The sequence below is a fragment of the Aristolochia californica genome, unplaced genomic scaffold, assembly GCF_029961685.1.
Source record: "Aristolochia californica isolate CCGP_79_NKW_82.1479 unplaced genomic scaffold, dmAriCali1.0.hap1 SCAF_12, whole genome shotgun sequence".
NCBI classification, from domain to species: Eukaryota; Viridiplantae; Streptophyta; class Magnoliopsida; order Piperales; family Aristolochiaceae; genus Aristolochia; species Aristolochia californica.
Window position 1 is genome coordinate 22,534,035 of NW_027181793.1, and position 60,424 is coordinate 22,594,458.

At 39.1% G+C, this 60,424-nt stretch overlaps 4 protein-coding genes across 5 annotated transcripts; 3 read left to right on the top strand and 1 right to left on the bottom strand.

Moving 5' to 3' along the window:
• Positions 1 to 4,820: 4,820 nt before the first annotated feature.
• On the top strand, positions 4,821 to 16,391 carry LOC137946036 (AP-1 complex subunit mu-2-like). 2 transcript variants are annotated; one of them, XM_068792197.1, is made up of 11 exons: positions 4,821 to 5,401; positions 5,763 to 5,909; positions 6,053 to 6,115; positions 6,403 to 6,579; positions 6,664 to 6,767; positions 13,861 to 13,968; positions 14,125 to 14,221; positions 14,301 to 14,398; positions 14,516 to 14,657; positions 14,781 to 14,903; positions 14,970 to 15,292. In XM_068792197.1, exons 1-11 carry the CDS (start codon positions 5,273 to 5,275, stop codon positions 15,105 to 15,107), a joined length of 1,326 nt encoding a protein of 441 aa, XP_068648298.1. In that variant the 5' UTR covers positions 4,821 to 5,272; the 3' UTR covers positions 15,108 to 15,292. The 2 variants fall into 2 exon arrangements, with proteins under 2 accessions (XP_068648298.1, XP_068648299.1); XM_068792198.1 differs by lacking the exon at positions 14,970 to 15,292 and adding an exon at positions 15,806 to 16,391 and having other exon boundaries at positions 4,826 to 5,401.
• An 880-nt stretch (positions 16,392 to 17,271) lies between these two features.
• LOC137946489 (glycine-rich RNA-binding protein RZ1A-like) lies at positions 17,272 to 25,092 on the top strand. Its single transcript, XM_068792802.1, has 9 exons — positions 17,272 to 17,486; positions 19,848 to 19,946; positions 21,395 to 21,786; positions 22,023 to 22,089; positions 22,192 to 22,245; positions 23,332 to 23,400; positions 23,534 to 23,599; positions 23,685 to 23,753; positions 24,695 to 25,092. The coding sequence occupies exons 1-9, from the start codon at positions 17,376 to 17,378 to the stop codon at positions 24,779 to 24,781; spliced, it is 1,014 nt and encodes a 337-aa protein (XP_068648903.1). The 5' UTR covers positions 17,272 to 17,375; the 3' UTR covers positions 24,782 to 25,092.
• A 381-nt stretch (positions 25,093 to 25,473) lies between these two features.
• LOC137946417 (myb family transcription factor EFM-like) lies at positions 25,474 to 28,045 on the bottom strand. Its single transcript, XM_068792697.1, has 4 exons — positions 27,805 to 28,045; positions 26,751 to 27,374; positions 26,527 to 26,603; positions 25,474 to 26,347 (listed from the first exon to the last, which is right to left on the bottom strand). The coding sequence occupies exons 1-4, from the start codon at positions 27,989 to 27,991 to the stop codon at positions 25,880 to 25,882; spliced, it is 1,356 nt and encodes a 451-aa protein (XP_068648798.1). The 5' UTR covers positions 27,992 to 28,045; the 3' UTR covers positions 25,474 to 25,879.
• Positions 28,046 to 47,941: 19,896 nt separating this feature from the next.
• Positions 47,942 to 55,378, top strand: LOC137945898 (pleiotropic drug resistance protein 1-like). The gene is made up of 23 exons (XM_068791973.1): positions 47,942 to 48,768; positions 48,916 to 49,036; positions 49,132 to 49,220; positions 49,302 to 49,386; positions 49,491 to 49,650; positions 49,742 to 49,818; positions 49,974 to 50,027; positions 50,167 to 50,257; positions 50,357 to 50,658; positions 50,741 to 51,022; positions 51,133 to 51,449; positions 51,538 to 51,698; positions 51,814 to 51,917; positions 52,008 to 52,164; positions 52,250 to 52,524; positions 52,617 to 52,949; positions 53,039 to 53,329; positions 53,418 to 53,501; positions 53,613 to 53,746; positions 53,842 to 54,069; positions 54,187 to 54,358; positions 54,457 to 54,711; positions 54,799 to 55,378. Exons 1-23 carry the CDS (start codon positions 48,446 to 48,448, stop codon positions 55,054 to 55,056), a joined length of 4,353 nt encoding a protein of 1,450 aa, XP_068648074.1. The 5' UTR covers positions 47,942 to 48,445; the 3' UTR covers positions 55,057 to 55,378.
• The last annotated feature ends 5,046 nt before the right edge of the window (positions 55,379 to 60,424 follow it).

The window sequence follows — 60,424 nt, forward strand, 5'->3', positions numbered from 1 at the left end:
TTCAAATTCGAGTTGCATCGCACGACGCCATTCTAGGTATTTTGAGGCTTCAGTGACAGAGGAGGGTTCATCGGGAGTGACACGGGATGTGAGGAGGGCTTGAGGGGGTGGCCAGGCAACGGTACCGTCGGTCCGGATTTTGGGAAAATGGAGGTTGGATTTGGATCGGGTTTGCATGGGATGAGGACGGGAAATGGGGGAAGAGGAGATGACGGAAGACTTGGGAAGTACAGGCTCATGAGGGGGAGATGAGGGCAATGGTAATAGTAGGGAAGAGGGTCTAGTGGGTGGGGTCTGAGGCGGAGGGGAAGGTGCAGTGGAACCAGGGGAGGAAGGAGGAGTAATGGGAGTGGGGATGGTAGTGGTAGAGGGTTGTGGAGGGAGAGACGAGGAGGGCAGAGGAGTAGTTAATGGAGAAGAGGGGAGGGATGGGGAGGATTGAAAGGGAAAAACAGTTTCATCAAACAGAACATCACGAGAGACATACATACGAGAGGTAGAGATATGATAGCATAAGTAGCCATGACGATTAGGGTTGTAACCAAGAAAGACACAAGGAAGAGACCGATAATCCATTTTATGCCGATTATAAGGACGAAGATTAGACCAACAGAGACAGCCAAAAGTTTTCAAGAAAGTGTAATCGGGCTGACGGTTCCACAATTTTTCAAACGGAGATTTGTGGTCTAACACCAAAGTGGGTAAGCGATTAATTAGGTAGGCAGCAGTAAGGAAGGCATCAGACCAATATTTCTGAAGGGCGAAGGAATGGGCAAGAAGAGCAAGACCGGTTTCGACAATGTGTCGATGCTTCCTCTCAACAGAACCATTTTGAGAGTGGGCATAAGGACAAGCCAAGCGATGAGAAATTCCAAGAGACTGTAGCACAGTATGAAGGGAACAAAATTCGCCACCCCAATCAGATTGGAGGGCACGTATTTTGGTATGAAATGAATTTCGACTTGAGACTTGAAGGATAAAAATACATTAACAACATCGGATTTACACTGTAATGGAAAAATCCACGTAAACCGACTGTAATCATCAACAAAAGAGAGGTAGTATCGAAAACCACCCCTGGACACAGTGGGGGCAGGACCCCATACATCAGCAAACAAAAGTCGGAGAGGGGCAGTGGTCCAAGACGGAGAAGATGAATATGGTAGTTGATGAAGTTTAGCTTGACAGCAGGAAGAGCATAACCCAAGTTGTGGAGAGCGCTTGACTGGTAGAGAGAGCTTGGAGATGATGCGGTGGACTAATTGCATGGAGGGATGACCCAAACGAGCGTGCCACTGGAATGGAGAGACTCTGGATCCAGTATGAGCTTGATAGGAAGAGGTGGTGGGAGGGAAGACATACAGGCCTTGACTAGTAGGACCGCGCATAAGTGTTTTTTTGGTACGACAATCCTTCACAAAGAAACAAGATGAATGAAATTCAAAAGATACAGAATTATCTTCACAAAATTTTCTAACAGAAATTAAATTTTTAGAAATAGACGGACAGTTGAGGAAGGAGAAGATTGCCAGAAGTTGAAGGAAGAACAGAACTGCCAACATGATGAATAGGGAGAGAATTACCGTCACCAACACAAACTTGATCATTGCTTTTATACTCAGTAGGATTGATGGATAAGTTGGAAAAATTATGAGTAAAGTGATGAGTCGCGGTCGAGTCAGGATACCAGTTAGGGTCACCAGGAGGACTAGGAGCAGGGGAGGGAGGAGCCTGAGAAAAAGGGGCAGAAGTAAGATGGGCGGCTAAGGAAGGAGGTGGGGCCGCCTGGTAGGAATGATCAAACCGGTCGTAGCATTGAAGGGCCATATGGTCGGGACGGTGACAAATTTGACAAGGAGGGCGATTTGGGGAAAAAGGGGAAGAAGGGGCTCGACCGCCGAAGCGACCACGCCCATGACTGCGGGTGCTCCCTCTGCCGCGATACCCTTGCCTGTCGAAACCCCTGCCTCTGGTGCTGGGGTTCGACGGGAGAGAGGCAGTGGCGTTTGCCAAAAAATCGGGGGAGGCCGGGAGGAGGGTTTGGTGATGGAGGAGTCGGGATTCGTGGCTGAGGAGGTGGCTGTAGACCTGGGAGGGTGAAAGAGGAGCTATACAGGTGGTGAGGGAGGTCACGACCGAATCGAAATCGGTTCCGAGACCAGCGAGCAGGTAGGCGATGAAATCCGAGGAGGAGAGGACCTTGCCTGCTGCCGCGAGCGTATCGCGAAGGATTTTAGTTTTTTGATAATAGTCGGTGATGGAATCCGACCCTTTTTTCAGGGTCGTGAGTTGGTATTGCAGCTGCATCACGCGAGCTTGGGATTTGGAGGCGAAAAGGCTTTCGAGGATGAGCCAGATTTCTCTGGAGGTCGAGGCTTCGACGACATGGGCGATGAGAGGCTCGGTGAGGGAAGAAATGAGGACCGACATGAGGGCTTGATCGTGTTGTTTCCAGATGGAATAGGGGGAAAGGTGATCGGTGGGGGTGTCGGCGAGAGGTTTGGGGGCAACGATGGAACCATCGATGTAACCGAAAGCATTCTGACTGTGGAGGTAAGGCAGGAGTTGAGCCTTCCACAACAGATAGTTTTCGTGATTGAGTTTGACAGTGAGGAAATGGGAGGGAGAATGTGGGGAGGTTTGAGGATTCAGCCATTGGTGAAGACGGACGTGAGTCCTTACACGGCTCTGGATACCATGATAGAAGGAAAGAAGAATGATAGAATACCAAAATCAATTGTGGATAGTTTTTCTCTCCTTTTTGAATATGACATGATGAGGTATTTATATATTGCAGAGTGTATTCTAGAACTTTCTGGAATACATGGCAGAGAATACAGTATTCTAGACTTTTCTAGGAATACATTACCCATTGACACCTTCTGGATTCTTCTGGAGGTGCTGTTGAGGTGTGGAAGTCTCTTTACTGCTGATACACACCGTGAGGGAATTCCAACGGTTGTATGGGTTGTTGAAGATGAAGAGCAGTGGTAGCCGAAAAAACGCGTCCTTCGAGCTCGACGGGAGGCATCGTTAAAACGTAATAGTCTCCGTTGCGTACCGGTGCCAAGACATACCGGTACAACTCTTTTTTAGTAATTCGTGGAGACCAGATCGTGTAAGGGTAGAAGTAGAATTCTAAATTTCTATCCATTATTTTTTTAAAAAATTAATTCCCATTTACTATTTTTTTTGGAGGTGGATAATGCCTTGTTTTTTAATATTTCATGTAATGTAAGCGTAGGAAACCCTGAAAATTTACAATATTAGCATTTGATCAATTGATTAATTTCAATTTTGTGGAAAATATTATTAATTAATACTACGCCATATTACGTTTTTAATAGAATAATTCTTTATTTACTCATGATATTTTTTATTTATTTATTGTATTGTATTAATTATTTAATAGTGGTAATATTACGTACAAATATATAGTGTATTAAAGTTATGATTAAATCAATTTTCCTCTTAAATTATTCATTTTTAGGCTATAGTATATCATATGTTATTAAAAAATTAATAGCTAAACATATTACTTTCGTTTTTGTTATTTATAACGTTATTTATTTATTACTTGTAATTAATCATGTACGTATTTCATTGGCTCACATAATTACCATATTAATACACAATAACATGTCTAATTTAATTAATAAATATATTAATATATTTTAATTATACTTTAAATAAGTTATTCATGTAGTAATAATGATTGTTTGACCTAATTTGGGGTTCGAGGATTATGTTATAATTATAAGTGTACTGTACAAGTTTAGGAATTTTCTTATTTTTTATGTTTTTCTAATGAGTGGGCACTATTCACTAGAAACTATTTTTCTGTATATGAAGGCGTCATAACTTAGGAAAGAATGACCATATCCTTTTAGCACAACGCCTTCCGCTTTGAAAAGGGGGGAAAGAAAGGGACACCTCATATCATCTCTTTTTGTCATAAATGTAGGTTGCAAGAAAAAACCCTTTATTGAGTCTTTTTTTTTCAACGGTAAGTAAACACAACTTATTCAGAAAAATGTATCTTTTATTAATCACTCAACGTATACTCATAAGAATCTATAGCACTAGTTATATTTAAGGGTTGGTAATTTTATTCATTTACCCAATTACCCATCTATTTCAGCCGGTACTTACGAATGGATATGAAATAAAAATCCTTACTCAAGTAAAGATTTAGGTAATTTTAGCCATTTTCCAAATTATTCATTTACCCCTTATTAAATAAAACTATATGGATAATGTTATTTTGTACCTATAACCCATTTTTTTAAAAGAATTCGATAATTTAACTTTTAGTAATATGAGAGCTTATAAATCCCTGACTCAATCTCATTATCTTCCTTATCAACTTTCATTCTATAATTTAACACATTATAAGTAAAATATTATTTTATTAAATCTTTATTTTTATGTGAAGTTTAAAGGTCTAGATGGGAAGAATTTTACTACGGATCAAAATTTCAAGAACCACATCAATAGTCAATTTGTGGTCAGATCCAAAGTCTTGGTTAGAGCGTAGTTCAATTCATCAATAGGCAATGTTGTTATTTTTAATTTAAATTTAATGAAAGTAATATTATCTTTTTGTGTTAAAAATATATGATTATATTATAAGTATGTAATTTGAATATGAAATCTTAGAGATATTTAAACAATTTTGACATAATTTAGGGTGTACATGTAAATTTTAATTAACCTTTTATAGTATTTATTAATTTTTTAACTTCCGATTACCCTTTTACAAACGGGTCAGAACATGCCCTGCGAACGTTTATCGGACAATCGACTTACAAACAAAATAATTTGACATTGTCCGATTACAGCTCTACCAGCATTTTCCATCCGAGATCTGAATGCAGCTTTCGCAGAAAGCTTCGCCTCCCCGTATCGGCGTATCCTGATTCCTAAAGCACGACCGGATCGGCGGAGAGACTTACAACTGCCAACGATCACCAGTGCGTAGCTTCGTACTTTGGATGCCTCACAATATTTGAGCTTCTGCATTCAGCTCTTCTTCTGCTCGGCCCTCCGACACAGCAAAGAGAACGGAAGTCCTCGTTTTCCAGCTGAAATCATATCTAGTTATATACAGTCATAGCTCTGTTTCTCTGCCCTATTTTCACTTTCTGAAATCAATAAATGATGCATAAAACACGGTCAGGAGCATTGGAAACCCTCTTTGCAATTGATGCTACTTCACTCACCAGATCTAACTCCGCGATCTGATATACGAGCTTACGTTAAACCCTAATTCATGGCTGGCGCTGCCTCGGCGCTTTTCCTTTTAGACATAAAAGGTCGAGTTCTTGTCTGGCGCGACTATCGGGGCGATGTCTCCGCTATTCAGGCTGAGCGATTCTTCACCAAGCTCATCGAGAAAGAGGTACGCATCATTTGTTATGATCTTTCTCTCTCTTTCTCTCTTTTTAGTTCAGTTTTATATCTTGATTTGATCAGCGTTTAACGATCATGTGGTTCCTACGAACGGGGCCGAAACTCGTCTATTTTGGGCCAAGTAGACTGATTTTGATCTGGTGGCATGTGGATACAGTGTTTTTATTTTGATATACTTTTAGAGGGCTTTAAATCTGTTCCTGTTATTGTTTGACGTCGCGCAATTTGGATCTGGTATGTAATGCCTTTTGAATTTCTGCGCGGATATAATCCTTATGACTAGGCGAATGAAAGAAAGAAGGATAACTTAGAATCTGACATAGACCAGGTATTTGTTTGATTTGTGTCAGGGTGATCCAGAGTCTCAAAATCCGGTGGTATATGATGATGGTGTCACGTACATATTTATTCAACACAGTAATGTTTACTTGATGATAGCATCAAGACAGAACTGCAACGCTTCCAGTCTTCTTCTTTTTCTGCATCGTGTAGTTGATGTAAGATCTCATCATCTAAATATTACACCCTTGCTGTATATTTACTATTTGAGCTTAATTGTAGTATTGTATATATCATCCTAAAGTTTCTTCTTTTTCTTGTTCTTGGATTGATGAGTCTAAAGGACTATTGCTGTTGGCAGGTCTTTAAGCACTACTTTGAAGAATTAGAGGAGGAATCTCTTAGAGATAATTTTGTTGTGGTGGTAAGTGGAAAGAACTTTTCCTTTTCCTTTCCCTTTTTTTTTTGTGTGTGTATTAGTCTTATTTTCATGTTCCATATATGTTCTCTTTTTCATATTAGCAAATAAAACCATTAGGAGTGCCGACAGAATGTTGATAAGCTAATGGTCAGTTTCTTTATTTGGGTAATTGGCATGTGTCATTTGGAAATGTTCAGCTGCTTTCACTGAAGATTCACTTAAGAAGGAAAGTATGCTACATAATCATCATGCATGTATTATTTTTTCAGTTTACAACTGTTGTTTTGCAGTATGAATTACTGGATGAAATGATGGACTTTGGCTACCCACAATACACTGAAGCAAAAATTCTCAGTGAGTTTATTAAGACGGATGCATATAGGATGGAAGTCACTCAACGGCCTCCTATGGCTGTAACAAATGCAGTGTCATGGCGTAGTGAAGGTATACGATACAAGAAAAATGAAGTAAGTTTTTGGCTTTAGCTTCCTTTTTACTGCTTTTTGGTTGTGACATTTGTCTGAACAAATGCTTCTTCTCTGTGTCTCAAGGTCTTCTTGGATGTTGTGGAAAGTGTCAATATACTTGTCAATAGCAATGGGCAGATTATCCGGTCAGATGTCGTTGGAGCACTAAAAATGAGAACTTATTTGAGGTGCATTGTTTTCCTATTGCAATAAAGAATGTTGGAAAAAATTGTCTTCTTGTCACTGTGCTTGTTTTGTTTTTCATTTTTTTGGGTGATGTTTACTCTTATGAGCTTGCACATAACATGTTAGGAGAGTCATTTATCCCATCATTATTTACTTTGTATTTTTTCTTTTTCCTTGATCTAAGTCTATTTTGGCAATGATTTACACTTATAGGAATGCAGATAATGCTTATAGAGAAATCATTCTGTCATAATATAGATAAACTTTTCCTTTCATCAAATATGTAAGATATTTTCCAAGTTTATTGGCCGATGAGCAGCTTTAGTTTTGTAACTAAGGGAGACATTTCCTGCTATTACAGTTGCTTGCTTTTATATTCCTATGCTCCTACTACAACTGAGAGCTTTTGGAGCAACAATCTTCAGTATTGACCTTCTGTCAGTATTTAATTGTTGGAGGAGGGGTTTTGCAATTTGGTATGCCATTGTGTGCGACAAATTAATTGTTCAGAATGATTTCTTGTTGTTGTGCAGTTAGAATCACTTGAGTGTAGTGTTGCCAATCCCAGGTGACAACTAAATGTTCCTTATGTAATCATGTAGGAAGTGATTCCTACCTCAAGAGTTAGGACTTGTATTTGCAATGCATTTTAAGTGTGAATGTTGCTCAGCCATGTCAACTGATGATTGTAAAATCTCTCAATGCCATATCAAGTGAGAAAGTAATTTTTGAACTGATTTTCTCATGGTTGTGCCGTTTGAATTATTTGAGGTCAGTGTTCCCAAGCCCAAAGTCATACTTAACAACTTGTATTGGTTTGAAAAAAATGCAGTTTCAACTTCCAAAGTCCAGAATTGTATTCCAATGTGAGTGGGAATTTCACACAACAGTATATGCAATGGGGCTTGTGCCATTCAGGAATGCCAATTCCAAGTGCAAAGTCATGTTTTGGGATATTTTCATGTGGATGTGCAATTGGAATCATGGGTGATAATTATCTTCAAACCTGAACTCAATCTTCACAACTACTGACCATTTAGTTAATAATGGCTATGGTGCTTCACTATGGAGAAAGACACACGATATTGAAAGGTAATTACTAGCAAATATTATATTAATCCAAATCATGGGCTCCCTCCAGGTCCAGCACTAAGAAGGCTCTAGAGTTTTCCAACCTGGAATTTCTCAACTACTGATCATTTAGTTAATAATAACTATGGAGCTTCGCTGTTGAGAAAGATATGCTATTGAGAAAGGTGGTTGCTAACAAATATTATATAAATCCAAACCATTGGCTTCTTCCTGATCCAGCAACTAAAAGGGGCTCTATAATCTGGAAGGCCAATCATGAAACAGAAGCTGATGTTCTTGGAGAAACACATCAGGTTTCATGTTAAAGAGGGTGGTATGATCAAATTCTACACAGGCCTATGGTTAGGGGACTGGGCCTTTAATCTGGCATATTCAAATCTATTTAAAAAAAAACTCTATTTCGACTGGCGAGAAGTCTTGACATCTCGATTCAAGACTTAAGAATTGCTGCTGATGCTCGTTCTGGTTGGGCCCTAAACTTTAGAAGGAGACTGTTAGATGATGAATCTGTAGGAGTTTCAAGGCCGATATTTCAGCTGGAATCATCATATTCCTGCAATCAAGGTCTGGCTTGATAATTTGGAGCCCATCCACATCTGGCCTTTTCAGTGGCCACATACTACAACCTCAAATCATCTCACTCCCCTTCTTCCCTAGCTGGTGAAGATTGGAACGTGTTGGGCCCTCAGAAGATTCTTCACTTTGCTTGGACAGCAGTGACTGTAAAATTCTTTGTGTGTGAGAATTGGCAAGATGAGACAACTGGTGGTGAACAGTTTGTGTGAGCTATGTGGGGAGACATTGAAATCATCAATCATGTGTCTCTTCTTTGCCCATTCTGGAGATTAGTTTAGGAGGCTATTTCAGTAAATTTGGCATTCAAACTTGTTTTCTACAATTGTTCTCAATATTCATAAGGCACCATCACTCTTGGCCTCTCCCCAAATATGGCAAAATCCTTTTGAAAACAGCAATTTCTGCGGTATCCTGGAGCAGAATAAAAATAAAATGATAATAAAATAATAGACCTGGCTTGGATAAAATTTCTCTCTTTTTCTTCTTTGTGATTTATAACATTACAGATAGTCTGATGTAGTACAATGATTATGGATTTCTATGTTAGGATCTATAGTATATTCTACACGGTTTGTATTGATGTCTTAGCTACAGAGAAACAAAAGAACATTTCAGGACACTGCCAGCTTTCTAGGTCTCAAAATCGAAGGAACAATTCATTGAGATCTCCATCGGGCATCATCTCTTCATCAAATGGCCCCATTCACAACTCAATTATTAGAAGGCACTGAAAAGCAATTATGAAACTCCAGGATTACCCTCTTGTTATGCCTAATAGCAGGTCCCCTCTCACATGGGTGCTGAAATGACAGTTCCTCTCTTGGAAATCCTGGCCTTTGGGCATATGTGACTTGATAAAAGCCGAAGCAAGAGCTTTACTTAATGAAGTTTGTTTGATGGTGCAATAATCCCCTGCCCCCCTTATCATGGAAGGAGATTCAGCTAATGTTATTGACGGGATGGCCAAAGACTCTGAACCTCCTTGGAGGCTTGCATATGTGTTCAATGACATTTCAGGTCTCTCCTCCTCTTGGAGGGTGGTCTGGAAGCATGTGGCTTGCTCAGCCAACAGCCTTACAGAATCCTTAGCTAGAGATGTAGTTGCCTTTTAGTATCTTGATGTCAGTTCTTCCCTTCCTTTGAAATCTTGGGGCTATTCCCTTGCATTTGTTATGTACTATTGTTTTTCATTGCAATAAAGCAATCACCATTTTCAAAAAATAATAGTAAGAATGTGATTCCTACCTGTAGATTTTGTAATCACATCCCAGTTCATTCTAGAATGGGAATTTGCACAACCACCACCATACTATTGGAACAATAGACTGAAAGGCTTTATGGGAGCAATTTGTTTGAAGAGGTATAAAGAAACTCTTTTGGATGATTGCTTTTGAAAATCTAAAAAGATATTATGCTTGATTATGCAGAGGTATTTCTCCAAGTTACTGTTGTTAAAGCCTATTGATCTGGCGCTGTATACAGAGAACAAGATCCTGTGTAGGCTCAAAATTTTGGGTGCTGATACATCATCTTTCTTTGGCTTCTATATGGGACTTGAATATATTTTGATTATCCATCTTTGTAACCTACCATTTATTCTTTTCTTTGTTGTGATTCTAAAAAGTGTACTGCAGGGTTTGGTTCTGATTGCAAATGAACCCAAGGCATCCTAGATCCAACCATCATTTTCTATTTTGTCCAAATGATGTGACCTAGTATCATTTTCAAATTGATTGTAGAGTTACTAGTTAGTTGTTCTCAAACCTTTTGAGAGTATGCAACTAGGTGGTTTATGTATAACCACCCTGTCCTTTTTGAAATGTGTGTTTTCCGGTTTGCAGGGTGTGGATGGGTTTGTGAGAAAACTACTTGCCAGGTGGTTTGCTTTGTGAAGTGCTCACCCATATAGATAATGTAGTTTATGCTCTAGTAATCTAAAGAAAACCTTTGCTCTTTGCATGTCATATTTATATATCTATTATTTTTCTCAGTATATGTTCAATGTTTAAATATATTATAACATAGGTAGTCTATAATCTAAAATAAGGATGTGTCAGAATAGGCCGACATAGATTCAAGTTTAGAAAGATCTTGTGCTTATTACTTACGAAGAGGTTTTCTTACTTCAACTAGTCATTTTGCGATAGATTTGGACCCATTTTTTTTAAAAAATAAAAGATATGGGTCTAGGTTGTTGGAAGAGATAAGTACAAGATTAATCTTGGATCTTCTTTTCGTTTTTGCAATGTGGTGATGGATTTTGCAGAACCTTCTAAAATCCTCCATGCTGTGATGCTTAAGTCCCAATAAGGATCTTTGCAAATTGAAGAGCACTGCCAGTTCTTCACATGTTAGGCTGTATGAAAGGTTTGCAAATTTTGTTGCTTCTGGGAGTAGGTCAAATGAAACTTTGCTTATAAGACAAGCAACATCTTTGCTTCTTTGAAATGAACAAGCAACATCTTTGTTTTCTTTTTAAATGAACAAGCAACATCTTTGTTTTCTTTTAAATGAACAATCAATATCTTTCGCATACAGGTGTAGGAGTTTTGGGAGATTTGTTTCCAAGTTTTAAGGATAAGAACTTTTTAGGTATCAAACTGTGTTACTAGTTTCCTGGTGAAAAAAAGGACGGTAGTTATTAGATCACCTCATTCCTGTGCCTTGTGGTAAGTTGAAAATTTCAGCTGAAGAGGCTCCCTTCATGTGGTTGCTGGAAAGAGGCATGAGGCCTTTGATATCCTTCCTCTTGAGATATGGATTTTTACGATATTTTATAATTTCACCTTTAACTTTTTTCTGTTTAGCTGTATTTTTTAAAAACATTTTACTTTTAAAAAACTTGTTTCCATCTAATAAATTGAGTAGCATATGGAGGCAGGCTTTGACCCATATTAAAGTACTATGGAGCTCTTTTCTTCTAGCTGGGCTCAATGGTTCAAAAGGAAAGGTTGTGCACAGGATAATCCTGATGGGCTTAAGTGGAAATTTGCAACCAGGTGTTATGCAATTGGTGCATGCTGAAGAGTTGGAAGACAAAGTATGAGATCGCTGTTGGATCTTGCCTTGCTTTACAGTGTAGGGTGTTGAACAGTTGACAACTTCCATCTTTAGAGATGATGATGGGAGAGATGAAAGTGTTATTCTGGATGCATGACAAGCTATGAAACAAAATATAGAAATGGATATGTTAGTGAACATCTAGGGAAAGGTGATATGTTTGCGTAGCTTTTATCCCTTGAAGGATCTGGTGGGAGAGAAACCAGAGATGCCTCAGACAAAGTTCCTCTCCTTGGACTGCCATTGCTGAGAAAATCATGTCATGTATTGTCTCTTAGCTAGATGGCTTTGACCCATATTAAAGTACTATGTAGCTCTTTTCTTCTAGCTTGGCTTAATGATTCAAAAGGAAGGGTTGTACACAGGATAATCCTGATGGGCTTTAGTGGGAAACTGCAACAAGGTGTTATGCATTGGTGAATGCTGAAAAGTTGGAAGATAAAGTATGAGATAGCTGTTGGACCTAGCCATGCTTCACAGAGTAGGGTGTTGAACAGTTGACAACTTCCATCTTTAGAGATGATGATGGGAGAGATGAAAATGCTATGCTGGATGCATGACAAGCTAGGCTACAAAATATAGAAATGGATATGTTAGTGAACATCTAGGAAAATGTGATATTTGCGTAGCTTTTATCCCCTGAAGACAAAGCCCTCTCCTTAGACTGCCGTTGCTGAGAAAACCATGTCACGTATTGTCACTTGGCTAGATCTCTTGAAGCCGGGGAGAGGCTGCTTGCAAAGCTTTCTCAGATCAAGCACTCGATGCAGGTTGAATGGAAGCCTCCTGAAAATGATCTCCTCAACTTAAATTTTGATGGTTCCTTCTTTGGCAATCCTGGTCCTTCAAGTTTCGGGAGTGTCTTTAAAAATTTCAATGGTGAAACTGTTGTTCTTTTTGCTGGTCCCCGTGGCAGCACCATCTCCACCACCACTAAGCTTCAAGCTTTAAGGAATGAGCTAAAAATCTTCCAGGGGCATTTTCATGGGAAGCTTCACATGAAGGGTGGCTCTTGTACGATCATCAACTGGTGCTTTGGCTAGAAGAAACCCCCGTGGCGCCATTGGTGCTATTTTCTGAAATTCAAGACTTGTCCAAAAATATAGTTTGTAAATGGACTCATGTTTCTATGTCAACAAATAGTTTTGCTGATTCTTTAGCTAAAGAGGGGCCTACTCTCCAATCCCTCATTGTAAGGGCCCCCCCTCTTTGATTTGTTTTTCTTTTGCCTTCGGGTTTTTAATAAAACACACCCTTGCTAAAAAAAGGTGATATATAAAAAAATACAGGAGGATTCTTTGAAATGACTTGGACATGGTCTATGGACATCACATAGTGCACCGGATTGTTTTTTTGCAGAACTTGTAAGAAACCAGAATCTGAAAATTTTATAGATGAAAGTTTTGAGTAAGATTTAAAGAAGGCGAACTTAGTGATGGAACCAACAAATACAATATAGGCGGATGCATGTAGCTGATAGCCATTTGAATCGGAAGTTATTTTTATTACATAAAAGATCTGGCTTTAGTTCTGTTTTGGGGTTCCAGTTTTGTTGCCTCATTTTAGCTTTAGATTTTATTCTAGTGGTGTTTGACTTTAATTTGATTGAGATCCATCCTTACTTGTTCCGAGTGTTTGTGGCTGATTAAATGTGTACTGTTGAGTAACAATTAAAAGGAAATATCTTCCTATGTACAAAAGGCATGCTGTGCAATTTTGTGCTTGCTTGAAAGGTTGAGAGGAAGGACAAGTCGTGGGGCTTTTCAAGATTGGGCTTATGGAGCTTGCTGCCCTATGTATATTCCTTCTTTCTTGCCTGTAGACTTTAGAAACTATGGAATGAAAAGATGGAAAAGTGGTACTTTTTGCTTGGGGAGCATTCTTCTGTGTAAATAATCCTGTCGGGAACCCTGGTAGGAACACAAGGGGAAATTAATATCCTCTTGCTTATGCTTTTCTTGCTAATTCAGACTTTACTCAAGCCGCCAGTCTGTTGTGGTGCATCTTGATGAAATAAATCCTTGCCTTTTGGACTTTGGGGGAATCTCTTTATATATCTATTCGATAAGGTCACTACAACCATTGGGAGAATTTCACCCAAACAGACGGGTGTTTTTCTCAAATTGCTAGCTGAATTTAAAAAATCTGTAGGCAGCTGGTACACAGGCAAAGGTTAAATGTAGCCTAACTGCTTGATCTAATCGACGAGCTCTTCGAACAACAAACAGAAAAAAATGTCTTTCTGCTAGTGATAAGATGCATGAGGATTATGTTTAAGTTCAATATCGTGCATTTTATATTAACAATGCTTTACTGGTTCATCTCTTGCCCTTGCCTTTATTTCTCACATCCATTTTGTTGTGACAGTGGAATGCCAGAGTGTAAGCTAGGTCTAAACGATAGAGTTCTTCTGGAGGCTCAGGGACGATCAACAAAGGGAAAGGCCATTGATCTGGATGATATAAAGTTCCATCAGTATGTGCTTAACTCCTCACTTGAGATGATTCTTCTTGCCAATGCAGTTGTCTATAATTTCATTGTCAGTGTAACTATTCTGCTAAATGTTTATATTAGAATTTATTATAGACATATTGAAGCTTCTCTTGTAACAATTGATTTCCTTGGGGATAGGTGTGTGCGGTTGGCCCGCTTTGAGAATGATAGGACAATTTCTTTCATACCACCAGATGGTTCTTTCGATCTCATGACTTACAGGCTCAGTACTCAGGTTCTTCCTTTTGCTCTTTGTGGCTCAAGATTTGTGGGGTTTAGTTACAGACTTGTTGCTGATTCATGTGCATTGTCAGGTAAAACCTCTTATCTGGGTGGAAGCCCAAGTAGAACGACATTCAAGAAGCCGTATAGAGCTGATGGTTAAGGCTCGGAGCCAGTTCAAGGAGCGCAGGTAGATTTTTATGGTTCTGCGTGCTGGCCCTTCTTTCTGTCCAGAATTTTGTTACTTTTAATTGTTTGTCGTACTAGTTACCTCCTGATTTGTTAATTAGTTGTTTTGGATATACAGCACAGCAACTAACGTTGAAATTGAGGTGCCTGTGCTCTCTGATGCTACAAACCCTAATATAAGAACTTCCATGGGATCTGCTTCTTATGCACCTGAAAATGATGCATTACGCTGGAAAATAAAATCTTTTCCTGGTGGCAAGGTGTGATTGTAACTTTTTTTTTTTTTTTTTTTTTCAGCTTTGCAATTTTTTGAATTCTTAGTTCTTTCTGTTTTGGTTGCTAACCAACTTTTTGATTCTTCTGCCAAATGTTTAATTCTGTAGGAGTATCTGTTGAGGGCAGAGTTTAGTCTTCCCAGCATTACCGCTGAAGAAGCAACTCCAGAGAAAAAGGCCCCGATCCGGGTGAAGTTTGAGATACCATATTTTACAGTCTCTGGAATACAGGTACGTCATGCAAGTCAAAGCCTGTTTCTCATTTATTATCTCTGATGTTGTGCATGTCGTTTGCAGTGTTGTATTTACAATACTTTCTTAGTAAATTTCATATTGCCTGTGAAAGGAAGGATAGAAGACTATAGAAGAGGAAGTGATTGCTTGATTCTCTCCTATTTCTTCTCTGTCATCAGTTTCTTCATCAAGTTTTCATGATTCAAAGAGAACTCATTGTAATGTTCATTGTCCTTGATCATGTTGTTGCAGCTTAACTGTGGATCTTCCTGTTTTTTCAGCATCTAAGAAAGTACACATCCTTAGTTGCCTTTACATTCTCTTTTATTGTATTCATCTAATTTTTGGGTGCTTTTTTTTTTTTTTAAGAATATATTAATGAAGCCATATGGAGAACAAATTGTCAAACTTGCAAGAGACCAAAAGATGTTTGATTTACTTATCCGATTGTCTTATAGAAGTTTCAAGTATAGGATAAAGAGTACTTGTTGAAAAAACTGAAATTGATGGAATGAACTTCTTGTCTGAAAAGCAGACAATGTTCATGTTGTGGTGCATCTGGCTGTAATTCTGCTGGGTCGACCTCTGTTGACCTTGTACGGTTTTCCAAATGCCTAGTTGTCCACTAGTTGCTAGAGTCGTGTAACTATCTGATGAGGAACTGACAAGGAATCGTGGAAGCCTTAAAATGACCAAGTTGAGAGCAGAATAAAGTAGGACGATCGATGTAGCTGATCTCTTACATAATTAGGAAAAGGCCTTTAAGAGAATGACGGGGAGTATACAGCTCATGGTGGATGGACATGTTAAATGGCTAGTATATCTTTTTCTTTTTTATGCCTATTATGATGTGTGAGTTACTCTTTTTGCTAATTGTCAAGAGCTAACAAATTTTGTAGGTTCGGTACCTGAAAATCATTGAGAAAAGTGGGTACCAGGCTCTCCCATGGGTGAGGTATATAACAATGGCTGGCGAGTATGAGCTGAGGCTCATCTAATGCACCCAAACTCTAGTACATCCTTTGAAGCTAACACTTACATGAGAAATTCTCAGCTCAGCCGGTGATACGGGAGCATATATTGGAAATTTTGGGTTCCTGTGCTTGACCGATGATGTGAAGCTTTTATGGATGATTCTCACCTTCTTTTGTTTCTTGCCATTGTCATTTATGTATCAGTACTTGTCAATCATTGTGTATGCGGAGAGGTTAGTCTCGCCTCTTTTTCTTTTTCCAGAAAAAAAAGTGAGGGGTAGTTGGGAAATTGAAGGTTGTCTTACTAGGGATTCGCATCCTCCCGGGGCAGGTGGAGAAAAAAGACTACAAGAAAAAAAGAAATACACGGAACAAACATCTCTATGTGTTGTGTTTAAGGATTTATTTATTATTATTTTTTGTTTTTGGACATGTGTCATGTACAAATCCAAATCTACATTGACGTTTTATTTGTTTGTGATTAATGTTCTTTCTTAACGTAGTTCTTGAAGTTAAAAGTGAGTCATAGGTTTTGGATAATAATTATATATATACACATTTTTTCTTTTTATCGTAAGTTGTGTTATTGTGAACATGTGTATCAAGTGGCGTATGATTATTTACTTTGTATAGGGTTGTAGACAGTATATAAATGGAGTTGGATAAGTTATTTCATATATATGGTTTCTCGGTAATATGGCACTATCGGTAAATAGAATAAGTTATTCTATAAATCGTTGATTTTACGTATCGAATGGTAGAATAAATAAAATGGTATAATATTTATAAAATCTCAAAAGGTATAAAAAATCACACTATCTTAAATCATGTATTATCTTAAATGTACAATCACTCAAATAAAAATGTATAGAATCACTTTTTTATATAATTAGATATTCTTACAAAATTTTATTTTACTTAATAAATAATAAGTGGGTAATAGGATAAAATCATCTGAATGCCTATTGATTCCTATTTAATAAACCGTAAACAGGAATTTGGGTAAAGGTGTGGTTCCTCTACGAGGATACCAGAATATTGAACCATGAACGAAGAAAGACGTGAGAGAAAAACATGTTGGTGAGTGGTGGAACTCTAATTCTTGACTGGAAAGGACACTAAACGCGAACATTGACACCTTTTAATAAAAGTAAGTTCGTCGTGTTTTTAGAAAAATCTTGTCTAATTCTTAAGTAATTAAGACATTTCATTTTCGTAGGTAACGTAGATTCCACTTAATTTTTTCATTTGAGTTTACTTTGAGGTAAATTTTCTAAGTACTTACTAAACCTTGATCTTGTCACTACTGGTATGTTTTTCTTCCGAGCTTTTATTCGACAAATGTACTAGCCACGTTGTTCTACATTTCGATTCAGGCCCGGAAAAGGTCCAAACCCGCTGGCAAGGTGCAGCACATCGAACGACTCGCCAGTATTAACTGGTCCTCAACTTCATACTGTCTGCCGAATCCTCAAATTCCAGTAGAGAGTCGGAGATGACTATCGACGATGATAATTCCATTTACGTGGGAGGTTTACCCTACGATACAACTGAAGACAGCCTTCGCAAAGTCTTCGCTCTATATGGCGCCGTCGTTGCCATCAAGGTCAGTCCTCTCCTCTTCTTTTCTATTTGGAGGTTGTTCGTGTTATCCAGTTTATGCTCTGCTCTTCTTCCGTCCTAGGTAGCTGTCAGTTGTGGACAGTTCATAGAATGTATCCATGCGCTATCTGATTTGCATATTCAAGAGCGTCTGTTGCAAACCCGAAAATTTTGAGATTAGTTGAGGAAATAAATATGATGGAATGTGTTTGATAAGTTGCAGGGTAGCTAGCTAAGGATTTTGCCTAGTACGGAGAGAATTAAATAAACAAGAGAACAATTCAAAAATTAACACAAAGAAAAGATAGATCGGTTGTCTTCTAAGGGATGCATCCTTCTAATGATGATATTGAATTTTTTTGTTCCCCCTCCTCTCCCTTTCTGAGAAGACTAAATAAGATTCTCTACCACTTCAAGGAGCAGTTACCTTTGGCAGCGTTTCCTAACGCACAGAAAACTTACTCAGCAACTGCGGCTTATTGTTCCCCCTCCTCTCCCTTTCTGAGAAGACTAAATAAGATTCTCTACCACTTCAAGGAGCAGTTACTGTTGGCAGCGTTTCCTCACGCACAGAAAACTTACTCAGCAACTGCGGCTTATAGAAGATAAGCCGCATTAGATCTAAAGCTGCTCGTACAAAAATTATTTAAAAAGAGAAAAATCAGAGGTTAGGTGGCAAAGCCTAAATAACTTCCTGCACTTCATACACTTGCAGCCTGGAGCATAAAGATGCAGGTTACATCGTTATCTGGTGGCAAAGGCTTTATCTTTGAGGTAGTCTTAGGTATAGCTAATGCACAAAAGTTTCATATTTGATGGAGTGTGTAAAGCTAACCTTTAAACTTATCAACTACTAGCCTTTGCCAAGTATTTAATAAAGTCATATATGTTTGCAATTTCAAGACACATGTTTGTATTTGTTTACATGAAGATAAAGGTAGTTATTTTATTCAAAGAAACGAGAAAAACACGGAGGTGGTGTTTGTGCTTTCTTGAGGCCAGTCATCATTTCAAAGGTGGTATTTTCACTTTCTTGTTGTGTTTTGTTTTGTTCTGTTGACCCAGAACTTCTGTCTAATCTTAATAGGCTGAATGATTGGTCTCAAAATAGGTTGCTCTTCACTTCAAAAAAAAAAGTTGCTCTTCCAACGTAAAAAGTCATCTAGACAAAGTTGGTTTTGGAAACATGTATTTTCTGTGACACAATATTACTCTATTACTATCAGCTTCATAATCGAGGTAGTTTGCTCCAAACCTCAAAAGAAGTCTCAACTTCCATGCAATTTTTAAAGTGAAATTTAGAAATGTGACTTTCAGGGGGAAACTCAATCTCAGAATGACATCTTTTGGTTGTAAAGCTGGAATCACTGGAGGCGAGTGCTTCAAAATCCACAACCGACTAGTCCAGGATCTCCATCTAGAAGCTCAGTCTCAGAGAGATTCTTTTGGTTGTACAGTTGGAATCACTTGAGATAAATGTCCCAACACCCACAATTAAGTAGTTCTATGTCACTACTCCTGTCATTTTGTGTCCATCATAGCTTCCAAGGTGGCTCATATAGAAAATTGCTACACTTTCTCCAAACGTGCAAACTATTTCACACCATATACCAAACTACTTTTTGATTCACTTCAAGAGTAACCTGTAAAAACCCTGGCAAGAATGAATTATTCTCGCTTTAAGGATTTATGGGAGGATTATAGAGGGATAATATCACTTTACAGAGACTCTTTCAACAGGCAACTGCCAATTTGAACTTCTTACAGGATTATAACTTGTGTGACTATAACTGTACTTGCTACTTTTCTAAAGTTATTTCTGAAAGTAAAAAATATGAATATTGAGACTTTGCCAAGTGGCTAATGTACCTCCAGCCGTACCCTTTTGTATTTCTAAACCATCCAAGTGGCTAGAGTATTGACTCCCCATTGATGGGCACCTACGGACCTTCCAAGTATGCTACTTCTGCAGACATATCTGATCATTGAGAAATAAAAGTTCAATATAGCATATTGTTACTCATTTCAATTGACTGTGCATTGTTCGAATATCGGTTGCTAATATTACTTGCTCTCTAAATTTTTGGAAAAATAGTTATTTTCTTGCTTAAATCACCTTGTCAAACAATGAAACTGTCAAAAATATAAATAAAATGTATTATTAAAACAATGCATTAATTAGTTTCAGTAGTGAAATTAAATAATTTATTATTTGATTTGACATACATTAACATGAATTTAGCTTACGATGAACTGTTACATTAAAACATCTTGATCTGGTATCATGGGAGTTTGTATCAATTAGATTTAAGCATTAACTGCAGTTTCTTATTCTTTTCTCTGTTCATATGTTTTCTTTGTGCAGATTATAAATGATCGTGAAGTTGGTGGAAAATGCTATGGATTCATTACTTTTACTAACCCTAGATCTGCAATCGATGCCATCAGTGATATGAATGGCAGGGTATGCCTTTCTTTGGTCCATATGACTATTAAAGTACTTAATTCAAAAATGCTCCTGGTGATTATGATCAGCTCTTACTTAATCCGATGCATTATTCCTACTGTACTCTCAACACCATAACCTTTTACTTTTTTACTTGCTCATGTTTTTCTCCTCGTCATTTGTAACTTTAACATATCTTGCTCTGAGATGTGGATGAAGCCCATAAAATACTTGAAGATGTGAATCTTATTCTTATTTCTCACTTCAAAAGATCACAAGATAAATAAAATGAAATGAAAAAATGGTGTAGGATCATTTACTCTCTAATATATAACCATGCCCTGTTGAATAGATATTCGATCTGATGTTGATCTTGTAGAATGAAACTTTGACTCTGTATATGTCTTTGTTTTTTCTTGTTTACTTCAACCATATTACTCATATTATGTATTCTAAAATTAATGGTTCTGTGGAAGTCATGTGATTGTCCTGTCTCCATGGTAGGTTTTCCCTCCAAGCACACCTACCAATGGTTTTCATTTCCTACTGCTTCCCCCTCCATTAGAGGAAGGATCCTTGTTCAGTACTAGTGCTGTAAGTGGGATCTATCTTGTGCAGCCGTACTTAGCCTCCTGACGAGTAGGCGTGCAGGCACAGAGCTTCTGTGGCCAGTATCAGGGGCAATTTATTAGCACTTCTAGATAGTGGCTGCATGCTGCTGTGTGCTGCACCTGCAGCTGAGGGAAACATTGACAAAGCCAGTTTATATTGCTAAATAAAAACCTTGATTCTAGTGATTGATATTGGTGCTGTCTGCTCAAAAGGCCAGGCCAGATCAAACTGACTCTAGTGCTGGCCTACATGACTTTTGTGTGGCAGGAGGTTGAGGAGGTCTGGTTCTGTCTAGCTCCAAGCTGTTGGAGTGGCCTTCTCTGAAGTGGCAATTTTATCCTTCTACCATGATAAGTTAATGAGGTTTTACTGGTGGGAGTACATTGTTTAACAGTAGAAGAAAAGACTTCATAGAGATTTTAAAAAGGTGAGAAGTGGGAACTTGCATAATAAGCCGGTCAGAAGACCTTAAATGAATAAATAAATAATGATACTTTCCTGCTGCTCCATTTTTCTGTTTTGTGCCTAAGAGTATTAGATGTTGCATTTGTTTTGAATTTTTTTTTTTTTTTGTTGAAAATAGGCTATCAGTGACTTTTATTACTTATGAAAAGATTTAAAATTATGAAGGATAGGGTTTTCTCAAGCCTCATACTGGAATAGGATAAGTCTCTCCAAACAACAAAGATTGGCAAGAAGAAACCTTTTGCTAAGGAATAAAAAATATTTTTATAACAATGACCTGTAGCTGCATACTTTACTTTATGTTTTCCTTTTTTTGTGGTTGGACAGCCATGGTGTTGACCAGGCTTTGTTTTTTTTTTTAAAAAAAGACTGACCAAGCTTGACATTAGACAATAGATGGAAGAATTGTCCGAGTAAATGAGGTTCGTGCAAGAGGTGGAAGGCTGAACCGTGAAAGTTTCCATCGGGATGCTTCTAGAGATTTTGATTGGGGTAGGGGCAGAGATAGGGAAAGGGATCATGACCGAGATAGGCATCGACATCGAGAACGGAATGATGATCGATCTCGGGATAATGATCGGGAGCATGAAAGGGAATATGATCTTACACATGATCCTGATCATGTGAGGGACAGATTATTGGATCGTGATCAAGATAGAGATGGACATGACAATTTCCATAGTGATCGTCAGATTGACTGGGCTCGAGATAGAGAGTTTGACGAAGGGAAAGACCCAGAGAGAAACAGAGATAAGGATGATCCATCAAAGAATCAGCATGGGTAATCAGATATCTTGTTTAATTTGTTGTATTTATTGAATTTTAGTCATTTATCCTTTTCATAAAAAGGATATGTATCATGGATCGTTATCGTTATTTATTACTTTAATACCTTTTGAAATATTTTTCAAAATAAAATCTTGTGAGAAAGTGGTATGACTGTTATGCAAGTTGATCTCAATCTATGTCCTTAGTTAGAATGTACAAAGCTTTATTTGTATTGGTGTATGTGAACAGTTCACGTTTTAGTGGTCGCCGAAGTAGGGAATTGTCCTCAAGTTCCAATGATGACTATAATGATCAGGTTAGACCAACTAACTAAGGTCTACTCTGTCTTTTAATTCATAAACATATTTGAAAACAGCCGCAGTCACAAGGGTTTCTTGATTTCCTCTATACTAAACAGGTTAAGGAAGAGTTAGAGTTATCTACGGAAAAGTGTGAGGAGCTTCAGAAACAGGTTTATTCCTTTCCTGTATAACATGGGTAACATATATGTATGAATAGGATTTCTAACTGTGGTATTATTCATGAAAGATACTGTGGACTGCTGGATATCATGCTTTCAGTCACCAGCAGTCTTTAGATGAAATATGTTCCATACGTGTTTACACAGATACTGGGTTAGAACTATTGACTCATAGAACTGATGTTGGAAAACATCTATTGTATATATCTTAAGGCAATAGAGATTGAAGCCATCATCTTCTCGATCATTCTCATGACCTTTAGAAAAAAAATCTTTTGATCATTATCTGGGGCTTTTCCCAAGTATTTTGTGATTGACACTGATTAAAAGTCACACTGTGAAATATGTTAAAGTTTATAAACTTTATATTTAACTGGTCATATTGAATCTGACTGTAAATGCTGCTATTAAAAGCTATGATGATACTGCAAACTCTTATGCTTTATCTTTTAAGTAGATATGACATCAAAAAAGAAAATGGAGACATTATTTTTTTATTTGTCAAAAAGAGAATCATACCATGCACAAAAGTAAAATTAATTATACCAGGGGATGGGTGCATTTCTTTGCAAATTTAGAGGCATTCATCTTTAAATTTCATTTGCTCAGGGACTTCTGGTTTTTTGTCCTCGATGACCTTGTATGTGTTAAAAAATAGTCTCAGATGGATCAATGAGTAGAAAGATCTTGGATGTATTAGTTTAGAAAGAGGCTTTCTACTTGGCAATCATTTTGGGATGAGCCTTGGACCTGATTTTCACTCTGTATCAGAGCAGGTGCCACTTGTTGGTTTCCACTCTTGTCTATGTGGGTCTACATAGAGGATCCACACGTGAGATGGAGTGTTAAAGAATAATTCTACATGGATCTATGGGTAAAATGTTCTTGGGTTTATTAGTTGGAAAAAAGGGGGCTTCCTAATTTAGCTAGTCAGTTTGGGATTGCCTTGGACCTAACTATCATATGTATATGACCTTTTAGTAAGTTCCATGTAATTTTTCCATCAGAGCAAAAAGTAATTGTTCATGGACACCATCAGAGCAAGCAGTAACTGGTAGTAGTTCATGACTTGATCAGATATCCCAGATGGAGGAAAAGTTTGAGGAAAGACAAAAGCTCGTCTCAGATTTACAGAATAAAGCCCAAGTATGTCTCCTCTTATATTGACAGTCTCTTTTGTTTTACTTTTGAACCAGTCGTTACAACTCTGCACCTGCTGTGGCTTAAACTGTGACTGGACTACCTTGTTGATTTGGAATGGTTATGATTATGAATGCAGAAACTGGAGAATGCATTGGCCATGACGAAAAAACTATCCTCTCAAAAGAAAGCACACTTGACGAAGGTATGTTTTTCTTACTTGAAGGTGCATGTGGTGTTATTTAGGAAACACTGTGGACATAATAGTTCATGTGTATGAATTTTTGCAGCTGCAGAGATGTTTTTTGCAGACAAGAGATTACAGTGAAAGGCTAAAAAGCTGTGAACAAGAACTCCAGGTGAGTCATGAATTTCAATATGCACCTCTTTACGAATTTTCCAGTGTGGAAACTCTTATAATGCAGCCTACCTTACATGGATGGTTTTACTAACCGGTTTATATTGTTACGCAGCATGTATGGGGGTTTCTCTAGATATCACTGTTCAAATTAATAAAAATATTATCTGATGTCATTTTATATGCATAATATGCGATCAAACACCATGAATGCCACTGAATACATAATTCATATAGTTATAGAGGTTTGGCATCTAAAAGTATCTAATTGGAGCATCTAAAACACGTGAAGGAGGCACAAATTTTCATCTCTATGCTGATGCTTCGTTAGTTCAACTAGTTTGACGGAAGCGTCAAGTTCTGTTGTAAGAGCCTTAATCTCGCAGCAGGATTCAATTCTGATAAAGTGTTTCGGGACTTTGATCTGCTAATTTTCAATAAACTCAAAGTTAGTTAGTACTTGCTGTCCGCACATCAAACAAAGTACTATGAGAGTCACGGACATGCTTTGTGAAGTTGATGTGCCACTAAGCTGAGATTCTGTTGTATGCACCTTCTGAATTACCAGATTTAACATAAAATTTGAGTTTTTTATCCAAAAGCACAATTCTTGTATTGGATGGAACAAAGTGGGAAGACATTTAATCCGTGCCAATTACCCTGGCCTCTCAATGGATTTTACATGAAAAGTTCATTTGCTCCACAATGATAGATGAAGAAACATGCTTGATAAGCATCACCAGAAAATTCTGCCATATCCTAATTCCCTGCATCTGCACTTGCCTCTTGCTTGCATCTTTCGAGCTTGTAATACTGATTTGATCAATAGTCAGGCGTTCTTCTAAGTGTTCACGGATACGAGGATATTGCTTGAATTGCAACAATTATACTTATTTGAACCTGTTGCATCATATTTACAATCCCTTCCATTTTGCTTTCTAGATCCTTGCTGATTCCACAATGCTTGAAGCTGATGAGGAGGAGGACATTGATACCATGGCAGATGGTGCTGTCACCGGCAATGTGTAGCATGACCAGATGAATTCAATTTTTCTGCAAAGGTCACATTTTGGAAGTTGACAAGCAGCTTTTGCACAATTTGTTGAGAAGATAAGCTGCATTAGTTTTGAACATCCCTTGACATGATTATGAATGAAACTGCAACTTTTATTCAAGTTCTTCAAGTCCATGTTTGTAATTGATCCATGCTACTTAACAATACTTCTTTGGATCTTATTTTGTGCTTTGGGTGTCGATGATTTCTCAGATACTCTCCTAGTTGGGTATTTAAGAAGATTTGGGTTTTCTGTGATGAAGACACCTAGTTATTAACTTTGAACATGATAGATAATTGTGCAAGCAGTTCGCTCATGTTTTTTCCAGAGAAAATTGATAGTTCCTCGAGACGCTTTGGGAATGATTTGGTCACTATTATGACGGTAAAATGAACTCATGTAAACTGCTCTTTGACTACCCTTCATCCTACATTTTCCACCCTTTTGTGTTTCTCCCTTTCTCTACAAAATCCACCTTGTTATCCATAGTTATGAATCATGATGACAGAGTTGGGTCTAAGGCCATCCAAAATACAAACCAAATCAGGGAAAATATAATTATTTTTTATTTAGAAGGGGACAAAATCAGTAAGCAAGCTAGTATAATTATTTAAGGATGAATGATTGTAACTGGCTAAGATTAGTTCCTCCCATTTTAGAGATTTCAGAAATGAAGATGGATCTGGTTGAGGTTTTGACAAAATTTCTGCAAAATTCACTTCTTTTGGATCATCTTACAGTTTGCTCAGGACGAAACCTCGAACGTGTATAGTATCGTAGCCTCGTAGAAACGCACTGTGGCCATTGACGAACGACGACCCATCTCGTCTCAAAGTTGCACTTCGTCGTTTCCCGGGTAAATAGGTCTTTACGAAAAACAACCGCAAAAGCCGCATAAATCCAAGCAACTTGATTTCCCACTCTGCGAGACAAGATAAGGAAGAAAACAAACGATCGCTTTTGTTTTTGTTTTTTTCTCTCGCGTCTCTCGCTTCTCCTGCCGTGGTCTTATGAGTATGACTGACTCTAAATTCCAAAAATACCCTACCCCTAACTCTGATTCCATGCACTGCTAGAATTTGAGAGTAATTTCGCTGCCGTTACTCTCCTCTCCGTCGTCTCTCAGTGATAGCAATCCCTTGGGGCCGCCACCATCGTTGTCCCCGCTGTCCCCCTTCCAGCTGCTGCTTTCGGACTTCCCGTCCTCGATGCTCTCCGACCGGTCGCCGAGGCGTCGGACGTCGGACTCCGGCAAGTTGTGCGCCTGTGAGGAGACCTTGTAAGCATGGTGGAGGTTCGGGTGCAATGCATGGGGCAGCGCCGGATAGAAGTCCTGCGCCACCGGCGGCTGCGTGCAGTAATGGGTGGAAGCATGGGAAGCTGGATGTGCGCCGTAGATGGCGGGTCCGGCTCCGTGAGCGGCAGCGGCGGTTGCATACTCCGGTGGGACCCAGATTCCGCCCAGTACCACTAGCTGAGGCGTGGAGTTGGTGGGTGCTTGTGGGGCTGGGCTCGGTCTTCGAGTGTGAAGCCTGTATTTCTGGTAATGGAAAAAGAAAAAAGAGGTTTCGTTTCATCAAATCCAGTTCAGCAGTTGATCTGTACCTGGAAACAATCAAATGTACTGAAGCTCGACCTTTTTTTTTTCTCTTTCTTTCTTAGCCTGTCTGCAACTAACTTGGCAGACAGAGAGAGAAAAGGGAAGACAAATTATGTTACCTGCAAATGGCTTTTCACTTCATCATTCGTCAGCCCGTCAACCTTCATTAGCTCCCTGATCTGCTTTGGGGTTGCAACTGTCGCCGGTGCCAATCATTAGTAAATAATAGAGTAGAACGATTACGGGTCCCACCTTGTTCGTGTACATGAAAATCGAAATTGAAGTCGAAGTCGAAAGACCCCAGACAGTGAATTCAGGAGAAGAATATACAGCGCGTGCGTACCTTGAGAACCGCCCAGCATCTGAAGGGCGTTCACAAATCTACGGTGCAAGTCCGGCGACCAACATCGCCTTGCCTTCCTATGAGCCTGTGCTGTTGTAGTTGATGTCGGCTGACCTTCGGTAGTCACGACTGCTCCTTTTCCTTGTTCTAGGATTGCCTCTCCATTGCTGCCCTTTGTACAAGTACTCTCTCTTCTTGAACAATTCGTTCCTTTCTCCGATTCCGAGCATATATTCTCCTCCGGCTCTTTATCGGTGGAAGCCAAAGCTAAATCGGGAAGAGCTCGTATAGGGGTATTCGAGCCGGTGCTTCGTTCTTTCGAGAACGGAAGAAAGGCTCCCCCGTTTCTCTGCTTATTATCCAAAGCAAGCTTTGGGCTGACGCTGAAACCATGATCCGTTTCTTTGACAGACGAAGTGACGACGGTGCCTTGGTGCTTGTTTCCGTCGTTGGCTTGGCTCCATAACTGCGCCGATGTCATCCAATTTGCTTTCTCTGACATGTTTGGCGTCTTATCTGCTTCCTCTGTATTGGGATTTTTAAGCGGCATGAATTCCTCTAGGACTGGTCTTGAGCCTTGATTCACCTGGTAGGAATCTAGCTGCTGCCTGGAAGCCTCCAAAGCTGAGAATAGGAAAATGAAATTTAGAACACGAATTACAGAAGCCGTCTCAAACTCTCTTTTCCACTTCAAACTTTATCTAGCAGGTTAAAAAAAGGACCAATCACAGACTTTCACTGTTAAAACAGGCTGATATCTTGTGCTGGCTCTGCTTCTGTAGTTACTGTTCTTCCTAACAATTTTCATATGCAGCGCAAAATAAATTTTAAGATATGAATACAGCATAGGTCAAAATTAAGTCGAAAGCAATGGTGAATAAAAAAGGGGCAAGGAAAGATAAAAAGAAAAAGAAAAGCTAATCTCCGAAGCAGTGAAAGAATGGAAAAGAAAAAGGTTTTTCATGTTCACACAGGAACCGTTATTTGAATCTCAGTACGTTGAGAGTGTCCCTGAAGAAAGTAAAACTGTCAATCGATGGACAATAGTAACTACCATTATTCAGAAGTTGCATGCAGAGAGGCAGCTCACGCTTAAAACCATCGATCTTGAGACGCTCTTCTTCAAGACGCGAGAGAATCTCTTCGAGCTTCTGGTGCTCAGCTTGATCTCCGAAGAATTTCAGAAGCGTGGCATAGCTCTTGGGTTTGCACTCGAGGGTGAGTTCTGAAGGTGAAGCCATGTTAATTCCAAAGCCTTGGTTTTCAACCACTTCTCTCAACCTTCATTACATGAGAGAAAGAGAATCGGGGAGGTGGAGGGGTAGGAGGAGAGCTAGAAGAGAGAAAACACAAGGAGGATCGCGGGGGATCGTCCTCTTTTTAGGGGTGAGTTCGAGGGGAGAATAAAGTGTGGTTTTGGAAGAGCAAAAGGAAAAGCAAGAGATAAAGCAAAGGGATGGTAACTTCTTGCAAAGAACAAAGGGAAAAGTCATTAGGGGTTCTGAGAAGGAATCAAGGTGACCATAAGTCATGTGCTCGGTGCTCAGTTTACCAACTTTTCTGAGATTTCATTTCACCATTAAAACAGATTCTTCTCTCATTCTTTCTCCTTCACCCCCTTCTTCTCTTCTTCTTCTTCTTCTCCAGTTTCTTAGTTCAAACCTTTTTCTTTCATTATTCTTTGTAGTTCATGAATATCTACCATTATAAGCTTTGGAAGTTGAAACCGGTCTATCCAACAGTACGTAGATTGTAACCATTACAGTGAAGAGACTATGATTCTAACATGATTATTTAAATGATTAAGATAATGAAAAGCTTCCAAAAGCATATACTAACCTATAAAAAAGGGAGCCTGTGGAAACATATTCCAAAATTTCTCCTTGAATTAAAGAAAAGGAGTCCTTTTATGCTTAAAAAGCTACATTCAGGGAAGAATATTTACTGTACCAGTATATAAACCAACATATTTTAATGGGCTCCAATAAAAAGGAATATCAAAGTTTGAAATTTCTGCGTCTGCACTGTACAATTAGCCCACGACCCCAAGCTTTTAATCCCTAAAAAAGGATAATGCAGTCTACAGTGAGAGAGAGAGAGAGAGAGAGAGAGAGCGAGCGAGCGAGAGGAGTCTTGCCCCCTGGCCTGCTGCTCACTTTGATGAAGTGGTGACGAAGGTAAGAAGATTCTCCCGAACTCCAGAAAGAATTTAGAGAGGGAGAGGGAGAGAGAGAGAGAGGAAGGAAGGGTGTGCATCGAATTCTCTGTGCAATAATGAACGCCAGTTGCTTTCCATTAACGAGCCTTCTCATAGAAGCCTCCAAAGCTTGCCTTTGTTGGGGATTCTGCTGCTCTCTGAGAGTCCTCTACTCCTGACATCTGTCTTGATATATATTCCCTATATCGTCCTTAGTCCTGAATATCCTTGTTGTCCTGCTCCTTTCGAATATTCGGCCGCGCCACATTTTCCCGATCAAGGACGTAGACTCTGCCATTCGTCCGTTTAAAATCGAAGCCGCGCCCCAGAAAACGTTTTCTTTCTTTCTTTCTTTCTTCCTTCCTCTCTTTGCCCCAATTCTGCTGTCACTGTGTCAAGCTTCCTTTCCGAGAAGGCGGAGACAGCCCACTTGTGGACCCATTCATACGCGTTCGCGCTAGGCGCTCACTCCGTTGCTTCTTTGGCGCACATGTATCGTGATCTGCTACTGATCTCTTTCTCTTTCTTTCTCTCTCTCCCTCTCTAAATATATAGCCGGACCAGCAGAACCCTAATCTGAATCTCAAGTATAGTGATCTTTCTGCAACTCCTAATCACCGCCAAATTGACATTTGACACGGATGACTGTAATCCAGAGGATATGCTGCTGCTGTAGTGTTGTTGAATTTGAGATTAATGGTTTTTTGTGTCTACAAAGATCAAAGTAGGGAAAACACATGAAAAGTAACAAAGTTGCCGTGATTCCTATGCTTTTGTGCAGGGGTATCCTTCATGGGTGTGCGTGTTCTTCACTCTTTGCTCATCGTAACACAACCCACAGTAAACTATGTAAAGTAGAATATGGCCAGATAAGGTTTTAGATACTAGTAGGATTAAAGGTTCAAAGCAGTAGCCCAAGAGATGCTCATTGTATTCCACATTATCCAACGCAAATATCAACACGCAAATAAAAGAATAGATTTAAGAGAATGACAATCGTGAATCGACTCAGATGATTATAATAGTGGAATATTAACGCTTTGTGGCTGTTTTTGTGGGCTGGTCATCCTCGAAGCATAGTGGAAGATTCCTAGCCTTTATAAAGAAAAGCCATTCATCCGTCCATTAATGGACTCTAGATCGTCTTCTCCAATGCAAAGGTTCGCGCATCTCGATTGTTGGACGTGAATTTGCTTTCTGCAAATGGTCTCAAGTACATAGAATATAAATGTACACGATGTTTGCCTGGGATGTTCTTGGGCTGCCATTAAAAAACAACATGGTGGTTGGGACCGGACAAACCCTGAATCTCTCTCGAATGTCACGAGATGAGTGGCTAATTATTCCCACCCACGTATCAGAAATGGAAAAGGAAAACGATGAATGAAGTTACTATTCGTTCTCGTGTTCGTTTGCACAGAGCGGGGACAGTGGCATTACTGAATGTATGTTTTGTTCACTATATATACATATATATATATATATTCCCTGAATTAGATAAGAGATTGTTCCAAACTGAATTTCCAGAGGAATGCTCCATGCCTTCCTAGAGAGACAAGACAAGTTCATAATATTCTCCATCTTTTCATGTCGAATTGAAAAAAAAGGTCTTCCATTTTCTTTTTCTGGCTTCAATGTTTTGACCATTGACTGAGACGGACGGTAGGCCGGTAGCATCTGAAAGGTGAAAGTGGAGAGAGGAATGGGATCCTCCATGGTCGGCTCTAAAGAACTCCATTATTATTACATAAAGAAGTGCATAGAGTGCAATCAAAGGAAGGAATGGTACTTGTTTAATTACTTCAATCTTCATTATTCCAACTTTTTATACCAGTACGTGTTACACTAGTAAAAGTCTGAGTATCGAAATCTCTTTAAAAATCAATATACTCTTTCAAATTGGCGAACTGGTAACCTAGTGTGAGACATCGAAACTGTCGCCTTTGGTCGATAATTATCCAAAAAATCCAAGTTGTATTTATCCGCCTGTTGTGATCGGTAGCAGGGTTACAGGGAGAATTCTCTTTTAATAAAAAAAAAAATTAATTGAACTTGTCTAATTAAGACCCAAAGTGACCTACCCTTAATTGGAAAAGTTAGAATTATGGTTGGTTTTTTTGTTCTCGCTACAAGGAACAAAACAGAACCTCCTTCCTCGTCTCCCATTCCCTTCCACCCTTTTCCTTCTTTATTGAAAAAGAAAAATATTCCTTCCTTTAGCCCTTCTTTCCAGCACTTCATTATAAGAGAAAAGGAGAATCCAGTTGCTGTGGAACTGGAAATGGAGGTACTTTACCTTAAAGAGAATCTATTTGGGAAGAGAATTTGCACTATCAGTGGCAATAGACCTCAACAATGGTGTTACGATTCAGAACCCCAACTAGGGAAGTCGAACTCAATTCCAAGTCAGCTGAGTCATGGGTCAACTCAACCAGTCATGATGAATGATGAACTCGAATGGGTTTCACCTAGGAGTTTCATTATTTCAATTGGGCCATTGTATATCGTGATTTCAAATCCAAAAGGAAGGTTCCCCAAAAGGGATACTAGGTCTATTTACCCGGTCTTATTTGTTACAAGAGGCTCTTACATAGAATGAGAGAAAGCTGAACCCATATTTCTATAAGGTTTGTTCACCTTTATTCTTAATTTTAATTCATTTTGCATAGTTCTTACGATTTTTTAATCAATTTAAAGTGTAATGCCAATTTTACAGATAACATTCATGTACAAGATGTGAAAACAAAATTTTTAGGTGGTTCATAATTGCTAGTCCAACCCAAAATATTTTAGCACCTTGAGGATCCACTAAGTTTTAGTTGCGCAACGTAAGGCAATGTTGCCCACAAAAGGGATTTCATTCAATTGACCATAATAGTCACATTAAAATAGCATTCCCTCTAATTTACAATAGCTAAATAGGCACCCTACAACACACTAGGATACACAAGCCTAGACCCACACAAGGATTCTCACTAACTCACTAGGTACACCAACCTAAGATTTTCAGCACTACTTGCGTGCACAAGGTCTTATGGCTCACACGACGCAAACACAACTTTCCGACTTCTACTCAACCACAACAGCTTTTCTCAAACAAATTTTGAGGTGAAAATGATCTTACCTATTCAATGCTTGGCCCAATTTCAAGGTTTATTTGCTTACAATATAACCCAATATAAATTACCTCTTAATATGCAGATTTAAACAGTCTAAGGGCAAAAAAATAAGTATACCAATCCTAAGTACCTATCGAATGTAATCAGTAACTTAAAATAGTCCTTAATGGTTTGATTTTAAAATAAAAATAACTCCTAGTAGTCCTTAATGACTTAATTTGGAAATATAAGCAGTTCAGGATATCTTACGAGCAGTAGTATGAACTTTAGTGAATGATTTTAAAGTGTACTACTTCACCATACTCGACCAAGTATCATTGTTATCTCAAACTTTTAGTACTTAGTAAAAAACCCTTTCAAATGGACCAATAAAACACTATACAAACATGTATTGATATGATTTGAAAATAGAAGAGGTAGCAAAACAGATTTCAAAGTCTTGTCTATTATACAACTACTCCCAGTGTAATGACTGAATCAAACATGATATTAAAATTACTTGGTACACATTCAGCAAAGTGAGATCTAAGCATTCAATTAGGATTTAAATGAATACAATATAAATACTTAGCTCAATGAAGAAAATGATCAAATTTGGCTTCTTTTCAAGCTTTGCAAATGGTAAAAACTTATCAAATTGTCCATGTAAGGGCTTATGAAGCTTTTAAATAGCATGAATTCCAATGTTCAAAAAATTAGTTGCAATGAGTGAATGAAGTTACTTTTACAATTTAGCACAAGCAGGTGAAAATAAATACTATTTTTACTGTTGAACATGTTGGTCGATCACTTACAATATTTGAAGACCTACAACTTTCGTATATGATTTTGACATTTAAGAAATTTAAATTTCTGTATAGTTTAGGTAGACACATGTCCCTAGGGTTGACTCCTTTTTTCTTCCAACAACTTGATTATGTAGTCAAATCCTCCACAGGTTTCAACTCCTCTTGCTTATGCACCCTACAAGGTTAAACTTTTTGTTATGTTGGGTGTTGTTTTTTACTCAAACGAGGTTGACTCATGCGATGTAGTCAACTCCTACTGTATGCTCACTAATAAATGGATCCACTCCTTTTCCTATTTGAAAAGTTATTATGAGTAAGGTTCCACTCCTTTTCTCCTTCCAACGGGGTTGACTCATTTTGTTCCTTTTTCACTATATCTGTGTCTCTCCTTTTGTCTTTTCACTTTAGGGCTTCTTCTTTTTTGTTGATGTGCTTGCACCATTTGATCTTTGGCACTTAAATTCTTCAATTCTCTAGTTAAAGTGGCCACCTTCTTTCTCTGTGATCCTCTCCTTTCACTTGTTTAAGTTTTATTGCCTTCTATCGGGTGTCTATTTGCAAAATGATTTTTCTTGTCTCCTGTACCATTGGGTTGATTGGAGTGTATCCTTTCTAGTATGATTTGCTGCCAAAAAAATTTCTTTAAGGTTTTTTTGTCTACATAACTTAATGCACATCATTAGTAACTTGAGTTTTTATTATCATCTCAAAATTATTTTAATGGAGATCTTGAGACCAAGCATTGGTTTCAACACTCAGTAACCCAAGTGTATCTATTGGTCTCTTTCTCTTGAAATCTGTAACCCAAGTGTTCTCTTCAATGGGCGGCGATGTTGAACATAGCCGATGGGTCACTAAAAGAAAAGATCAAAGTCGGCTTGAAAAATCGTCACCCAAGCATAAAAAAGTTGACGGCAGGGAGGGTGAGAGTAGTCATAATTTCGATCTCTGTTTTCTTTTTTGCATTGAATCGATGTCTCCTTATTCTTCTTGCTTCAGTAAGGGAGAGGCCCTCGCTGGGACACAAAGAAGAGGGAAAAAGATCCGAACAATAACCGTTCTGAACAGAGAGAGGAAGGAACAATGTGTTAGGAAATTCACATTTCCTATTCTAATTTGGGTAACATATTTATTATGCAATTATATTTTCTATTATTAATGGAATGGGCTGAAATTAAGTGATCTAATTTTGTTAAGCCCATTAAGGAATGGGTCATGGATATGGGCCATGAATATGGACCAATTGAGTAGATACCATAGGGAATTATGGGAACCCTATATAAAGAGACACAACATGGTTATGGTCCCCAATATACTAAATCACACACAGTTTCCCTTCTTTCCATCCGGAAGAGAGACGAAGGTCCCATTGAGGAAAAAGGCGATTTAGTTGAGGAAGACCATATATGTTCTTATAGTTCGTCATAGTGATTCCGCATCAGAAGGTGAAATTGACAGAATGGATCTAGGTATGTTTTCAATCCTAATATTCTAGCATGTTGTAAATTTTGGATTAGAATTTACTATTACGGATTTCAACAAGTGGTATCAGAATAGTCTGTTAGATTATTAGGATTTTTAGATTAAATGGTGGAGTGCAGAAAAAAAAATTCTGCCACCAATGGAAGCCCCCCCCCCCCCCCCCCCTCTGCTCTGCGCGTGAGCAGAGAGGGCGACGAAACCCCCCCCCCCCCCCCCCCCCCCCCCCCCCCCCCCCCCCCCCTGCAAGTGAGTAGAGAGGGCGATGGAAGAAGCCATAGAGCCCGTCGATGAAGCGACGTCCGACGGGAAAAGGGGGAGGCGACGGAGGAAACCTGTCGTCGGACAAAATCCAAACAGTGATCGGCGGGCCAGAGCCTTCGGGCGAACGACAACGCCGATAACCAAGAGTCCAGCCCGGTAGTGCCCGTTGGAAAGAATGGGCGACAACAGCGCCTGTCGGGAGCATTGCTGTGCCATTGGGCGACATTAGGTCCCGTCGGGAGCGCTACTGTGCCGTCGGCGCGTTGCCGTGTTGTTGGGCGCTAGCAGTGCCCGTCGGGCGTGCTGCCATGCCCGTTGGGCAACCGCTATGGGCGTGCATCCGTTGGGCAATGACAGCGCCCGTCGGGAGCGCTGTCGTGGCCCTTGGGCGGCAGAACTGCTTGTCGGGAGGGTTGTCGTCGCTGTTGGGCGACAGCAGCGCCCGTTGACTCCACCGGGCTCGCTGCCATGCCCGCTGGGCAACCGCTGTGGGCGTGCGTCCGTTGGGCAACGACTGTGCCCATTTAAAGCAACGGGTACGCTGCTATGTCAGTTGGACAAACTGCAGTGTCGATATAAAAAAAATTATTCTCGGGGTTTATCAAATTTACTTAACGAGATTGACTCGGGTGAGTCAACTGGAACTGGTTGCTACAGATCGGGTCGACTCGGACTAAGCTGGCTCGACTGAGCTGATTTTTAATAAAACATTTATTGCAGCTCCAAGGAAATAAAGGTCAACGTTGCGGCACCAATGGGGGCGGTGCCACAGTGTTGGGCTACTGAATACAAAAAAAAAATTTGTTTAGTTGGTCTAGTATTTTCAATCAAACTGTTTAAAGCTACATGTTGCCAAAGTAACCTCTGTAGTGTAGAATAATTTGACTAGAAATACATAGATGTTTGTACGGAGTTATTTATGCAAATTGTGCTCGGCCCAAAGGAAGACACAATTTGGCCAAATAAACAACGTACCTGTGATGATAAATGCATGACAATTATAAAGACTTTTCATGTGAACAATAGTCGGTCCAAAGAAAGGCTATTGTTTGACAGAACTGATTGATAGTATTTGATCATTGCACTGAGAGTAACACTTACAATTAATTTCTCTGTCCAAAGACTAGGAATTAATGTTATACTAGGTATCTTGAGATGGGTCCCCAATTTGGATTTTATTTTGTACTTGTCTACTTTTCTTTATATGACATGCTAGTTACTGTGAGTATGCTTGTTTATTTTGTTCTTTATATAGTTTCTATTGCTACTGCTTCAAATGTTACTGCTCAAATAAGCAGCATTCCAATGTTAAGCGGGACGAATTTTAAGGCCTGGAAAGATATCGTGAAAATTGTCCTCGGTTGTATGGATTTAGATCTTGCACTTCGGGCAGAGCCACCTATTTCTACTCCTGATAACTTCAATGAAGTTAAAATTGAGAAGTGGGAGCACTCTAATCGAATGTGTTTGATGATCATGAAATGCTCTATTCTGAAGGAGTTTCGGGGCTCTATGACAGAGTGCGAGAGCGCCAAGAAGTTCCTAGAATAAATTGAACAATATTTTGCTAAGAATGAAAAATCAGAGGTGAGTAGCCTTTTGGCTAAACTCGTTTCGATGAAGTATAAGGGCAAAGGGAACATAAGAGAGTACATCATGGAAATGTCTCATGTTGCCTCAAAACTCAAGTCACTTAAGTTAGAGCTGTCTGAGGACTTGCTCGTGCACTTGGTTCTGATCTCTCTTCCTGCACACTTTGGCCAATTCAAAGTGAGTTATAACATTCAGAAGGACAAATGGTCCCTAAATGAGCTTATATCTCACTGTGTGCAAGAGGAAGAGAGGCAGCAACGGGATAAGACTGAAAGTGTTCACTTGGCCTCAACCTCTCAGTACAAGAAGAAGAAGAGAGGTAAGGATACTGCGGTAGGTTCTTCTCAGACTAAGAAACAGAAGAAGCAGGCTGAGGAATTTACCTGCTTCTTCTACAAGAAGTCGGGACATATGAAGAAGGATTGTCCCAAGTATGCCACCTGGCGTGTAAAGAAGGGTATGCCTCTAACTTTAGTTTGTTTTGAAGTTAATTTAGTTTCTGTACCTAAAGACACTTGGTGGGTGGATTCTGGTGCTACCACTCACATTAGTATGTTTTTGCAGGGTTGCCTGTGGAGCCGACCGCCAAGTGATGCTGAAAAATTCATCTTTGTGGGCGACGACAATAAAGTTGCAGTAGAGGCTATAGGAACTTTCAGATTACAATTAAGCACTGGATTTTATTTGGATTTATTTGAGACATTTGTTGCACCGTCTTTTCGGTGGAATTTAATTTCTATTTCCATTTTGGACAAATCAGGTTTTTCTTGTTCTTTTGGAAATAATAAAGTTAGTTTCTACCAAAATTCAAATTTTGTTGGTCCCGGTCCCTTAATTGATAATCTATATATGTTTGATGTTGTTAGTTCCTATAGAGAAATATTGCAAATTAGTTCACGTGGTACGAAGCAAAAATTAAGTGAGAATTCCGCCACATTATGGCACAAACGTTTAGGACATATCTCTAAACAGAGAATTCAAAGGTTTGTGTCGGATGGAATTCTTGAACCCCTAGATACTACAAACTTCTAAGTTTGTGTTGAGTGCATCAAGGGGAAACAAACAAATGTTAAAAAATTAGGTGCCGAAAGAGCTAAAGATGTCTTAGAACTTATACATACAGATATCTGTGGTCCATTCCCTACAGCTTCATGGAATGGCCAACAATACTTCATTACGTTCATAGACAATTACTCTAGATTCGGTTACCTATATTTAATACATGAGAAGTCACAATCCCTGGACATCTTTAAGTCTTTCAAAGCTGAAGTTGAACTTCAACTTGGAAAGAAAATCAAGGCTGTCAAATTCGACCGTGGTGGTGAATACTACGGACGGTATGATAGATTAGGAGAACAACGTCCAAGACCCTTTGCGATTTTCCTCAAAGAGTGTGGAATTGTTCCGCAATATACCATGTCGGGCAAACCCAACATGAACAGTGTTGCAGAGCGACGAGACCGAACTCTTAAGGATATGGTGAGTATGATCAGTCATTCCTCTTTGCCAGAGTCACTTTGGGGAGAAACTCTCAAGACCGCAGTGTACATCCTTAATAGGGTATCGAGCAAAGCAGTTGCCAAAACCCCCTATTGAACTTTAGACAGGCAAGAAGCCTAGCATTAGGCACTTTGCACATTTTGGGTTGTCCAGCTGAGGCGCGGCCTTATAGGTCACATGAAAGAAAACTGGATTCAAGGACGGTTAGCTGTTATTTTGTTTGTTACGCTGAACGCTCTCGGGGTTATAAGTTTTACGATCCCACATCACGATCCTTCTTTGAAACGGGAAATGTGAGATTCCTTGAGGATATTGAGTTTGGAGGGGAAGAAAACATAAGGAATGTTGTCTTTGAAGAAGAATATGTTATTGATAGTGATCAGGTCTTCATACCTATTGTTGTTCAAGACATTGTTTAGGTACTAGAGGACAATGTCCATGCTCCTATTCCTGACATTGTTCTAGATCCAGACAACAATGAGATTCTTCCTCTTGCACCACCTTTAGTAAAAACTCAACAACCTCAAGAAGTGCCATTAAGGAGATCCACTAGGGAGAGGATAAATTCGATTCCAGATGATTATATCATATTTCTCCAAGAACATGAGGATGGCGTCGGATTGACAGAAGATGACCCGATTAACTTATGTCAAGCCTTGCACAGTTCTAACTCTCAAAAGTGGATTGATACCATGAAGGATGAGATAGAGTCTATGAAAGATAATGACGTTTGGGATCTCATCGAGTTGCCTAAAGGTAAGAAGCCCATTAGTTGTAAATGGATATTTAAAACCAAGAGGGATTCAAAGGGTAATGTCGAGAGATATAAGGCCTGTCTAGTTGCTAAAGGCTTTACTCAAAGAGAAGACATAGACTATAAAGAGACTTTCTCTCCGGTATCTTCGAAAGACTCTTTTAGAACAATAATGTCACTAGTGGCTCATTTAGATCTAGAGCTACATTAGATGGATGTCAAAACTGCATTTCTCAATGGAGACATTGATGAGACGATTTATATGGTACAACTAGAAAACTTTGTATCTGGTGATCCAAAGTCTATGGTCTGTAAATTAAAGAAATCCATCTATGGTCTCAAACAGGCTTCCCGTCAATGGTATTACAAGTTCCATCAAGTTATAACCTCGAACGGTTTTGAGGCAAATGTTCTTGATGATTGTGTATATCATAAGTTCAGTGGGAGTAAATACATCTTCCTGATATTATATGTCGATGATATTCTACTCGCTAGTAGCGATATAGGCTTGCTGCACGAAACCAAGAAATTTCTATCGAAGAAATTCGAGATGAAAGATCTTGGTGATGCCTCTTTTGTATTAGGTATACAGATACTTAGAGATCATTCTCAAGGTATCCTTAGGTTGTCACAAAAGAGCTATATTGATAAGGTGTTGAGTAGATTCGGCATGAAAGATAGTAAACCAGGAGACACACCCGTCGCTAAAGGAGACAAGTTTAGTCTCAAACAGTGCCCTAAAAATGATCTTGAAAGAACAGATATACAGAAAATTCCCTATGCCTCAGTGGTAGGGAGTTTAATGTACGCTCAAGTTTGTACTCGTCTCGACATAGCATTTATAGTAGGAACTTTGGGCAAATATTTGAGTAATCCGGGTATGCAACATTGGAAGGCAGCCAAACGCGTGATGCGTTATTTGAGGAGAACAAAAGACTACATGCTTACTTATCGGAGATCAGACAGTTTAGAGATCATTGGGTTCTCTGACTCCGATTTTGCCGGATGCCAAGATAGCAGACGCTCCACATCAGGCTACATCTTTATGTTGGGTGAAGGAGCTATCTCATGGAAGTCTACTAAGCAGACTCTCATAGCTTCTTCAACCATGGCTGCGGAATTCATTGCTTGTTTTGAGGCATCCAACCACGGAACATGGTTGCGAAACTTTGTCACTGGGCTGCGAGTGGTAGATAGCATTGACAGGCCATTAAAGATTTACTGTGACAATAACTCGGCGGTACTTTATTCCAACAATAACAGGAGCTCGATGAAGTCAAAGTTTGTTGACATCAAGTTTCTAGTTGTTAAGGAGAGAGTTCAGAATAAACAGATTTCTACAGAACATATAGGGATGGACTCTATGCTAGCAGACCCATTAACCAAGGGTTTACCGCCTAAGGTCTTTCATGAGCACACTGCTCATATGGGCGTTATTTCTGAGGATACCTTGGTTTAGTGGGAGTCATTTTTTGTACTATATGTTTACTTTAGACATTGAGTTATTAGATTTTTTAATAAAATTGATTGCTTATTATTTTATTTATGAACTTGCTTGTGTTTTTCTATGTGCAATGTTCACATTACATTAAGGACTATGGAAAGATCTCACTAAAGACTAAAGAAGGACCAGTTGGAAATAGGCATGTTTAAGATCACATTGCATGTAATTTCCATGCTACGCATCCATATTTGATCTATGTCATTGAGTGTATTAGTATGGTGATCATCGTGGTTTAGTCACGAATGTAATGTGATGAAAGTCGCAGTGGTTCCATTATTAATATATACGATGGTTCCATTATTAATAGTATACAGATGTACACCTAAAGAATTGTGATATAATTGTTTCAGGAATGATATGTAACCCAAGTGGGAGATTGTTAGGAAATTCACATTTCCTATTCTAATTTGGGTAACATATTTATTATGCAATTATATTTTCTATTATTAATGGAATGGGCTTAAATTAAGTGATCTAATTTTGTTAAGCCCATTAAGGAATGGGTCATGGATATGGGCCATGAATATGAGCCAATTGAGTAGATACCATAGGGAATTATGGGAACCCTATATAAAGAAGCACAACATGGTTATGGTCCCCAATATACTAAATCACACACAGTTTCCCTTCTCCCCATCCGGAAGAGAGACAAAGGTCCCATTGAGGAATAAGGCGACTTAGTTGAGGAAGACCATATCCGTTCTTATAGTTAGTCATAGTGATTCCGCATCAAAAGGCGAAATTGACGGAATGGATCCAGGTATGTTTTCAATCCTAATATTCTAACATGTTGTAAATTCTGGATTAGAATTTACTATTACGGATTTCAACACAATGGACCTCTCCTTCTTCCGGGGGGAGATGGTGGGAGGTTGAAGGCCTCTCTTGACCTCGGAAAACAAAGTCCAATAAAAAAGTTTTAAGTGAACCTCAAAAACTAGAATGAAATTTGTATAAGCAATGTCCATCCATTTGCAAGGAACAATCGATCTTTAATTACTCGAGTATGTAGGGCTGCTATGGTTACAGCTGAGCCAATTAAAAAGGAATTGTAAAGACCCATCCCAAGACTCTAGTGTTAAGAACCCCATCACTCCCTGACTATCTTACAGTACAGTGCTTTTGAAAAACTTCTGCTGCTCACAACTGGTCGCTTCTTAAAGAGTGTCTTCATTTTAGCAAATCTTGTTAGTTGAGAAGTAAGCGGATGGAGGAGCCAATGTGAGCATTAGTTTATCATCGTCTTGAGGCGTGTCTTTGTCCATCATATCAATGGTTCCGTTCAGCAAGGATAGATTAAGCCCAGAGGTGGGAGCATTTCTGGAGTATATCTCAGGGTCGCACAACTCTTCCCTTTCGTCTTGCACATCTTTGTTGATGGTGAACCCCGAATCCGAGCTTGTTTTGGATTGAAATGGCGTGTTCACTTCTTCCACAAGTTTCTGCAACATGGAGTGCAATTGATGATGTTCAGTCATTCGCCCTTGTATGGAGAAAAGAAGTGCTAAAGTTGGCAGTTAGCACTGTTTCATCAAATTAGAAGACAAAATCTGCCCAGAAAGGTCTGAACTTTATAAAATGCCATGGACACAGGCTGCACAGCTGATACAGAGATGCAAACCGACAAAAAATATGCTGATCAGATGTGGCTTTCTGTAGACGACGATTCACCCTTCCCAAAACATTACTGAAACTAATCTCAACAGGTCGATGCAAACAGTAGGTAAAACAAAAAAGAACGGAGAGAGCAAGAAAAGAAAAATGATCCACTTATGACTAATCGGTGACCGTAACTTTCAGCTGGCTTCGGTTCCACCATTGCTGCATTCCCATCTGTCTCTGGTCAAGATTTCTCTGATTATTCGTCAGTTGATCGTCAGACCAGTTGAACGGCATGGGAATTTTGATTCCTCTTCCTATTCGCCTTTTTTTTTACCAACAAACACACATTTGCCCTCAAGAGGTGCAATCCCCAAAGAGGATCGATCATCAATCATTCTTATTAACTTAGCAACCCATTGACTAATCTTACTTTAAGAACTTAGTTGTTCTATGAAGAACGTGAAAGATTAGAGCAACATTCATGTTTAAGAACTGAAACTATTGAGAGAAGATAAATGAAGTTCTCATGACCTAACAAAACCTTGCAAACGTGAACTTGACTGGAATCCCAATCACGCTCACGAGACGTCATGCTTGTTAGTAGTTAGAACACGTAAAGCCAACGTTGAGAGCTGAGATTGGGAGTACTGGAAGGCCGGAGAAGGAAGAAGTCAAGATACTTACAGAGGCTTTCTTGCGGTTGATGGTCCCATCGTCTTCGACGTGCCACCCAGCCTCGTGGCAGAGGGCTTTGAGCACGTCATTGTGGTCTGAATGCTTGGGGAGACGGTAGTTTCCGTGTGCCCGGAGACCGGAAAATATCTTAGCGGCGATCAATCGACGTTGGCGCTCCCGCCATTTGTTCTTCTCTCGCTCCTTGTCCGATGGCCTCCGCCACGAAACCCCTCCCTTTCCTTCAACCCCACTATGTCGGACAATCCACGGCCCCAGAGTCGTTTTTATGCATCCCCTCTTCACCGCCTTCTTGTCCACTTCATCCATTTCTGGTTCGATCGCTCACTCTTGTCTCCCTCGACTCCCTCCTTCAGTCATTGCCCATTGGAGCAAGTGAAATACGAATAACCCTACACTCCATTGCTTCCGATGTACATATAGGAAGAGAAGAGGGAGCGGAGGCTCATACTACCCATGCTTTACTGATGAAATACATGATTGCCATTGAAATTCGTTGTCCTATTCCAGAAGAACTCATCACTCATCTGTTCTCTGGGGGCATTGGTCCATGGTAAGGTAAGCCGTGAGATTTCCCCTCCGGAGCCGCTTTATTCCTTTCCGTAAGTAGCAAATAAATCTTGGTCTCGAGTAGCCCAGAGCCGGTTTTTTGTTTTGCCATTCTGTATCTTCATGTCTAATACAGACGGGACCGGAAGAATCTTGTTCCATTGTCAAGGAAAAAGGATGTTTCTGATTGTTAATCAATCAGAACTGTGTACGATACCCGTCAAACAAGTCGGGAACTTTCTCTTGGGAAGACTAATATACCCTTTAAGAGATCGGAAACTACCTGTACGTCAGGAGTTGCAATAGTGTGATTTATTGTCTGCGGAAACCCATAATATTAGGTAAGATCAAGGATGTCGTTTGTCCCTCAAACATGAGGAGTTGCTAGAGAAAAAAGAACATGGAATAAGACGAGAGAATCATCTCAATCACAGTGTCACACACTAGTGGGATAGAGAGACGAGGAGAAGGAATCTCCCGGACAACAAGCGTGACCCAGGACGCCTGGCGAAGAAGCTCTGTAAAGTGGAAAATCCGAAAAGACTTTTACTTCAGTATACAGGGAGGTTGTCCCGTTGGCCCGATGCTTTCGACTCCGGAGTAGATGCTAGATTTGAAACATGAAACAAGGCAGAAGGAGAGAGGAAGATAAGATTTCTTCTAGGTTAATCTCATGGAGGCAGCCTTAATAATCTTCAAGACAACGAATATTGCCGTTTTTAGTGATCGAATTTTCTGTTGCAGAGTTTGATTTGAAATCATCAGACAGCGCCTACGCTTGCATTACTGTACAAGGAAGAAAAAGAAAAGAACGAAAGCGAAACTGGAGTTTTCAAAAACAAAAGATGTAAAGTTTGTTGTCAGATCCCTAAAGCGATCAAACTGCTCACCAGCATGAAAATGGAAAGTTATTTAAATATGAATTAGAGTGCATCATGTAGTGGAACAAATACTGATTCAGGCTTGAGTCTTAAACCTAATCCAACTTCAGTCATCTGCTACAAGAAGGGATTATTCTTTTGCAATAGCAATTTTTACTACATATATCAGTTCCTCTCTTTTTGATTCATGTAAACGATTAAACCCTAAACCCTAAACCATTTATATCGAAGTCCTTGCGTTAGTGTGACTAAAGCCTAAACCCTAAACCATTTATATCGAAGTCCTTGTGTTAGTGTGACTAAACCCTAAACCCTAAACCATTTATATCGAAATCCTTGTGTTAGTGTGTTCAATGGAAAATATAGTGGAAAGTACAAAAGAAATTTATGAATAAAATAATAATAGATTTAACTTTTATTAGATAATTTTTATCTAAATTTTATTAATATGTTAAGATAGATTTTAACTTATCTGAATTAATAAATATTTAAAACATAAATTAATTAATTAATTAATTAATTATACAATTAAATAAATAAATAAAATTTACCTTTATAATATCCAAATGCTTAATCAAATTTTTGCTTTCTAATATCTAAATTCTCACTCTTAAAATATTAAATAAATATAATTTTAAAAATCATAATTTTATGTAAATAAAAAAGATGGCATTTTATAATAAAAATTACTTTTATTGATTTAATATGTAGTAGAGTTTTATTTAACTAAAATTAAATATATTTTAACTTGTTCTAAATTAATAATTATTTTTTAATTAAATATGTAAAAACAAAATGATTAAATAAATACTGATATAATATAAAAATACTTAATAAAATTTTTATTTTTTAATATCTATAATCTCACTCTTAAATTAGAAATAAAATATAATATTAAAGTCATGAATTTATATATACAAAAAAGAGGGTATTTTGTTAGATAATATTAGTCTGATTGATTTAATTTTTATATGATGATTTTATTTAACTATTCAGTTAATAAACTAAGATAAATTTCATTTTTTAAAATAAATGATAAAAATAAATTAAGGATTTTAATTTAATTATTATATAAAAATAAATACTTAAAAAATGTTTAGTTTTATAATATCTAAATGCAAGAGTGAGAGGGTAGAATGATCAGGACAAGAGTGAAAGAGTGAGTGAACATGCAAGTGAAAGTGAATTCAGTAGCCTTAGGGAATGATTTCACTTTCACTCATTTTTAAGAAAAATGAGTGAAAGCTAATTACTGAGGTAATTTGCTTTGACTTGCCACTTTCAGTGCACACTAACAGGGCCTAATTGTTTTCACTTTTATATTTTATATTTTTTGTTTTGCCCAAAATTTAAAATATCTAACAAATGACATAAAAAATTACAATTTTTTAAAAATTAACTTTAATTTTGTGAAAAATAATAATACAAAAATAAAATGTCACAAAATTTAGCGGTGTAAAAAAATAAAATAAAATAAAAAATATTAAAAAACCAAATCCGAATCAAAAGATGTTATATCATAGTTGTCGTTGGTCCACATGATTTCATGGTTTCTAATAGCTTTTATTATTTGGGCTAACGCTACTATGATGCTTGGAGGGCATCAACATGAACCCTAGGACGCGGCAAGAGAGGGCCCACACTTACTCGGATCTAGTAACCACTGCCTTGGATACTCTCTCCATGTGGTCCATATTAGTACTAGCTGTTGAACATAAAATCATTAGAATATTTATCTGTTTGTAGGGATGGCATCGAGCCGAGCCGAGCACCTGCCTATGTTCAAACCGAGCTTGATTTAAATATTTCGAACTCGAGCTCGAGCCAAGTCTAGGTTCGAGCCTAAAATTATTATTGAGCTCAAGTCTAATAATTTTAATCGAGTTCGAGCTCGAGCTTCAACATACATTTAAAACTTTTCAAAAAATATATGACAAATAAATTGTATATAAAATTATGTGTACATTTTACATAAAATTGGGAATGACCTCTACTTAAAATTTGACTTAAGGGTGGCATCGAATCCAACTGAGTTATAATTTAAACAAGCCGATTCTGGATCTCGAGCTCAGCTCGAGCTCGAGAGATACCGAACCGGCACCAAGCCGAGCTCGAGCAGCTCACGAGCGCGCTCTATTCGAAGCGACCCCTATCTGTTAGCAAAAAAATTTCCATAGCTTGAAGTCAACGAATCCTCTTTGTTAGACTATTGCTTGATGCCAAAGCTCTCTCATAAAAAAAGAGGATGAAATCAATTTTGAGGATTGGTGTGATCTCCTAAACGTCTAGTAGCTCATTAACTTATTGACTCTAGCATAAACGATCATCGCCCTGCTTAGACTGTAAATAATTCTCAAAAAAAGGTACTCAAGGCTTTGATTTCTATGTGCAAATCCCCAGCAGATTCTGTCTAGGGAGAGAATGATCGATGAGAGACTGTGGCTTGGTCTCGTGATTACAGCATTAACTGATCTCATTTAACATTTTAACTAATCAGAATCACTCGGCTTGCGGATAAGATTCATTGTTTCTTTTGAATAAGCCAAAGATCCAGTCAAGTTTTCCGTTTCAAACTCAATCTAGTTCAAACGAAGCAGGTACGCAGTACTGTTTGGTCCTGCTGGAACACAAATACAAACCATCAATTGTCCCGTCACTTGTTTAGTCGCACTTGCTTCCGCACGATGTTGGATTTTCTACGCCATTTAGGTAGATTAGCATCTAAACCAAACTTGAGGAAACATATACATACCAGGTTTCTTCTGGGTAAATTATTGGGATAAATTACAGTTGAAGCGAGGAACACGATGAAATTTTTTTTCTCCGAAATACGAAAACCAGAGGCTCGTGTTAACGCACTGTAATAAGTTATAATTTTCATCAACAAACCAGCATTTTATAGAAAGAAAATCGGAGGGATGGTTGGCAATGCTGAGTCTACAGCTCTTGCTTCTTATCTGGGTGTTTCGGAAATTCAAAATTCTGGAAGGTATTCCAATATATGTGTTCATAATTCATGAACATTGTGATCATGTATGACAAGTTTGCTGCAGAGCCATCACTTTCGATTTGAACGTTTCTGAGACTATTTTAGTTCATTAAAAAAAAAGAAAAACAGAGAGAGCCGGGAGATGGCTTTGTTGTGCCCAAGCTTTAAGCAAATGACCGTTTTATTTCTGTCATCTTTGGCTTAAACTCTAGCAACAGTCGATCGTACATATAAAATATTTGCAACCTTCCATTTCTGACCGAGCAGGTTAAGCACATTGGCTGAGTGAGAACCACTTTGAAAGCGACTCTAATCTTTCTTTTTTCTTCTTCAATAATCTAAATACTGACTGACAACTCCATTGTTACCAACTGTGAAGTTAACTAGATGATAATCCTTTTAAAAGAAAAACTACTCCTTGTCCATGTCAGAGTGATTCCGTCCACTCTGTTAAGTATTGTGCTTCATAGACCGGTTTTTTTTGTTGTATTAGCTAGGTGTCTGACTCAAAACTTTGAAGTTAAGCGAGTTTGACAAAAGTAGTACTAGGATGGGTAACTTCCTGGGAAATCCTATTTGGCTAGGCGTTTGACATGGTATCAAAGCTGGATACCATGTTCCGCGTTCGAATCCCGAAGTGCAGCGGTCCCGAACCCTGGAACGGTGGGTGTCAGAGTGGATTTGTACACTTTGTTAAGTGTTATGCTTTCCGCATCTAACAAACCGGTTTTTTGGATTGTATACTCAGAACTCTGAAGTTAAGTGAGTTTGGACGAAAGTAATACTAAGATGGTGACCTCCTGGAAAGTCCTATTTGGCTAGGCTGACATTCCAGACAAAGCCACCGGCTACTCCATACGGAACGGCAGACGGAATAAGACCCTATTGGTTCATTGTGGTTGATGGAAAACACGAAGAAGTCCTCAAAGTTGTTTTTTTTTCTTTAAAATTCTGTAGCACTCGAAAAAAAAAAAAAAAGAACACTCAATCATGGCATCAGCACCACCACTTTCTGGCTTCTAGTAACGTGCCTAGGCCCATAGCTCGAGCTAAACTATCACAGCAAGTACTACCATTTGTTCTGATTCGAATGTAAGTCCTGCACTCCTAGTGTGAATCATGTCCGGCCATTTTTGGTGGGGGAATTGGCGTCTAGCTTGAGAGTTTGGCATTGTGCAGCAGGTGGTTCGTTTAATCGTTACCAGCTTCTTCAACCTGCTCAAGATGAAATAGGAAAAAGATAAAAAAACTGTGCAAGTGAGTTTCATACTTCACCAAATCGAATAGAAACTGATAATATATCACAAGCTGGTGGCCGGTTTAGCTTCCAATTTCGATACAAAAAGGGCTGACATTCATTTACTATTGAAAGAAGAAGAGTAATTAGATCATCTAAGACGACTCCGAGCTTGACAAAATTGGGTTTGTTTGTTTTCCTGCTGCCGTCGATGACAGAGGGGGGAGGGTTGCTGTACCTGTGAGAAAGCGCGCTGCTGGAGATATAGACGGGAAGAGTTGGATTACCCGGTTTTTCTTTTGAGAGTCTCTCCTCTCGGGTTCCAAAGTTTTCTGAAACTGAACTTGGAAATCTTTCCTGGGGTCGATTTGGTGTGGAAGTCTTGGGCTGTACCGTCTCCTATTCAAGCAGCGTTACCGGACTTGAGTCATAGCTGTCAGAATTTTAGAAATATTTTCAGCAATGGCTTCCACTTAGCTCTGCATGGCCTAACGTCTGAGCATCTGAGTGGTGGTTCCTCTGTTCTTGGAGACTTGAAAGAACCAAATGGAGAACGCTGATCTCTACAGGATCAGTAGTTTACGTCGGAACAGTTCCTCCATATGGAGGAACAGTGCAGTGGAAGTCTTCTCAAGATCTTCCCGTGAGGAAGATGATGAAGAGGCTCTTAGATGGGCTGCTCTTGAAAAGCTCCCCACGTATAATCGTCTACGGAAAGGTATATTGGCCGGAACTGCGGGTGAGCTCACGGAGGTTGACATAAACAGCCTCGGATTTCAAGAGAAGAAGGTCTTGCTTGATAGATTGGTTCGGGTCGCTGAAGAGGACAACGAGAAGTTCCTGATGAAACTGAAGAATCGAATTGATCAGTAAGAGCTACTCATAATCACTTCTTTCTATTTTGTTTCTTTAGATTTTGACATCATTAATTCAAGATTTCGTGCCTCTCAGATTTTTTTATCATTGTTTGATTTTTTTCTCTCAGCTACTGAATCTTTTTTTCCTGCTTTCACTAGAGTTGGAATCGATATTCCCACAATTGAAGTCCGATATGAGCATTTGAACATAGAAGCAGAGGCCTATGTCGGTGGCAGAGCTTTGCCTACAATATTTAATTTTACTGCTAACATTGTTGAGGTACTTAACCTGCATAATTCATGTCGTTGCAAAGAAAAAACGAATTTCAGTCGCTTCAGTTGATTCTTACTTATTTATTTACTCCATTTTTGCAGGAATTTTTGAACAATCTTCGTATTCTTCCAAGCCGAAAGAAACCTCTGACGATACTTCATGATGTTAGTGGAATCATCAAACCTTGCAGGTAAAAGAAGACCCAATTAACGAAAATTACAATATTTATGTGATATCTGGTCGATTTATTTCGTATCGTGTATTTTTCCAGAATGACTCTGCTTTTAGGCCCTCCGGGCTCCGGGAAGACTAGTTTGTTACTAGCTTTGGCCGGAAAGCTCAGCAAAGATCTCAAGGCAACAAAATCTTCCATACTCTCTCTCTCTCTCTCTCTCTCTCTTCTGTTAATCAAACATTTCATCTTTAAGGAATGAATGAAGAATCTATTGATATACTTCAGGTTTCCGGGAGAGTGACTTACAACGGCCATGAAATGGACGAGTTTGTACCTCAGAGGACATCTGCTTATATTAGTCAGCATGATCTCCATATCGGAGAGATGACAGTGAGAGAAACCTTAGCTTTCTCTGCAAGATGTCAGGGAGTTGGAGCTGCTTATGGTGAGCTTCAGATATCTCTGCTATGTTGCAATTTTTCCCAGGAAAAATCCTTGGGCTTTTATAAAACTCCTGCCTGCTCATAATTATGCAGATATGCTAGTAGAGCTTTCTAGAAGAGAAAAAGAGGCTAATATCAAGCCAGATCCTGATATTGATGTCTATATGAAGGTTGGCTATAATCTCAGTTGTTAACAGATTTTCTTATTTTAATTTGCCTTATTATGATACAATAAGTTTTGTTTCTCGATAATGTTCTTCAGCGAAGGGTTGCTAGACGTGATAAAAGCTAGAGTTTGATCATTATTTTTTTGGTCTCTGTGCAGGCAGCCGCTTTAGAAGGGCAGGAGACCAGTGTTATAACAGATTACTTTCTTAAGGTAGGTGATTTCCACCCAGAACTCTGTCTATAGAAAGACCATTTATAAGAACAGAGGAGAAGATAATTGTCATTATCTGTTTAGCAAAACTTCAGACGATCGAATGGTTTCAAAATCCTTTTCTGACTCCATTCTGCAGATTTTGGGACTAGAAGTCTGTGCGGACACCATGGTGGGAGATGAAATGTTGAGAGGAATCTCTGGAGGACAACGGAAGCGAGTGACAACAGGTCGAGATAACAACTAAAACCGGCTAGTTTTATCTCTTCCCCATTGGCGGCCAATGATTCATTTTTGGAGTAATTCATTTGAAATCCCAACTTGCGCAGGGGAGATGCTCGTTGGACCCGCGAGGGCATTGTTCATGGACGAGATCTCTACGGGCCTGGACAGCTCCACCACCTTTCAAATTGTGAATTCCCTGCGGCAATCTATTCACATTCTGAATGGAACTGCTGTTATTTCGCTGCTCCAACCGGCTCCAGAGACTTATGACCTCTTCGATGACATAATCCTTCTCTCGGACGGACAGATAGTGTATCAGGGTCCCCGAGAAAATGTGCTCGAGTTCTTTGAATCAATGGGTTTCAAATGCCCTGATCGAAAGGGAGTGGCGGACTTCCTGCAAGAGGTGGGTTGCTTTTTTTCTGGATTTTTCGTCGTTGTTTTCCCTCCCCATTTATATTGATCTCTCTGGTGTTTTGACCGAGTAGGTGACATCAAGGAAGGATCAGCAGCAGTACTGGTTACGCAAAGAAGAACCATACGGATTCGTTCCTGTAAAAGAATTCGCAGACGCATTCCAGTCTTTCCACATTGGCCGACAATTAGGAGAAGAACTCACCACCCCATTTGATAAAACCAAAAGCCATCCAGCTGCACTGACAACATCCAAATACGGTGTCAGCAAGAAAGAACTACTTAAAGCCTGCGTGTCAAGAGAGTATCTGCTCATGAAAAGGAACTCATTTGTCTACATCTTCAAAATGTGCCAGGTGAGGAGCAATATAAGATTCTTCACCTGACACGATTTTCTGAATTTCAAATTATATAGAGTTACTTCAAACTTAAAAATCTAAAAATGCAATTTTCTTTCTGACTTCAGCTCACAATTGTTGGTTTGATCACAATGACTATGTGCTTCCGCACCGAGATGCACCGACGCACAGTGGCGGATGGAGGAATCTTCATGGGAGCTCTGTTTTTCAGTCTTGTCATGATTATGTTTAACGGGTTCTCGGAGCTCGCTATGACCATTGCCAAGCTTCCGGTTTTCTACAAGCAACGAGACCTCCTCTTCTATCCTGCGTGGGCTTACTCCTTACCCACTTGGATCCTGAAAATTCCCATATCGTTCGTTGAAGTCGCTGTTTGGGTGTTTATGACTTACTATGTTATTGGGTTCGATCCAAGTGCAGTGAGGTAACTCCAGAGAAGGAGATTTCCATAGTTATAACTCCATTTCAGATCCCTTTCTGCCATTTCTCAGCACAGACTCTGTATATTGCAGGTTGTTTAGACAGTATCTGTTATTCCTAGTGATTAATCAGGTAGCTTCTGGGCTGTTTAGATTCATGGCTTCTCTGGGTAGGAACATGATTATAGCAAATACCTTTGGATCATTTGCCTTGGTTGCACTTCTTACTCTCGGTGGATTCGTACTATCACGAGGTAAAATAAATTAGATGAACACGATGTCAGCGTATTCGATTCATGCTCTCCACAATGTTTAATCTCATGTACCGGATTTTGAGCCCCATTTTTCTCTGACCCGGTGAAAATACAGTGGATGTGAAAATATGGTGGAAGTGGGGTTACTGGGCCTCCCCGTTGACGTATGGGCAGAATGGAATATCAGTGAATGAGTTCCTTGGAAATAGTTGGAAACACGTAAGAATCTTGAGACTGGTACGGGAGCTCTTCATTAATTGGAGAAGTTTCTGATATATCTTTACATATCTGCTCGTCCGACCTTTGCAGATTCGTCCTGGAGCAACGGAACCTTTGGGAGTGGAAGTGCTGAAATCCCGTGGAATCTTTCCTCATGCATACTGGTACTGGATCGCTGTGGTTGCTTCGATTGCCTATGTATTCTTTTTCAACGGCTGTTTTACCTTGGCTCTCGCTTACCTTGATCGTAAGTATACTCTCTGTTTCACGGAAGCATTCGTCCGATCAATACCCGAACCATAACTCTAACAGTAGGTTCAAATTGGTTACAGCATTTGGGAAACCTCAGGCAGTTATCTCAGAAGAAAGCTTGAGTGAGCAACATGCGAACAGAACAGGAGAAATCCTCGAGGCTTCGTCCAGAAGAAAGAGCTCTGCTAGTCATCGCGAGAGTAGTAGGAGGAGTACCAGATCCGAGGGGTCTGCTTCTGCACGATCCGAGGGAGTTAATGAAGATGACCCCAACAGAAAGAGGGGCATGGTTCTCCCATTCGCACCCCTATCAATTACTTTCGACAATATTAAATACTCCGTGGACATGCCACAGGCACGTAATCCCCCAAATTTCAAACAGATGACGGGAATCCTTGCCCTAGAGTTAAAAAAAGTTTTGAGATTTTATGTTTTTTCAATTTGCAGGAAATGAAGGAGCAGGGGATTGAGGAAAACAGGTTAGATCTCTTGAAAGGGATAAGTGGAGCTTTCAGACCAGGTGTTCTTACGGCGCTCATGGGTGTCAGCGGAGCCGGTAAGACTACTCTTATGGATGTGTTAGCTGGAAGGAAAACAGGCGGGTACATAGAGGGCTCCATAACCATATCAGGATACCCCAAAAAGCAAGAAACATTTGCTCGTATATCCGGCTACTGCGAACAGAATGACATCCACTCTCCTTATGTCACCGTTTATGAGTCCCTTGTCTACTCTGCTTGGCTTCGTTTACCAACCGAGGTGGATCGTGCAACGAGAAAGGTTGGTCACTTCTGTGTTTTTATAATTTGGTGTCAGTTTTGAAAGCCAGATGAATCTCTGATAATATGCTGTCGGGTGGTGGTGTGTAGATGTTTATCGAAGAGGTCATGGAGCTTGTTGAGTTGACACCTTTGAGGGATGCTCTGGTTGGACTGCCTGGCATTGATGGCCTCTCAACTGAGCAAAGGAAGAGATTGACTATAGCAGTTGAGCTTGTGGCTAATCCGTCCATAATTTTCATGGATGAACCCACTTCAGGATTAGACGCCAGAGCTGCTGCTATTGTGATGAGAACCGTGAGAAACACTGTGGACACTGGACGAACAGTGGTATGCACAATTCACCAGCCCAGCATTGACATATTTGATGCTTTTGATGAGGTGAGCAAGCAAAATAAGATTTTTCTTTTCATCTATTGATCTGTTCATCTTCTAGTTTTGATTTATTTGTACTCCTGGGGTGTTGCAGCTCTTTTTGATGAAGCGAGGAGGAGAAGAGACATTTGTCGGTCCACTGGGTCGTCATTCTTGTCATCTAATCAGCTACTTTGAGGTGAGAGCAAGGCTTGCTACTGAAACCTGAATCTAGATTTATATCTTAAAGACCTGCTTTGGAAATCTAATTTCTGTTGGATACTGATGAAATTGATGTTTCATTTTTAAGGGGATTAATGGGGTTCCAAAGATAAAAGATGGGTACAACCCTGCAACCTGGATGCTGGAAGTGACTACGGCAGCACAAGAGGAGGCTCTCGGCGTTAATTTTACTGAATCATACAGGAACTCAGAATTGTACAGGTGAGTTGATAGGAAATTAAACTCTCCAAGACGATGAAAGCCAAATGTTTGTTCGCTACGGCGAGCCCTGACTGGTCTATCATGTTGGTTTACAGGCGGAACAAAGCTTTGATTCAAGAGCTTAGCAAACCTCCACCTGGTACACAAGACCTCCACTTCTCCACTCAATACTCTCAGCCCTTCTTCACCCAATGCCTAGCTTGTCTGTGGAAGCAGCATTGGTCTTACTGGAGAAATCCGTCATATTCTGCAGTGAGACTGATGTTCACAACGTTTATAGCGCTCATGTTTGGCTCCATATTTTGGGATCTCGGATCTAAAACGTATGCCCCTTCAAGCTTCCATTTTATTCTGAGTCAAATTTTTTTTTTTTTTTTTTATTCTCATCGTTAACTTCAATCTAGCCAAGTTCATTAATGCCGCCGATGGACCCATAACAGGAATAAGCAACAGGATCTGTTTAACGCCATGGGATCCATGTACGCTGCCGTTCTGTTCCTGGGTGTACAAAATTCCTCCTCCGTGCAGCCAGTGGTAGCTGTGGAGAGAACCGTCTTCTACAGAGAGAGAGCAGCAGGAATGTACTCTGCTTTGCCATACGCATTTGGACAGGTTACAATTACTTGCTTGAAGGCTTCGCCAATATCGTCTACTGGTTTTTCTGCACGGTTTTGATCTTCTGACCTTGCTAAACCGCATTCTAATTGCAGGTCGCCATTGAGATTCCATACGTCTTTCTCCAATCTATCATATATGGGCTCATTGTGTACGCCATGATTGGATTCAATTGGACGCCTGCTAAATTCTTCTGGTATATTTTCTTCATGTATTTCACCCTCTTATACTTCACCTTCTACGGGATGATGTCGGTCGCCGTGACTCCCAACCAACATATCGCTGCCGTTGTGGCCTCTGCATTCTATGCAATATGGAATCTCTTCTCCGGCTTCTTGGTCCCTGCACCTGTAAGTAATGCTTCCATCGTCGTTCCATCTGGTTAATTTTCCTTTTGCAAAGAGTACATTTCACCTCTGATCTTGTACCAACTGCAGAGGATTCCCGGATGGTGGAAATGGTATTACTGGGCATGTCCCGTCGCTTGGACCTTGTATGGACTGGTCGCCTCCCAGTTTGGGGACTCGGATCAGCTGCTCGAATCGGGCCAACGAGTTGATGAGTTTATCAGGAGCTATTTTGGGTTCAAGCATGACTTCTTGGGCGTGGTTTCGGTTGTGATCGTTGCCTTTGCTGTGCTCTTTGCATTCATATTTGCCTTCTCAATAAAGGCCTTCAACTTCCAGAAAAGGTAAATCAGTAGCTCCCAATGCTGATTCTGCCTCCTTGGTTACCCATCAGCAGCAGGATATAGAAGCTGAAAAGTTCGTAGAGAGACTTGCTTCTCCTTTAATATTCATTCCTATGAAGATCCCAATTCGTGATCATAAATTCTTGTTTAATGATCTGTGCTTGCTTATATATATATAAACTATGTTTGAGCGGTTCCAACTCTTTCTACAATGTAATTAAACAGATCTGCAGATGTCTCAAATCGTGGCAGAATCATCTGAAAATCGATTTAAGTTCGACCTAATTTCCTTGCAGTGCTCTAATTGATTATATTATTTTTAGAGTTGTGGTTTCTTTGTTGCTGGTTGTAATTTATTTCACATTCTCCACTTTGAATGAGGTCTTTTCCAATCGTCTTCTCTATAAATGAAATTCCCACTCATTTCTCTCAAAAGCAAAAATACATCCACATCAACATTCCCATCTCTGCTACCCTCATCTTCCATGAATGGGGCTTCTTCACTGCTCAATACTCAAATTCATATAGATGACAAGTCTGACAACAGAACAATGGAAACTAGATTAACCAAAAAGTGACAAATTCCTATCAGTCATTAAAACAAATAAAAAAGGGACAACAGTTGCAACAATGCTGAAGGTTACAAACACTACTTGCCAAGTTCATTCTTAGACACTGTTGATATGACGAGCAGTGGGTATACCAATTCTCAACCCTGAGCTACACTCACCCAACGAACAGTAAAAGTCCAACTGATTTGCAAGAGAAAAGGGCGCGCATTATGAGAGTATCAGATTCTCCTGCAGATCATATTTTACCAGAAATATACAGAGGAAAACAGAAACTGAATAAGAAAATCACAGAAGTAAGAGGACTGAACTACCTGCTTTGCTTCGTATCCCAACTGAGGACGCATGTTGGCCAGCCTGCAACGGGGGGCTGACGCTAGCACTCACCATATACAACTTTCTGAAAGAAACGTATTAAATCAGATTGCTTCCTTCTCCAAGTTTGTGAAACACACTTGCAAGCCCCTAAATCTCAACATACAAGTCAAATTTCTCGTCGGGACCCTCACTAGTGCCACACGTTCAAAGGAAAAAATAAGAAAATCCAAACAAGGATCAGGTATTGGATCCTCGCACAACAGCATCAGAAACGAAAAAAGAAAAACAAAGAGTTGATTTCCGAAGCAAAACTGCGATGCACAAAATAGGTAAAAAGCTTTGAGGAAATCTTCCATAAAAATCAAAACGAAAAAGTTTATTACAGAGTGATTGCATTAAACGGATTGTTTCCTTAATCCTGTGATTTTATTCCTTGATTGTAGGATCTAAATTGATCCTAAAATCAGTATGTAATACACTATAAATTTTCTCCTAACCTGAGAAAGAATAATAAGTCGGAAAATATTGTTCGAAAGTGTCTGTGTCTCAGTTTCACTGTGTCTGGTTAATAACCTAGAGATTTGATCGAGATATTGTGATCTTTCGGGGACGACGCAGGGAGAAAATTCCATTCTTTATCCCTGCGTCGTGCTTCCTGCTGCGGACCCGATTCCAAAGCAGGGAATCGACGAGGAGAAGGTGCAGATGCAAGCTGACGGACGACTTCCCGCGACGCAGTACCGGAACTACCTAAGTGTGGCCGATCACGTAGTCGCCGAAGGAGGAAGCCCAAAAAAATTCGTCGTGGAATTGCAAAACTCTGTTTTTCTGCAACTCCGTATTCCGGCCATCCCGTAGCCAAAAGGACATTGCCGACGACCGACGACCAAAGACGATCACCGAAGACCGAAGACCAAAGACGACCACCGACGAATCACCGCTTGGTTTTCCGGCGCATCACCAGCCCGGCGAAGAGGAAGAGAATCGTCGTCGCTGTGAATAGAATCGCCGTCACAGAAGACTAGCGGAAGCTCCGAAAACCCAAACCGGACCACATCTCGACCCGACTGGATCCGACTGAACCGGAGTCGAAGCGGTCCAAAATCGAACCAGAAACGGACCGGACCAGGGAAAAAAAATAAAGTTTATTTGCAACAAGTTGGGCATATTCATTCGCCCTGAGCTTGAGGGGGAGTGTTCGAAAAGAGGACCCAAGACCACAAAATTGAAGACGCTCTCTTGTCACCGAAGACGCTATGTTATCACCAAAGACGCTCTGTCGTCACCGAAGACGCTTTATCATCACCGAAGACGCTCTGTCGTCACCGAAGATGCTCTGTCGTCACCGAAGACGCTCCGTCATCATTGAAGACACTCTGTCGTCACCAAAGACGCTCTGTCATCACTGAAGACGCTTTGTCGTCACCCATCACCTAAGATGCTTTGTCGTCACCACATTACCGAAGACGCTATGTCGTCATTACCAAACACGCTCTGTCGTAACCTCGTCACTGAAGACGCTTTGTCGTCACCCATCACCGAAGATGCTTAGTCGTCACCCATCACCGAAGACTATCTCGAATTAATCTTTGGTTCGCCGTGAGAGCACGGTTCAGAAGTGCTCTCGACGAAGAAGACAATGAGACTAGATTTGACTCGAATCAGACTTGATCGAACCGAATTACCGAAACAGACCGAACTGAACATCCGAATCAGATCGTACAAATAGACTTCCGCTGATCACACCCGATGGAGCACTCAAGAAGAGTGGATATATGGTATATTTTTGTCTCAGACCAAGCATAGTATGCAATAAGAACTTATAAAACTCGCTTGGCAAGTTGGGCATCCGATATCTGTACGCACCAACTTGAGGGGGAGTGTTGGCGTGAACTATCTAAGTCTCCTTTCAAAAGAGGAAATCTTCCGTTAAATCAAAATGAAAAAGTTTATTATGGTGTGATTATAGGAAACAGATTGTTTCCTTGATCTTGTGATTTTATTCCTTGATTTTAAGATCTAAATTGATTCTAAAATCAGCATGTAATGCATTATAAATTGTCTCCTAAACGGAGAAGAATAATAAGTCGAAAAATATTGTTCGAAAGTGTCTGTATCTTGGTTACACTATGTCTCAGTTCAACAAATCAAAATTACAAAAAACTCAACTTGTAATAAAAACAAAATCTTACGTTAATCTCGTCCTAGTTATTAATACAACCACCATCATCAAATAATAAGAATAAGGAAAATGCCACAAGCCAGTGGGAAACCATTCATCGGAAACGGGAGGGTACTTGAATGAGAACTAGGCTTAAATGAAAGGAGGGGAAAAAATCCACAACTTTCCGGCCAATCAAGGAAGGCAGTTGATTCCATAGACATTGGAGAGAGATAACTTGGGGTTTGCTTAGAAAAATCGCTTTGAGTGAGTCCCCTGTTGTCTTCTCGTGCAGGCAAAGAAAAGATTAAACGTTACTGTGTGCAATGTAAAATATAGTGGAAAATAATTTTTTGTATTAATGTATAATAAAAAATATAGTGTAGATAAGAAATTTATTAATTAAATACTTTAATAGATTTAAATTTTATAAGATATATATATATATATATATATATTTTTTTTATTAATAAATTAGATAGATTTTAACTTGTTTGAATTAATAAATAATATAAAATTAAATTCTTTATTTAATTAATTCAATATATAAAAATAAAATACTAAAACAAATTTTACTTTTATAATATCCAAATGCCAAATTTTAAATTTTTAATATCTAAGATGACTTAATTAATTAAATAAATAAATATAAAATAATTTTAAAAAATTCCTTCCTTTTATAATATCCAAATGTTAATTAATCGAATTACTACTTTTACAATATCTAAATTCTTACTCTTAAAATAGTAATTAAATATAATATTAGAAATAAGGATTTTATTATATTAAATTACTTTAATATATTCAACTTTTATTTTACATAGTTTTATTTGACCTAACTAAAATAAAATTTAACTTTTTTTTAAATTAATAAATATAATTTTATTATATAATTAAATTAAATATATTAAAAATTAATTAATTAAATACTTAATTTTATAATAACCAAATAATTAATCAAATTGTTACTTTTTTAATATTTAAACTCTCACTCTTAAATTAGAAATCAAATATAATATTAAAATCATGAATTTATTATTATATAAAAATACTTTGATTGATTTAATTTTTATAAGATAATTTTATTTAACTATTCAATTAATAAACTAAGATAAATTCCAATTTTTAAAAATAATAATAATTTTTTTAAAAAATAAAGTTTTTTAATTTAATTAAATATATAAAATAAATAAATTTTAAAAATAACTTAATTTTATAATATTCAAATGAAATAGTGAAAGAATATAATGAGATGAACAATATAAGGTTGAGGGTATAATTGTATATAAGTATTTATGTTAAATTTTGTCGTGTTCGTTCTTTGTTCATCAACAGATTCCCAATTTCCACGCTGTGTTCTATTTTCCGATGTGCGGGAGACTTTTGTTCCACAGACAGTCGTCCTCGTCACTCCGTCGCATCATGGGCTGACAGATATCCTTGAAAATGAAAATTTTGATTCTTAAGTGTCTCCCAATTTTGACCTCATCTTTACCTTAATAGCTACTAGTCTGAAGCATGACGTGGAGTCCCAGTAACATCTGCTGCTCTTGGAAGGCGGTGCCGTGATCAGTCCCGATTCTTTGTGGCCATTTCGACGCTGACAGGCGATGCTACCTGCCCATGAGGGTTTTACGTGTACGATGAACGGCTGTAGTAAGTTTACAGTTCAATTAACCTAGACGGCTTCCTTTTGTCAGTGTTGTAAGCGTCTCCGAAATTGACCAGAAACTGACATCAATGAAGCTTCAATCAGTATCTAGTGCAATTACGTATCTATGCTTATTCTGTCACTACAAGACGGGTACGTCGAGCATCCCAAGTGCCTCCCCTCTAACAAGGTAAGTTGAGCTTCTATCCAACTAATCGTCTGCCACCATTGCCAAGAACAAACGGGGATTTGTCTCTCTGCCCTGGAATCTGTTCGAGCAGGGAATGGAAGAAAATCAGGGAAGAAAACTACAGTTTCGTTCTTCCATTTTTCTTTTTTAATCCAAGGAAAATTTTCCATATATGCCTGAGAAGATCATCCATTCTGATGCCTTTGCTTTGTTATTATTTTGTACTCACTCGAGGTTTCATATAAGATGATTCATATATTAGCATTGGGGCTGATTCTTTCAGTCAAAATAAGAAAAAGGGTGATTGAGACCTTTCCAGTTTTCTGCTAATTTTTCCATGGCCGTAATAGGCTTTTCCATTACTTTTGGTGATTTGAGTTCAAGAAATTATAATGTCTCTTGAAGGGCAACTGGCAATTGAAGTAAAGCTTAACACGTTTCCTGGTTCATGGATGCTAGAATGACACTTGTTACTTTAAGAGC

What these genes read in the sequence shown, in the direction of transcription:
- LOC137946036 (XM_068792197.1), top strand. Translation starts at nt 5,273, where the DNA reads ATGGCTGGCGCTGCCTCGGCGCTTTTCCTTTTAGACATAAAAGGTCGA. An exon ending in AGCCAGTTCAAGGAGCGCAG is followed by an intron (nt 14,399 to 14,515) that starts GTAGATTTTTAT and finishes TTGGATATACAG; the next exon opens with CACAGCAACTAACGTTGAAA. An exon ending in AATCTTTTCCTGGTGGCAAG is followed by an intron (nt 14,658 to 14,780) that starts GTGTGATTGTAA and finishes TTAATTCTGTAG; the next exon opens with GAGTATCTGTTGAGGGCAGA.
- LOC137946489 (XM_068792802.1), top strand. Translation starts at nt 17,376, where the DNA reads ATGACTATCGACGATGATAATTCCATTTACGTGGGAGGTTTACCCTAC. An exon ending in ATGATGACTATAATGATCAG is followed by an intron (nt 22,090 to 22,191) that starts GTTAGACCAACT and finishes TATACTAAACAG; the next exon opens with GTTAAGGAAGAGTTAGAGTT. An exon ending in GCTGTGAACAAGAACTCCAG is followed by an intron (nt 23,754 to 24,694) that starts GTGAGTCATGAA and finishes TTTGCTTTCTAG; the next exon opens with ATCCTTGCTGATTCCACAAT.
- LOC137946417 (XM_068792697.1), bottom strand. Translation starts at nt 27,991, where the DNA reads ATGGCTTCACCTTCAGAACTCACCCTCGAGTGCAAACCCAAGAGCTAT. An exon ending in CATGCAACTTCTGAATAATG is followed by an intron (nt 27,375 to 27,804) that starts GTAGTTACTATT and finishes TCCTATTCTCAG; the next exon opens with CTTTGGAGGCTTCCAGGCAG. An exon ending in GATGCTGGGCGGTTCTCAAG is followed by an intron (nt 26,604 to 26,750) that starts GTACGCACGCGC and finishes CACCGGCGACAG; the next exon opens with TTGCAACCCCAAAGCAGATC.
- LOC137945898 (XM_068791973.1), top strand. Translation starts at nt 48,446, where the DNA reads ATGGAGAACGCTGATCTCTACAGGATCAGTAGTTTACGTCGGAACAGT. An exon ending in TGGATTCGTACTATCACGAG is followed by an intron (nt 51,699 to 51,813) that starts GTAAAATAAATT and finishes GTGAAAATACAG; the next exon opens with TGGATGTGAAAATATGGTGG. An exon ending in TTGGAAATAGTTGGAAACAC is followed by an intron (nt 51,918 to 52,007) that starts GTAAGAATCTTG and finishes CGACCTTTGCAG; the next exon opens with ATTCGTCCTGGAGCAACGGA.